Source organism: Aegilops tauschii, chromosome 5, assembly GCF_002575655.3.
Source record: "Aegilops tauschii subsp. strangulata cultivar AL8/78 chromosome 5, Aet v6.0, whole genome shotgun sequence".
Classification (NCBI taxonomy): domain Eukaryota; kingdom Viridiplantae; phylum Streptophyta; class Magnoliopsida; order Poales; family Poaceae; genus Aegilops; species Aegilops tauschii.
In genome coordinates this window covers 259,612,021-259,684,109 of record NC_053039.3, presented here as the reverse complement: position 1 = coordinate 259,684,109, position 72,089 = coordinate 259,612,021, and the positions used below count along the sequence as shown (strand labels likewise).

Below are 72,089 nucleotides of genomic sequence, written 5' to 3'. Positions count from 1 at the left end.
TAATCAATACACAGCCTCCACTTCCCGTTCGCCTTGCGCACCACCACCGGATTGGCCAGCCACGTCAGATGGAGCACTCCTCTCACCAAGCCCGCCGCTTCCAACTTCCTGATCTCCTCGCTGATGAATTCCTGCCGTTCCAAAGCTTGCTTCCTGACCTTCTGCTTGATGGGTCGCGCATGGGGACAGACAGCAAGATGGTGCTCAATCACTTCCCTAGGAACGCCGGGGATGTCGGATGCTTGCCATGCAAACACATCGACATTTGCCTGCAGGAAAGTGACGAGCGCGCTTTCCTATTTGCTGTCGAGGGTGGAGCTTATGGTGAAAGCCCCTCCCGTGCCATCCTCCTTGACGGACACCCTCTTGGTCTCTGGTGGTGCAGCTCTGGATTTCTTGCTCTTGCCGGTGGAGCTCTCTGGCACGTCCTCGATGGTAGCACAACACTCCGAAGAGGTGCGCTTGCCGGAGTGGGTGCGAGAGGTCTTGCCGGTCATCTTCTTCCCTCACGGGGCTTCAGCGGCAGGAGCAGTGCCTTGGTGGCAGCTGCTGCAACTGCTTCTGTAGAGTTGGTCAGCGCAGATCAGCGCGTCCTTCTTGTCGGAGGGGACGGTGATGATGGTCATCGGCCCAGGCATCTTCAGCGTGTTGTAGGCGTAGTGCGACGCCGCCATGAACTTGGCTAGTGTCGGGCGGCCGAGGATCCCGTAGTAGGGAAAGGGGATCTCGGCTACATCGAAGACAATCCTCTCCATCCTATAGTTCAACTCGCCTCCAAACGTCACAGGCAATGTGACCTTCCCCTTCAGCTAGCTCCTTCCCGGGTTGACCCCTTGAAACGTGCCCGTTTCCTCGAGGTCTCCATCAGGAATTTGCAGCCTTTTGATCACAACGGGTGAGATCAAGTTCATACCGGGCCCGCTGTCAACCAGCATCTTGTTCACCTTGAGGTTGCGTATCGTTGGTGAGACCAACAACGGTAAACACCCGACCGCAGTTGTGCGGTCAGGGTGGTCCTCGGCGTCAAAGATGAGGGGCGTGCTGGACCACTTCAGTGGCTTCTGAGCGTCGAACGAGGGCTCCGCTGCTGTGATCTCACGCACCCACTGTTTGAGCTGGCGGTGAGAAGTATGCAGCGAGGCGCCACCATCGACGCACATGGCCTCCGTAGCCTTCTGAAACTCATGCTCGCCGGACTCGTCCTCGTCATGATCATCGTCTTCCTGCTTCTTGTCACGGCCCGGAGCGGGCCTCTCTTGCTGGTTATCCTTGCCGCGGCGACCTCCTTGGTCGCCACGCTTCTTGCCGGATCCTTCGGCACCATCCTGACCCTTCTCCTTGTCCCGCCTCTCATACTCGGCCTTTTGCTTTTCGGCAAGCAGCTCGACTTGTCGGCGGTTCTGGAGGTCGTGGCCCTTGGTGCGGTGGATCTTGCAATACTGCTTGTCGGAGCCTCCTAGCTTGTCGGCGGCTGCCAAGGCCCGGCAGGCGGTGCACCCAGCAATCTCCTTGTCGGGGTCGTCTGCCTTATCCTTCTTGGCAGCACCGGTGTCGTCGGATCCCTCGACTGCAAGCACGGCCTTGCCCTTGCGTTTCCTGTTGCGACGCCGGCCCTTCTTCTCGGGGCGGCGGTGTCTTCATCAGTAGAGTCGGTTTTCACGCCGGCGTCCTCGCCGGGGTACTTCCTTCCCTCTTCAGCCCGGGCGCACCTATCGGCCAGAACATAAAGTTCAGCCACATCCTTAACCTTGTTCATCGCCAGCTCTTCACGCATCTTGCGATTGCGCATGTTCTGATGGAATGCGCTAATCACGGCGGCGGGATGAACATCGGGGATGTTGTACTGCACTCGGCTGAACCTCTGTATGTACTTGCGCAGGGTTCCCCCTTCCTTCTTGGGAATGATGTGCAAATCACTGGCCTGGCCATGAGCTTGGTGGCCTCCAGTGAAGGCACCAACGAACTCATGGCACAGATCCGACCAAGAAGAAATGGAATCCGTTGGCAAGTGCATCAACCAAGACATGACGTTGGGCTTCAGTGCCAACGGGAAGTAATTGGCAAGCACCTTATCGTCGTGAGCTCCAGCAGCTTGCATCGCGATGGTGTAGATGCTGAGGAACTCTAACGGATGGGTCTTGTCGTTGTACTTCTCGCCAATGTCGGGCTTGAACGTGCGGTGGGATGGCCACTGGAACTGCCGCAGCTCACGAGTAAAGGCTGGGCAACCCACCTCGTAAGGTAGGCCGCCAGAGCCCCCCGGTGCTGGGTGGTCCATAGTGGGCCCCGCCCGCTTATCTGACTGGTGGCGTGTATCGCGCCGACGCTCGATGGTGGTTCGGGCGTCTTCATGAGCTCGCTCCCGAAGAACTTGGCGCTGATCGCGGTGGGTCCGTGGGTCGGACGACGCTATGGAAATGTTATCACAAGCATCGTCACGACGGACCGGCACCGGCGGCAACTGGCGCGGGGGAGGAGAGTGCACTGTGGCTGCAGCTCCCCCGGTCCTTCCACCGCTGGCATGTGGTGGCTCTACGGAGCGCCGGCCCGAGGGCCCCGCCGGTCGCGGATCATCTTTGTTGGTGACGGCGACGAGGCTCCGGATGGTGGCTCTCCACTCGTCGAGCTTTTTCGCAGCAGGAGGGAAGTCGAGGAGCAGCTGCGCGTGCTCCAAAGCTTCTGCTGGCGTGGGTGGTGGCGAAAGCTGCGTGGACCGTGGCGCGTTTCGACTTCTAACCACGTTAGAAGGAGCGCTATCACGGCCCAACGGCTGCGTGCCATTTTCACCAGCACTTCGGCGGGCATGTTGGCCTCCTTCGTCCCGCAGATGATGCACAGGGCTCTTCCCACGGCGGTGTCCAGGGTCACCGGTGTGGTGACGCTGCTCGTCGCGCACACCCTGGGAAGAGCGCGCTGTGGGCGCCGGGGTGGGCGTCTTGGAGGTCGCCGCGCCGCCCGTGGGTGGCACGGTGATAACCCACAAGTATAGGGGATCGCAACAGTTTTCGGGGGTAGAGTATTCAACCCAAATTTATTGATTCGACACAAGGGGAGCCAAAGAATATTCTCAAGTATTAGCAGTTGAGTTGTCAATTCAACCACACCTGGATAACTTAATATCTGCAGCAAAGTATTTAGTAGCAAAGTAGTATGATAGTAACGGTAACAGTAGCAAAGTAATATTTTTGGGTTTTGTAGTAATTGAAACAGTAGCAACGGAAAAGTAAATAATTGAAGAACAATATGTGAAAAGCTTGTAGGCATTGGATCGATGATGGAGAATTATGCCGGATGCGGTTCATCATGTAACAGTCATAACATAGGGTGACACAGAACTAGCTCCAATTCATCAATGTAATGTAGGCATGTATTCCGAATATAGTCATACGTGCTTATGGAAAAGAACTTGCATGACATCTTTTGTCCTACCCTCCCGTGGCAGCGGGGTCCTAATGGAAACTATGGGATATTAAGGCCTCCTTTTAATAGAGTACCGGACCAAAGCATTAACACATTGTGAATACATGAACTCCTCAAACTACGGTCATCACCAGGAGTGGTCCCGATTATTGTCACTTCGGGGTTGCCGGATCATAACACGTAGTAGGTGACTATAGACTTGCAAGATAGGATCAAGAACTCACATATATTCATGAAAACAAAATAGGTTCAGATCTGAAATCATGGCACTCGGGCCCTAGTGGCAAGCATTAAGCATAGCAAAGTCATAGCAACATCAATCTCAGAACATAGTGGATACTAGTGATCAAACCCTAACAACACTAACTCGATTACATGATAAATCTCATCCAACCCATCACCATCCAGCAAGCCTACAATGGAATTACTCACGCACGGCGGTGAGCATCATGACATTGGTGATGGAGGATGGTTGATGATGACGATGGCGACGGATTCCCCTCTCTGGAGCCCCGAACAGACTCCAGATCAACCCTCCCGAGAGAGATTAGAGCTTGGCGGCGGCTCCGTATCGTAAAACGCGATGAATCTTTCTTTCTGATTTTTTTCTCCCCAAACACGAATATATGGAGTTGGAGTTGAGGTCGGTGGAGCTCCAGGGGGCCCACGAGGCAGGGGGCGCGCCCAGGGGGGCAGGCACGCCCCCCACCCTCGTGGAGAGGGTGTGGGCCCACTGGCCTTGATTCTTTCGCCAGTATTTTTTATATTTTCCAAAAATAATCTCCGTGAAGTTTCAGGTCATTCCGAGAACTTTTGTTTCTGCACAAAAATAACACCATGGCAATTCTGCTGAAAACAGCGTCAATGCGGGTTAGTTCCATTCAAATCATGCAAGTTAGAGTCCAAAACAAGGGCAAAAGTGTTTGGAAAAGTAGATACAACGGACACGTATCAACTCCCCCAAGCTTAAACCTTTGCTTGTCCTCAAGCAATTCAGTTGATAAACTAAAAGTGATAAAGAAAAACTTTTACAAACTCGGTTTGCTCTTGTTGTTGTAAATATGTAAAGCCAGCATTCAAGTTTTCAGCAAAGATTATGAACTAACCATATTCGCAATAACACTTAGGTCTCATGTTTACTCATATCAATAGCATAATCAACTAGCGAGCAATAATAATAAATCTCAGATGACAACACTTTCTCAAAACAATCATAATATGATATAACAAGATGGTATCTCGCTAGCCCTTTCTGAGACCGCAAAACATAAATGCAGAGCACCTTTAAAGATCAAGGACTAACTAGACATTGTAATTCATGGTAAAAGAGATCCAATCATATCATACCCAATATAAACTAATAGTAATGGATGCAAACGATAGCGGTGCTCTCCAGCTGGTGCTTTTAATAAGAGGGTGATGACTCAACATAAAAGTAAATAGATAGGCCCTTCACAGAGGGAAGCAGGGATTTGTAGAGGTGCCAGAGCTCGTAGAGATGAATAATATTTTGAGCGGCATACTTTAATTGTCAACATAACAACCAATAGATGGTGTTATCTTCCATGCTACACACATTATAGGCGGTTCCCAAACAGAATGGTAAAGTTTATACCCCCCCCCCCTCCACCAACAAGCATCAAGCCATGGCTTGCTCGAAACAACGAGTGCCTCCAACTAACAAGAGTCCCGGGGGAGTTTTGTTTGCAATTATTTTAATTTAATTTGCATAAAGCATGGGACTGGGCATCCCGGTGACCAGCCATTTTCTCGTGAGTGAGGAGCGGAGTCCACTCCTCTTGAGAATAACCCGCCTAACATGGAAGATACGGACAGCCCTAGTTGATACATGAGCTATTCGAGCATACAAAACAGAATTTCATTTGAAGGTTTAGAGTTTGGCACATACAAATTTACTTGGAACGGCAGGTAGATACCGCATATAGGAAGGTATAGTGGACTCATATGGAATAACTTTGGGGTTTAAGGGATTGGATGCACAAGCAGTATTCCCGCTTAGTACAAGTGAAGGCTAGAAAAAGACTGGGAAGCGACCAACTAGAGAGCGACAACAGTCATGAACATGCATTAAAATTAATAAACATTGAATGCAAGCATGAGTAGTATATAATCCACCATGAACATAAATATCATGAAGGCTATGTTGATTTGTTTCAACTACATGTGTGAACATGTGCCAAGTCAAGTCACTTGAATCACTCAAAGGAGGATACCACCCCATCATACCACATCACAACCATTTTAATAGCATGTTGGCACGCAAGGTAAACCATTATAAACTCCTAGCTAATTAAGCATGGCATAAGCAACTATAATATCTAATTGTCATTGCATACATGTTTATTCATAATAAGTTGAATCAGGAACGATGAACTAATCATATTTACAAAAACAAGAGAGGTCGAGTTCATACCAGCTTCTCTCATTTCAATCAGTCCATCATATATCGTCATAATTGCCTTTCACTTGCACGACCGAACGATGTGAATAATAATAATAGTGCACGTGCATTGGACTAAGCTGGAATCTGCGAGCATTCAATAAACAGGAGAAGACAAGGCAATGTGGGCTCTTGGTTAAATCAACAATAATGCATATAAGAGCCACTTCAACAATTTTATCATGGTCTTCTCCTATCGACCCCCAAAGAAAAGAAAAGAAATAAAACTATTTACACGGGAAAGCTCCCAACAAGCAAAAGAAGAACAGGAAATATTTTTGGGTTTTCTTTTAATAATTGCTACTACAGCAAGAAAGTAAACTAGCTAAAAGCTACTACTATTTTTTTAGTTTTCTTAAGGTTTTTCAAACACACAAGAAGAAAGCATAAAAAGAAAAATAAACTAGCATGGATATTACAGTGAAAAAGTATGAGCACCGACAACTAGCAATGAGTGTGTGAACATAAATGTAATGTCGGTGAGAGATACGTACTCCCCCAAGCTTAGGCTTTTGGCCTAAGTTGGTCTATTGCCACGGCTGGCCTGGCAGATATCCAAAGTTATAGTTGGGGTTGTACTGAGATGCAGCAGTTATTGCATCGTGGGCTGCAGCTTGGAGGCGAGCTATCTCAGCCCTCCTCTCGTACTCGTTCGCCTCCTCCCTGGTTATGAAATATCTCCCCTTCGCCTGAAAGTCAAAGAAAGTAGGAGCAGGGAGAGCAACGTGATAGGTGCGTCGTCTGTCAAAGATTAGTCGGTACTGGAGGAACTGATCGTTCCTCTCAACAAAACGATGACGAACCATAGCCTCATAATCTAACCGAACAGGAGGCAACTCAATATCATACTCATGTATGGGTATATTAAGAAAATTAGCTAAACGGGTTGCATAAATTCCACCAAAGGAATCTCCATTAAATCTATTATTATGCAACCTACGTGCAACAATGGCTCCCAAATTATAATGTTTATCTCCTAATACAGCACTCCCGAGAACACTGAGGTCGGGGACACACATGTGACATGCTTCATCCTTACCATTTATGCACCTACCTATGAAGAGAGCAAAATAATGTATAGAAGGAAAATGAATGCTCCCTATGGTAGCTTGTGCTATGTCTCTAGATTCCCCCACAGTTATACTAGCAAGAAAATCTCTAAATTCAGATTTGCGAGGTTCACTAGGACTACCCCATTGTGGAAGTTTGCAAGCAGTATTAAAATCCTCTAAGTCCATAGTATAAGAATTTTCATAAAGATCAAACAGGACAGTTTGAGAATCGCGTGACGATGAAAATTCAAACCTCCTCACAAAGGAATCAGTGAGATAGTGGTACTGACGGCACTTATCTGCCTCGAAGCTCACAAGATCAGCGTTACGCACATATGCGTTAAATTCTTCCTTGATTCCTGCTCGATCCATGAGGTCCTCTGAAGGCCATTCACAAGCCCGCACTTGAGCGTCCCTTGGTGGTTCATCGTCGGCATCGCGCATTGCGAGCCTGGGTCCTTGCTTCCTTGAAGGGCCACCTTGGTACATTTTCCTAAACATATTTCTTCCTCTGAAAAATTTCTGAAATTTTTAGTAACTTCAAATAAAAGTGAACCAAGCTCAACAAAATCGATAGCAACTACTCCCACAAGTGCCTAGAGACTATATCATGCATTAGAACTACTTGGAACCCTATAAATTTGACATGCAAGCTCAAGAACATGGTCACCTAGGCAGCACAAATTTGCAATGAATAAAGCACTAGAACAAAAACTAATTGGACCAATGGAGGAGTCACATACCAAGGAACAATCCCCCAAAGCAGTTTTGTGAGAGGTGCTTTGAGCTAGGAGATCGAAAATCGCAGCAAAATGAGCTAGAACTCGTGCTTGAGCTGGTTGGTTATTTTTTGGGGAGGAAGGAGTGTGTGGTGCAGGAATAAGTGGAGGGGAGCCACCATGGGCCCACGAGGCAGGGGGCGCGCCCAGGGGGTGTGCGCGCCCTGGACCCTCGTGGCCAGGTGCCAGCTCCCCCTGCTGTGTTCTCAGTGCCAGATATTCTCAAATATTCCAGAAAAAATCATATTAAATTGGCAGGGCATTTGGAGAACTTTTATTTTCGAGGTATTTTTTATTGCACGGATAAATCAGAAAACTGACAGAAAATACTATTTTTGCTTTATTTCAACTAAATAACAGAAAGTAAAAGGAGGATACAGAAGGTTGTGCCTTCTAACTTCATCCATCTCATGTTCATCAAAAGGAATCCACTAACAAGGTTGATCAAGTCTTGTTAGCAAACTCATTCCGAATAACATGGAACCGGAGAAATTCCGAATAACACTATGTTACCTCAACGGGGATATGCACATCCCCAATAATAAGAATATCATATTTCTTCTTGACAGTAGGTAGAGGAAATTCAAAACCTCCAAAAATAATCGATGGAATTTTTTCAATAGAGTTTATACTGTGAACTTGAGGTTGTTTCCTCGGAAAGTGTACTGTATGCTCATTGCCATTAACATGAAAAGTGACATTGCCTTTGTTGCAATCAATAACAGCCCCTGTAGTATTCAAAAAGGGTCTTCCAAGAATAATAGACATACTATCATCCTCGGGGATATCAAGAATAACAAAGTCCGTTAAAATATTAACGTTTGCAACCACAACAGGCACATCCTCACAAATACCGACAGGTATAGCAGTTGATTTATCAGCCATTTGCAAAGATATTTCAGTAGGTGTCAACTTATTCAAATCAAGTCTACGATATAAAGAGAGAGGCATAACACTAACACCGGCTCCAAGATCACATAAAGCAGTTCTAACATAATTTCTTTTAATGGAGCATGGTATAGTGGGTACTCCTGGATCTCCTAGTTTCTTAGGTATTCCACCCTTAAAAGTATAATTAGCAAGCATGGTGGAAATTTTAGCTTCCGGTATCTTTCTTTTATTTGTGACAATTTCTTTCATGTACTTAGCATAAGGATTCATTTTGAGCATATCAGTTAAACGCATACGCATAAAGATAGGTCTAATCATTTCAGCAAAGCGCTCAAAATCCTCATCATCCTTTTTCTTGGATGGTTTGGGAGGAAAAGGCATGGGTTTCTGAACCCATGGCTCTCTTTCTTTGCCGTGCTTCCTAGCAACAAACTCTCTCTTATCATAACGTTGATTCTTTGATTGTGGGTTATCAAGATCAACAGCAGGTTCAATTTCTACATCATTATCATTGCTAGGTTTAGCATCAACATGAACATCATCATTAACATTATCACTAGGTTCATGTTCATTACCAGATTGTATTTCAGCATCAGAAATAGAAATATCATTGGGATTCTCAGGTGTGTCTACAACAGGTTCACTAGAAGCATGCAAAGTCCTATCATTTTTCTTTTTCTTCTTTTTAGAAGGACTAGGTGCATCTATATTAGTTCTTTGAGAATCCTGCTCAATTCTCTTAGGGTGACCTTCAGGATACAAAGGTTCCTGAGTCACTTTACCATCTCTAGTTGCAACTTTAGTAGCATAGTCATTATTCTTACTATTCAATTCATTGAGCAAATCATTCTGAGCTTTAAGTACTTGTTCTACTTGAGTGGTAACCATAGAAGCATGTTTACTAATGAGTTTAAGTTCACCTTTAACTCTAGACATATAATCACTCAAGTGTTCAAGCATATAAGAATTGTGTTTCAATTGTCTACCAACATAAGCATTGAAGTTTTCTTGTTTGACAATAAAATTATCAAACTCATCTAAGCATTGGCTAGCAGACTTATAACGAGGAATATCACCTTCATCAAATCTATAGAGAGAATTTACCTTTACTACCTGTGTCGGGATATCAAGACCATGAGTTTCTTCAATAGGTGATGAATTAAGACCATATATTTCTTCAATAGGCGGTAAATTAAGACCATGTATTTCTTCAATAGGAGGTAAATTCTTAACATCTTCAGCTTTTATACCTTTTTCTTTCATAGATTTCTTTGCCTCTTGCATATCTTCAGGACTGAGAAATAGAACACCCCTCTTCTTCGGAGTTGGCTTAGGAGTTGGTTCAGGAAGTGTCCAATTATTTTCATTAGCCAACATATTATTCAATAGAATTTCAGCTTGATCAATAGTTCTTTCCCTGAAAACACAACCAGCACAACTATCCAGGTGGTCTCTGGAAGCATCGGTTAGTCCATTATAAAAGATATCAAGTATTTCATTTTCCTTAAGAGGATGATCAGGCAAAGCATTAAGTAATTGGAGAAGCCTCCCCCAAGATTGTGGGAGGCTCTCTTCAATTTGCACAAAATTATATATTTCCCTTAAAGCACCTTGTTTCTTATGAGCAGAGAAATATTTAGAAGAGAGGTAATAAATCATATCCTGGGACTACGCACACAACCAGGATCAAGAGAATTAAACCATATCTTAGCATCACCCTTTAATGAGAACGGAAATATTTTAAGGATATAGTAATAGCTAGTTTTCTCATCATTAGTGAACAGGGTGGCTATATCATTTAATTTAGTAAGATGTGCCACAACAGTTTCAGATTCATAGCCATAAAAAGGATCGGATTCAACCAAAGTAATTATATCAGGGTCGACAGAGAATTCATAATCCTTATCAGTAACAAATATAGGTGAAGTAGCATAAGCAGGATCATATTTCATTCTAGCATTCAGAGTTTTTTGTTTCAGCTTAGCTAATAATTTCTTAAGATCACTTCTATCATTGCAAGCAAGAAAGTCTCTAGCAGTTTCTTCATCCATAACATAGCCCTCAGGCACAACAGGCAATTCATATTTAGGGGGAGAATCTTCATCATCACTTTCATCAATATTATCAGTTTCAATAATTTCATTTTCTCTAGCCCTAGCAAGTTGTTCATCCAGAAATTCACCAAGTGGCACAGTAGTATCAAGCATAGAAGTAGTTTCATCATAAGTATCATGCATAGCAGAAGTGGCATCATCAATAACATGCGACATATCAGAATTAATAGCAGAAGCAGGTTTAGGTGTCGCAAGCTTACTCAAAACAGAAGGTGAATCAAGTGCAGAGCTAGATGGCAGTTCCTTACCTCCCCTCGTAGTTGAGGGATAATTTTTGTTTACCAGTAGATATAAATCCCAAGTGACTCAAAGAATAGAGCTATGCTCCCCGGCAATGGCGCCAGAAAATAGTCTTGATAACCCACAAGTATAGGGGATCGCAACAGTTTTCGAGGGTAGAGTATTCAAGCCAAATTTATTGATTCGACACAAGGGGAGCCAAAGAATATTCAAGTATTAGCAGTTGAGTTGTCAATTCAACCACACCTGGATAGCTTAATATGTGCAGCAAAGTATTTAGTAGCAAAGTAGTATGATAGTAACGGTAACAGTAGCAAAGTAATATTTTTGGGTTTTGTAGTAATTGTAACAGTAGCAACGGAAAAGTAAATAAGCGAAGAACAATATGTGAAAAGCTCGTAGGCATTGGATCGGTGATGGAGAATTATGCCGGATGCGGTTCATCATGTAACAGCCATAACATAGGGTGACACAGAACTAGCTCCAATTCATCAATGTAATGTAGGCATGTATTCCGAATATAGTCATACGTGCTTATGGAAAAGAACTTGCATGACATCTTTTGTCCTACCCTCCCATGGCAGCGGGGTCCTAATGGAAACTAAGGGATATTAAGGCCTCCTTTTAATAAAGTACCGGACCAAAGCATTAACACATAGTGAATACATGAACTCCTCAAACTACGGTCATCACCGGGAGTGGTCCCGATTATTGTCACTTCGGGGTTGCCGGATCATAACACATAGTAGGTGACTATAGACTCGCAAGATAGGATCAAGAACTCACATATATTCATGAAAACATAATAGGTTCAGATCTGAAATCATGGCACTCGGGCCCTAGTGACAAGCATTAAGCATAGCAAAGTCATAGCAACATCAATCTCAGAACATAGTGGATACTAGGGATCAAACCCTAACAAAACTAACTCGATTACATGATAAATCTCATCCAACCCATCACCGTCCAGCAAGCCTACAATGGAATTACTCACACACGGCGGTGAGCATCATGACATTGGTGATGGAGGATGGTTGATGGTGATGATGATGGCGACGGATTCCCCTCTCCGGAGCCCCGAACGGACTCCAGATCAGCCCTCCCGAGAGAGATTAGGGCTTGGCGGTGGCTCTGTATCGTAAAACGCAATGAATCTTTCTCTCTGATTTTTTTCTCCCCGAACACGAATATATGGAGTTGGAGTTGAGGTCGGTGGAGCTCCAGGGGGCCCACGAGGCAGGGGGGCGCGCCCAGGGGGGCAGGCACGCCTCCCACCCTCGTGGAGAGGGTGTGGGCCCCTGGCCTTGATTCTTTCGCCAGTATTTTTTATATTTTCCAAAAATAATCTCCGTGAAGTTTCAGGTCATTCCGAGAACTTTTGTTTCTGCACAAAAATAACACCATGGCAATTCTGCTGAAAACAGCATCAGTCTGGGTTAGTTCCATTCAAATCATGCAAGTTAGTGTCCAAAACAAGGGCAAAAGTGTTTGGAAAAGTATATACGACGGAGACGTATCACACGACGACGCCCGCGGAGGGCCCCGCGCCGCCTGCGGGGGGGCCCAGCTTTGTCTCTGGATTTTGCGGTGTGCGGCCCATCGTATCACGCACGAACGACGCCGCTTGCCAGGCTCTGACTGCGAGAGCGATGTTGGTGCTCGCGGGCCGCGCCTCGGGTCCTGTCCGCGAGCGGCCCGCTGCTCGCCCGCACCGGTACGGGCCGTCCGGCTCCCGGCGAACCGACCGCCGTGGCCGCCTTCTTCTTGGGAGCCATGGCGATGAAGAACTGCTAGGCTAACTGCTAGACCAGATTCTCACAACTGCGCCCCCTACCTGGCGCGCCAAAGATGTCAGTGGGAACGACACCTATGGAATCACTGGGATCCCTTCTACGGTCGGCGGGCGCGAGGTTGTGCAAAGAGCAGGTCTGGCAGGAAGCACACGGATCGTTTACCCAGGTTCGGGCCACGAAATGCGTAATACCCTAGTCCTGCTTTGGTGGGTGTATTGGATGTTCTTGTGTTCTTGAGCTAGCTACGGGGTGCAACTTGCCCAAAAGAGCCGAATCCCTCTCCTGGTCCCTCGGGCCTCCTTTTATATGCAAAAAGGGGTTGCCACAGTGGCACACAGCTGGTGGAAATGTCTACAGTTGATAAAACTATCCTCTGGGACCGTCGGACAAACGCATTTAATGCGCTGCCGACGTGTCCCCCTTGCTTTATCGGGGACGGCAAGGAAGCACGTCCCAGCTGTCGCCGCCTCGCCTGGCCTTGACACGCGTCCAAGCTGGCGAGGCGTCGTGGCACCATGTTGGCTAGCTGCTGGGCTGGCGCGGTGGTGGAGCCTTCACGAAGGGTCGCATGCCACCACGCAGGTGCTTGTTGAGTCGGTGTAGAGGCCGCCCGTCGCCACGCAGGTGCCTGCCCAGCTGGTTGAGCTGGCAGCTGCTTGGGGACGGCGGTGGAGTCTTGGCTGGCGCGGGCCTGGCAGTGGCCCCGCTGATGCCTTCGGCAAGGGTCTTGCCATGGCGTTGCAGTCGTCCCCGGCAAGGCGCTTGCCGGTGGTCTTGTGCATTTCCTCGGCTAGGATCCTACCGAGGGTCGTCGTCTTCTGGTCCTCATCTGATCTCACATGTTTATGATCTTGACGAAGATATGCATGCCACCACAGAGGCGCCTCCCGAGCCTTGGTTCCAATGTAGCTGGTGGTGTTGGGACCCATGGGCTCAAGGGTGGCTTGCTCCGCTGGCATCGGGCAGGCTACCCCGGCAAGGCTCTTGCCGGGGCTGCGGAGGCTGCCTCAGCAAGGATCTTGCCGAGGGAGTCCACCTCGCCCTCTTGCTCTTCTGCGTTTCTGGTCTTGGCGTTGCCTTGGTTGTCTTGTGCTTTGGATTCTCTCCGGCTCCCCTCCTCTGCCCTGCTAAGTGTGCCCGCGACGCATGGCTCTGACTGCCCATGCACAAGTAAAGGGGTCAAAAGGAGAGCCCCTACTTTTGTACACCGACAGTCCTCTTCCAATGACTCTTGTTTGTTGACCACGCCGCGCCAAGCGCAACAAGGCGGTGGACAACGGCGAGGCTCCAGACTGGAACGACACGGAGATGGGGAAGACGCGGCAGTGGAGTCGCAGACGGAGAGGAGTGGGAAACTTGACTGGTTCAGGTGCGGGGTGGGCCTACACTCGGCAGAGAATAACAGGAGGTGCGGAGTGGAGGGATGGCCTGGCCGTCGGCGGGGTAGCGTTTCGCTGTGAGGCGCGCAAAATAACACCACTAGACGCTGGAGGCTGAGCAGGCGGTCCTGGCAGCGCTGGGGGAAGAAGACGAGAGATTGAAGAAGAATGCCGGCCATTGGATGTAAATCCAACGCCTTGCTTAGGCTTCGGCCTACTGGCCCACATGTCAGCCAGTCCATTTGTTTTTTTAGTCCATTTGGTGGGCTAGGTGAAACAATGATGTAGCATCTATGTAGCCCGTTTATATATATGGTAGAATTTAAAGCCCATTTGCATTTTTCTCGAAATCCGCGGACTTGCTGGGCTGGGTGAAAATATCATGTTGGGCTGGACGGAGAAATGTTATAAAAACATAAACACATGATTGCACGTCTATTACTGCATTGGTCAGTAAAATCTTTGCAAGCTTATGTACGCAATCACTAGGAGTTAACTTGCCAAGTTATATATAAACAATTATTATTATTATTTTGTAAGAACTTTCAATTTGCGAAATAAATATCATTTTAATTTGATGAGTTAATAGGACGTGGGGTATTATTATTTTTTAGGCTAGACGTGGGGCAGTTGAGTTGGTTCTGTAGGGAAAAGTACTGGGAGAAAACTCAGCTTACATCGAAAAACAAAGTGGGAGAAAATTTAGATATAGGATTAATGAAAACAAAAAATAAAGGAAGTGGGAAGGTCTATAAAATGGTTGGACGAACGACAGGTTTAACGGAACCTTATGTTGTTTCTATTATATATATATATATATATAATAAGATATAAATAGAACTGAGTTGTGCGTCGTCTTGAAAAAACAAACATAACTTGGATTGCTGATGTTATAGACAAGCTAGGTTGGGAGGCCCAGAGGCCGCTTGATACCTGCTGGATCCAAAAAGCGTTGAAACATGTCATGGGCTGCCCATGTTAAACAACAAAACCTAGGCCAATTCTACCAAGTCAAGTAACACCCTACACATGCAAGTCTAAGAGTTGAGCAGCGGAAAGTAAAGACTTTCATATGAACGTAAAGGAGGGGTCGGAGAAATCAAACGCAATGAAGACACGGTGATTTTGGCGTGGTTCCGATAGGTGGTGCTATCATATGTCCACATTGATGGAGACTTCAAACCACAGAGGGCTCCACCCACGAAGTGTCCACGAAGAAGCAACCTTGTCTCTTCCACCATGGCTTGCATCCATAGAGGTCTAGCCTCACTCGGGGTAGATCTTCACAAAGTAGGCGATCTCCTTGCCCTTACAAACTCCTTGGTTCAACTCCATAATATCTCGGAGGCTCCCAAGTGACACCTAACCATTCTAGGAGACATCACTCTCCAAAAGGTGATAGACGGTATTGTTGATGATGAACTCCTTGCTCTTGTGCTTCAAATGATAGTCTCCTCAACTCTCAATCACTCTCTCACATATTTGGCTTGGGTAGGAGAAGGATTGGAGTGGAAAGCAACTTGAGGAGGCTAGAAATCGGGGTTCAAATGGTTGGATTGGAATCTCTTGATCTCAACACATGAGTAGGTGGTTCTCTCTTAGAAAATGAAAGGTGGAAGTGTAGATTCGTTCTGATGGCTCTCTTAGAGAGTAGGTGGGGTGGAGGGGTATTTATAGCCTTCACCTAAAATCCAACCATTACACACTTTTGAGTCAACTCAATGACACCGGTCCAAAAACTCGGTGATACCGACCTGTGTAAAAGATATGAACGTTGGGCTTTTCAGTGGGACTGAAGTGTAAATCTTGGACAGGCTAAAATGCGATAACCTAGGTAGGACTTTGTTTCGGTACTTCTAATCAGTTCAACTCGGTGATTCCGAAGTGAACGAATTGGCTTACAAAAACTTGGTCACAGCAACTCGGTGAGACCGAAATTCTAGGGTTTGGCTTGGCAATGTATAGGATCAACTCGATGGGTCCAGAGGGAATGCTTTCGGTGGGACCGAGTTGGCTTTTTAGGGTTTGGACATATATGAAGTGGAGAAAGTGTTTGGCGGTTTTGGAGCAATATCATCAAGCACTTGAGGAATTGAGTCATGATCAAATCCTCATCCCCTTTTAATAGTATTGGCTTTCCTATGGACTCAATGTGATCTTGGACCACTTAACAAAAAAATGTGAGTCTTGAATATTTTCCAATTCCATGTCCTTCGCATTTTGAGGGGTCCACATTCACATGTCCTTGACATGCCAATCATTGATCTTTTCTGAAATCTATTTTCAATAAGCATTAGATCAATGGTATATATGTTGTTTTGAATTATCAAAACCACTCGGGGATTAGTTGCACTTTCAAGTATGATCGGCATATTGTAGGATAGAGACACCCCCATCCACGAGATGTGGGATCAGCTCCCCTAGTTGGTCGTCGTACTTGGCTCTACCAATGAGGATTGCCAGCATATCTGCAACAACATTAAAATGATTTGGAGACAACGGATCTCCCTGGCGCAATCCCTTTTGAGTCTGGAAATAATGGCCCACATCATCATTTACCTTGACACCAACATTGCCTCCTTGTAAAAAAGCCTCGGCCCGCTTCCTCCAAGCAGAGTCGAAGCCCTTCATACACAGAACTTGCTGCACAAAAGACCACTTAAATTTATCGTAGGCCTTTTCAAAATTCACTTTGAAGATGACTCCATCAAGTTTCTTCGAAAGAATTTTGTAAAGTTTCATGTAGAACCATAATACCCTCTAGAATGTGGCGCCTAGGCATGAAAATAGTCCATATCGGTTAACCATAGTATGCGCAATCTGTGTAAGACAATTTGTACCCACTTTGATAAAAAATCTTAAAACTAACATTGAGCAAAAAAATCGCTCTGAAATGCTCAATGCCAACCGCCTCTTTCTTCTTAGGCAGCAAAGTAATAGTCCCAAAGTTAAGCTTAAATAACTGAAGTCGGTCATTGAAAAGATTATGAAACATGGGCATCAAGTGTAACGCCCGGATAATTAAGCTACAGTAATCCCACGCTAATGATGCCACGTCACCTCTGTCATTGTAATTAACCTCGCGATGATTCGAAACCGTTTCAAAATTTAAATTCAAATTAATGCCAATAATAAAAGTTTTCAAAAATTTAAACAAAAATGTTCGGTGGGTGCCAAATATTACAAGGGTAATTATACTAAAGAAAACATATTTTTATGAAATGCCTAAATAAATTAAATTGAAATAAAACAGAAAAGAAAATAAATAAATAAAAAGAAAATACAAAAGAAAATAGAACAAACAAAGAAAAAAAAAGGAGAAGGAGAAGCCCCCGCCCACTGGACCCTGGCCCAACTGGGCCGACCCCAGGCCCAGCCGGCCTGGCCCACCTCCCCGGGTCGCCTTCCCCCCCCCCCTGTTCCCCCGACCGGGGTCGCAACAGGCGCGTCCCCGCCGGACCCCCCTCGCCGGCGTCGAGGATAAGGACGCCAGCGCCCCCGCCTCCTCGGGCCCCTCTCCCACTCGCCCCCGCTCACCCTCTCGGCCTCTGCGCCTCTCCCTCTCCCCCCCAGATCCACGCCGCTCCCTCCTTCCCCACCGCCCGAGCGCGGTCGCCGACGTGCCGCCGTTGTTTGCGCGGCCACCGAGCCCCGTTCTCCTCCCCGACGTGTCCATGAGCTCCGCCGCGTCGAGCCCGTCCTCCCCGACCACCTGCTCGAGCCGGGACCCCCCACCATCACCCCCAACGCCGTCGCCTTCTTCCTCGGGTCGCCGCCGTCTTCTTCGACTCCGGCGACTGCTGCTGCTACTAAGCCTCTCACCGGCCTCCGTGTGCCGCGCGGTGAGCTCCTCTACCTCCTACCCTTCTCCGTTTGCTCTTGCGCGAACCTTAGCTAGCTCTCACGACGAGGCCGAACGCGTCGCCGCGGAGCTCGCCGCCGACGCGTCTCCGGTGACGGTTTGGTCACGGGCCCGTACCCATTAGACTCGCCGCACCACGTAGTTACTCCCCAGCCTCTCCGTTTGCTCGATAGCACGCCGTAGCTCTGTTTTCGTCGAGCACCCGTGCACGCCGCCACCTCCGCCGCTCACCGGCGCCGATTCCGGCCAAGTCCGGCGATGCTACGGCCACCACTGGATGCGGCGCTGAGAGCTCGTTCGAATGAGGCTAGCCCCGCTCCTCCCCGAGCCCTGTACGCGTTTTCCGGCGAGATCCGAGCCGCGCCGCCGCGTTTGGCGTCGCCGGCGTTGAGCCGCCGGCCGCGCTGAGCTGGCACACCTGGGGCCACCCCCCGGGTCACTGCCAGTGGGCCCTCTGGCCCCCTGTTGACCTGTTGACCAGTTGACCTGGTCAACTGGGCTGACTGGGCAGGCCCCAGCCACTGACGTGCGGGCCCCACCACTTAATCCGATAATTAAAACATTTTAATAATTAAAACTAATTAGTTTAGATAATTAGACTATGACAGCTAGGGTCCAGTAGTTAATTAATCTAATTTTAGTTAATTTAATCTTCTGTTAGTCCACTGTCTATGACAGGTAGGACCCACCTGTCTGGTTTGACTGGTCAGCCGACCTGTTGACCTGCTGACGTCAGCCTTACCTCATGCTGACGTCATAATTCATTTTTGCTAAATTCAAATAATTCCAGAAATTCAAATAATCTTTGAAAATTCATATCTTTCAAACCGTAACTCGGATGAAAATGGTTTCTACATGAAAGTTGCTCAGAACGACGAGACGAATCCGGATACGCAGTCCGTTCGTCCACCACACCTCCCTAACCTATCGAACTCGCAACTTTCCCCCTCCGGTCCGTCTATCCGAAATGCGAAACAGCGGGAATATTTTCCCGGATGTTCCCCCCTTCGCCGGTACCACCTACTGTCGCGCTAGGACACACCTCGCACTGCTCATTGTCATGTCACGCATCGTCATGCTTATGTTTGCATTGTATTTACTGTTTCTTCCCCCTCTTCTCTCCGGTAGACTACGAGACCGACACTGCTGCTGCCCAGTTCGACTACGGAGTTGACGACCCCTCCTACTTGCCAGAGCAACCAGGCAAGCCCCCCCCCCCTTGATCACCAGATATCGCCTATTCTTCTCTATACTGCTTGCATTAGAGTAGTGTAGCATGTTACTGCTTTCCGATATCCTATCCTGATGCATAGCTATCCTTGCTACTACTGTTGTTACCTTTACCTGCAATCCTACATGCTTAGTATAGGATGCTAGTTTTCCATCAGTGGCCCTACATTCTTGTCCGTCTGCTGTGCTATACTATCGGGCCGTGATCACCTGGGCGGTGATCACGGGTATATACTTATATACTATATACATGACACGTGTGATGACTAAAGTCGGGTCGGCTCGTAGGAGTACCCGCGAGTGGATCTTTGTGGCGGAGCGACAGGGCAGGTTGAGACCGCCTAGGTGAGAGGTGGGCCTGGCCCTGGTCGGCGTTCGCGGTTACTTAACACGCTTAACGAGATCTTGGTATTTGATCTGAGTCTGGCCATTTGGTCTATACGCACTAACCATCTACGCGGGAGTAGTTATGGGTATCCCGGCGTCGTGGTATCAGCCGAAGCCTTCGTGACGTCAGCGACTGAGTGGCGCGCGCCGGATTGGACTGGAACGCCACTAGGCTAGGTCTGCTTCCGGCCGCGTATGCAACATGCAGGTGTGCATAGGGCAATGGGCCCAGACCCCTGCGCGCATAGGGTTAGACCGGCGTGCTGACCTCTCTATTGTGCTTAGGTGGGGCTGCGACGTGTTGATCTTCCGAGGCCGGGCATGACCCAGAAAAGTGTGTCCGGCCAAATGGGATCGAGCGTGTTGGGTTATGTGGTGCACCCCTGCAGGGAAGTTTATCTATTCGAATAGCCGTGTCCCTCGGTAAAAGGACGACCCGGAGTTGTACCTTGACCTTATGACAACTAGAACTGGATACTGAATAAAATACACCCTTCCAAGTGCCAGATACAACCCGGTGATTGCTCTCTAACAGGGCGACGAGGAGGGGATCGCCGGGTAGGATTATGCTATGCGATGCTACTTGGAGGACTTCAATCTACTCTCTTCTACATGCTGCAAGATGGAGATGACCAGAAGCGTAGTCTTCGACAGGACTAGCTATCCCCCTTTTATTCTGGCATTCTGCAGTTCAGTCCACTGATATGCCCCTTTACACATATACCCATGCATATGTAGTGTAGCTCCTTGCTTGCGAGTACTTTGGATGAGTACTCATGGTTGCCTCTCTCCCTCTTTTCCCCCTTTCCTTTCTATCTGGTTGTCGCAACCAGATGTTGGAGTCCAGGAGCCAGACGCCACCGTCGACGACGACACCTACGACACTGGAGGTGCCTACTACTACGTGCAGGCCGCTGACGACGACCAGGAGTAGTTAGGAGGATCCCAGGCAGGAGGCATGCGCCTCGTTCGATCTGAATCCCAGTTTGTGCTAGCCTTCTTAAGGCAAACTTGTTTAACTTATGTCTGTACTCAGATATTGTTGCTTCCGCTGACTCGTCTGTGATCGAGCACTTGTATTCGAGCCCTCGCGGCCCCTGACTTGTATTATGATGCTTGTATGACTTATTTATGTTGTAGAGTTGTGTTGTGATATCTTCCCGTGAGTCCCTGATCTTGATCGTACACATTTGCGTGCATGATTAGTGTACGGTCAAATCGGGGGAGTCACAAGTTGGTATCAGAGCCGACTGCCTGTAGGAATCCCCCTTTCCACACTCCTTGGCCGAAGTCGAGTCTAGACATTACAAAAACTTTTACTAACATGGCTGTGTGTCTTACGGGCCCACGTCGCCATTGGGTGGTACTAGGATCTTTTACTCCTCGACCTTTACTCTGGGACTCTGAACTTTCTTCTACTCGGGTTAAACGAATTTACTAACTCTAACACTAGGATCCCGTGACCGCATTCACCCCAAAGTTGGATAAGCCATAGTTGTTTCTTAGGATAGTATTTTGAACAATTCACACACTGACATTTGACTCCTTTGAAACGTCTTTGCTTTCAGATGGAACCCACGAGGCAGGTCGTGCGCCACACGACGGCCATTGGTGCCTCGGGATCACCGGCTGTGCTAGCTGAGATGATGACCTATCTGGGTTATCGCTGGCACCCTGAGTACACCGTCTACGAGGAGTACGAGGACTTTAACCAGGAGCAGTACCGTGCCATCGTCCACCTCTACTCGCGGGAGTATGACTCCACTACTGTGCTGCACACCGCACATGGTGTTGGTGTGACCATCGATATGGCTGTCCACGATGCTGCCTATGCTGCTCTGACACGTCTCCGTGGAGAGTATCGGGAGTTGGACACCTCCCCTTTCAGGCATATTGCTATCGCATCTGATGTTGGTGCGGAGGGATACTATACTGCTGCCTACTCCACTGTCACCCGAGAGCCCTTCTACCATCAGAACCTGGTTCTGCATGCTGATGGGCTGGATCGAGCTAACCGAGCTCTTCGCCACGAGATGTACACCACCCGTCAGCACCTTTACCGTGCTCTGACGCTGCTGCACCCCTTTGTCCGATCTGGACAGCTACCGCGTACTGCGATCTACCCAGCCAGGACCGTGATGCCCCACGGTGTCGGTTGGCCAGAGGTGGGAGGCTACTCTCCCGCACTTGGTCCTCTTCTGCCACCTGAGCGTCGGGCTCTACACCTGAGTATCCGCGGCCCCCAGTCTGCTGACGTGGAGGGCTATCCGTTGCCTCACTACCAGCTGTCGGGGTACGATTACCTCCACAGTACCTCTTGGGACTGATGTAGTCTTGCTTAGTTAGTATTAGTTGCAGTCGCCGCGAGCCTGTGTGCCGCCTATGATGTTTTAGTCTATGTACTGAACTCTATGTACTGAACTCTATGCATGACCCCTTTTGTAAGTTATGCCGACTACTATGTAGTAGCTATCGTGCTTCTCTCGTTATGCATGTTTCATCATGAATGCTTCTTGTCTTTGCAAATATTTCTCAATGCTGAACTACCCCTGTTATATATTAGCAGGATGGTTAGACCGGGTGGTCGTGGTCGTGGCGGCGATGCCCCACCACCACCTGAGTACATTGCTGGTATGATCCAACAGTTCGAGCTGAACCGCCAATTCATGGAAAATATGATGGCTCAGTTTCCTCGCCCCAATATGAACCAGCAGCCAGCCCAAGTGACTCTTCAAGATTTCATACGCCTCAACCCAACCATCTACCGCAGCTCAACTCAGCCTCTGGATGCTGATGACTGGCTCCGTGACATCACCTATGAGATGGAGTCTGCTGATGTAGCCCCTGCCAGCTATGTCACCTTTGCTTCTTTCTTCTTGAAGGGACCCGCAGCTCAATGGTGGGACAGCCACAGGCGTACTCTGCCAGCTGGAACAATCATCACATGGCCAGACTTCCAAGCAGCTTTCCGTGCCCGCTTCATTCCTCAGGGAGTCATGGACCGGAAGAAGCGTGAGTTCCGCAACCTCACCCAAGGCAACAAAACTGTTGAAGCTTATCAGCGGGAGTTTCTGGACTTGTCTCGCTATGCTGAAGAGGACATTGCAACTGATGCACGCAGACAGGAGAAGTTCCGTGATGGCCTTCAAGCTGACATCAAGCTCGCACTTCTAGTGCATGACTTTGCTGATTTCGCCACCTTGGTGAACAAGGCCATCAATGTCGAAACTGGTCTGCAGGAATACCAGAGCTCTCACAGGCGCAACCGTGACACGGGCTCATCTTCGGGCTCGCCCTCACAGAAGCGTAAGATATGGATCCCGAACAGCATGTACTGTCCAAATGCATCTGCCCCAAGGCAGACCTATGCTGCACCTCGTCTGCCTCCACCACCATCTAGGCAGTCAAGACTTCCAGCTCCACCATCCCAAGCTCCTGTTCCCACTCCCAATAATGGTCTGTGCTACAAGTGTGGACAACTAGGTCACCGTGCCAGGGACTGCAATCAGAATCAGAATCAACTTGCCCTTCCAGCAACGGGCCGTGGTAACAACCAGCCCCGCAACAACAATGCTAAGCCTTATGGTCGTGCTCATGCCAACCACGTTGATCTCAACGAAGCTCAAGACCAGCCTGCTACTGTGATGGGTACCCTCCTCGTAAATTCAGTACCAGCATCCGTTTTATTTGATACAGGTGCATCGCATTCATTCATGTCAGAAGATTTTGCATACAAGCACGACGTTAAATGTGAGGAGATGAACACCTCTGTATTGGTCAAAAACCCCGTGGGACAGTGTCAAACCTCCTTGGTTGGCATCGATGTTCCCGTGGAAATCGAAGGGCTGGAATTCTATGCCTCTCCCATTATCCTGAAGTCGTCTAACATCGACCTCATTTTGGGTATGGATTGGTTGAAAGCGCATACTGCTTCTATAGTTTGCGCCACTAAGACCGTCCATCTGCTACACCCTTCAGATGAGATAGTTACTTACCAAGCCCATCTGGTGCAAAATGCCGAGGCAAGGCTCTATGCATTGAATGCATTGAATGTTGCACCACTCGAGGGCATTGAAAACATTCCCGTTGTGCGTGAATTCCTCGACGTCTTTCCTGAAGAACTTCCAGGGATTCCCCCTGCTAGAGTTGTCGAATTCATCATCGACTTGAAACCAGGCACCACTCCTATAGCCAAGCGACCCTACAAAATGCCGCCGCATGAACTCCTTGAGCTTAAGGAGAAAATCGACAAATCTCTTCGCAAAGGATTCATTCGCCCAAGTTGCTCTCCTTGGGGAGCACCTTCTCTCTTTGTCAAGAAGAAGGATGGGACAAACCGGTTAGTTCAAGACTACCGTCCTATAAACCAAGCTACCATTCAGAATAAATACCCTCTTCCTCGGATCAATGATCTATATGATCAACTGGCGGGTTCGTCAGTGTTCTCTAAGCTCGACTTGAGGTTGGGTTACCACCAGATCCGTGTTCGCGAAGAGGATATCCCAAAGACCGCCTTCGTGACTCGCTATGGTTCATACAAGTACACCGTCATGTCTTTCGGTTTAACCAATGCTCCAGCCACCTTCTCTCGTCTGATGAACTATATATTCATGGATTACCTCGACAAGTTCGTTGTGGTTTATCTGGATGATATCCTGGTATTTTCCAAGAGCGAAGAAGAACATGCTGAACATCTTCGACTTGTGCTGGAAAAGCTACGAGAGCATCAACTATATGCCAAGTTCTCCAAATGTGAATTCTGGCTACCCGAAGTAACCTATCTCGGGCATGTCATCTCTAAGGATGGTATTGCCGTCAACCCTGAACGAGTTCAGGCTATTCTTGATTGGACTCCTCCCAAGAACGTTAAGCAAGTCAGAAGTTTTCTCGGTCTCACCAGCTATTGCCGTCGATTCGTCGAGAACTTCTCCAAGATCGCCAGGCCTCTGACTAACCTGTTGCATAAGGGCGTCAAGTTCCAATGGACAGACAAATGTCAGGAAAGTTTCTAGGCACTCAAAGACAAGTTGACTTCCGCTCCAGTTCTAGCTCCACCTGATACTAAGAAGGACGTTGTCATTTACTGCGACGCTTCCCGTCAAGGATTAGGCTGTGTCCTAATGCAAGACCGCAAAGTGATTGCTTATGCCTCTCGGCAATTGCGCCCTCACGAAGAGAACTACCCAGTTCACGACCTCGAACTTGCTGCTGTCATTCATGCGCTGAAGCAGTGGCGACATTACCTTCTCGGTAATCGTTGCGAGATCTTCACTGACCACCAAAGTCTGAAGTATCTGTTTACTCAGCCAGATCTGAACCTCCGTCAACAGAGATGGATGGAGCTTGTTGCAGACTTTGACTTGGGTATTTCCTATACGCCAGGCAAGGCTAATGTAATGGCTGATGCCTTGAGCCACAAGTCTTACTGCAACCACCTCCAGGTTCATAAAGTTCAGCCCTCGCTTGTTGAAGAATTCAGGAAGCTGAACCTCCATATTGTTCCTCCGGGTGCACTCGCTCCCCCTCCTAAGGAGTTTGGCAAGGTGAACCTTCACGTTGTTACCCAGGGTTCCCTCAATACCCTAGTTGCTGAACCAGATCTCGAGGACAGCATCAAAAGGCTACAGAAGTATGACTCTGAAGCCCACAAGATTAAGCGCTACCTCGCAGAAGGAAAGCCCTCATTCTTCACCATTGCTGAAGATGGCACCTTATACTTCAAGGGCTGCCTAGTGGTGCCATGTGCAGAGAAAAACCTGGATATGACACAGGAAGTTATGAAAGAAGCTCATGATACGCCTCTATGTATCCATCCTGGTAGTACAAAGATGTACCAAGACATCCGTCAGAGATTCTGGTGGTCTAATATGAAGCAAGCCATTGCTCGTTATGTTGCTGAGTGTGACGTTTGCCGTCGTATCAAAGCAGAACATCAAAGGCCTGCTGGAACTCTGCAACCTATCTCTATTCCTGAATGGAAATGGGACCATGTTGAGATGGACTTCGTCACTGGATTTCCCAAGTCACAGAAAGGTAATGATGCTATTCTTGTCGTCATTGACCGGCTTTCCAAAGTTGCACATTTCCTGGCGGTCAAGGAAACGATCACTGCTAGTCAACTGGCAACGCTCTATATGTCCAGGATTGTTTCACTCCACGGTATTCCATTGGTTATCAGTTCAGACCGTGGCAGCTTATTCACTTCAAGATTCTGGGCAAGTTTCCAAGAAGCTATGGGAACTCATCTGTCATTCAGTACTGCGTTTCATCCTCAATCGCAAGGACAAGTTGAACGCATCAACCAAGTTCTCGAAGACATGCTTCGAGCTTGCGTTATTTCCTTCGGTAAGAAATGGGAGGAATCTCTCCCGTATGCTGAGTTCTCTTATAATAATAGCTACCAAGCTAGTCTGAAGATGGCCCCCTTCGAAGTGTTATATGGACGAAAGTGCCGAACCCCTCTGAACTGGTCAGAAACTGGGGAACGTCCACTCTTCGGTCCGGATATTACCCAAGATGCCGAAGAACAAGTCCGCATTATCCGTGAGAATCTCAAGACTGCTCAGTCACGTCAGAAGAGTCAGTATGACCGTCATCATAAAGACATGGTCTATCAACCTGGCGAAAAGGCTTATCTTCGAGTCACACCTATGAAGGGTGCTCACCGCTTCGGGATCAAGGGCAAACTAGCTCCTCGCTATATTGGGCCATTCACTATTCTCGAAAGGCGTGGAAAAGTGGCATACCAACTGGAGCTACCGCCGAACCTTTCTCAGGTTCACGATGTGTTCCATGTGTCACAGCTCCGCCGTTGCTTCAAGGACCCAATCCGAGCTGTGGATCATTAAGTGCTCGAATTGCAGCAAGACCTCTCCTATAAGGAGCATCCGGTCCGCATTCTCGACCAAGCTGAACGCCGCACACGTCAGAAGGCGATCAAGTTTCTCAAAGTCCAGTGGTCGCACCATTCTGAAGATGAGGCCACTTGGGAACGAGAGGATCGTCTGCGCGAAGAATACCCCGCACTGTTTCCTTCTACCTCCTAAATCTCGGGACGAGATTTCTTGTAGTGGAGGAGATTTGTAACGCCCGGATAATTAAGCTACAGTAATCCCACGCTAATGATGCCACGTCACCTCTGTCACTGTAATTAACCTCGCGATGATTCGAAACCGTTTCAAAATTTAAATTCAAATTAATGTCAATAATAAAAGTTTTCAAAAAATTAAACAAAAATGTTCGGTGGGTGCCAAATATTACAAGGGTAATTATACTAAAGAAAACATATTTTTATAAAATGCCTAAATAAATTAAATTGAAATAAAACAGAAAAGAAAATAAATAAATAAAAAGAAAACACAAAAGAAAACAGAACAAACAAAGAAAAAAAAAGGAGAAGGAGAAGCCCCCCCCCCACTGGACCCTGGCCCAACTGGGCCGACCCCAGGCCCAGCCGGCCTGGCCCACCTCCCCGGGTCGCCTTCCCCCCCCCCCCCCTGTTCCCCCGACCGGGGTCGCAACAGGCGCGTCCCTACCGGACCCCCCTCGCCGGCGTCGAGGATAAGGACGCCAGCGCCCCCGCCTCCTCGGGCCCCTCTCCCACTCGCCCCCGCTCACCCTCTCGGCCTCTGCGCCTCTCCCTCTCCCCCCAGATCCACGCCAGTCCCTCCTTCCCCATCGCCCGAGCGCGGTCGCCGACGTGCCGCCGTCGTTCCCGCGGCCACCGAGCCCCGTTCTCCTCCCCGACGTGTCCACGAGCTCCGCCGCGTCGAGCCCGTCCTCCCCGACCACCTGCTCGAGCCGGGACCCCCCTACATCACCCCCAACGCCGTCGCCTTCTTCCTCGGGTCGCCGCCGTCTTCTTCGACTCCGGCGACTGCTGCTGCTACTAAGCCTCTCACCGGCCTCCGTGTGCCGCGCGGTGAGCTCCTCTACCTCCTACCCTTCTTCGTTTGCTCTCGCGCGAACCTTAGCTAGCTCTCACGACGAGGCCGAACGCGTCGCCGTGGAGCTCGCCGCCGACGCGTCTTCGGTGACGGTTTGGTCACGGGCCCGTACCCATTAGACTCGCCGCACCACGTAGTTACTCCCCAGCCTCTCCGTTTGCTCGATAGCACGCCGTAGCTCCGTTTTCGTCGAGCACCCGTGCACGCCGCCACCTCCGCCGCTCACCGGCGCCGATTCCGGCCAAGTCCGGCGATGCTACGGCCACCACTGGATGCAGCGCTGAGAGCTCGTTCGAATGAGGCTAGCCCCGCTCCTCCCCGAGCCCTGTACGCGTTTTCCGGCGAGATCCGAGCCGCGCCGCCGCGTTTGGCGTCGCCGGCGTTGAGCCGCCGGCCGCGCTGAGCTGGCACACCTGGGGCCACCCCCCTGGGTCACTGCCAGTGGGCCCTCTGGCCCCCTGTTGACCTGTTGACCAGTTGACCTGGTCAACTGGGCTGACTGGGCAGGCCCCAGCCACTGACGTGCGGGCCCCACCACTTAATCCGATAATTAAAACATTTTAATAATTAAAACTAATTAGTTTAGATAATTAGACTATGACAGGTGGGGTCCAGTAGTTAATTAATCTAATTTTAGTTAATTTAATCTTCTGTTAGTCCACTGTCTATGACAGGTAGGACCCACCTGTCTGGTTTGACTGGTCAGCCGACCTGTTGACCTGCTGACGTCAACCTTACCTCATGCTGACGTCATAATTCATTTTTGCTAAATTCAAATAATTCCAGAAATTCAAATAATCTTTGAAAATTCATATCTTTTAAACCGTAACTCGGATGAAAATGTTTTCTACATGAAAGTTGCTCAAAACGACGAGACGAATCCGGATACGCAGTCCGTTCGTCCACCACACCTCCCTAACCTATCGAACTCGCAACTTTCCCCCTCCGGTCCGTCTATCCAAAACGCGAAACAGCGGGAATATTTTCCCGGATGTTCCCCCCCTTCGCCGGTACCACCTACTGTCGCGTTAGGACACACCTCGCACTGCTCATTGTCATGTCACGCATCGTCATGCTTATGTTTGCATTGTATTTACTGTTTCTTCCCCCTCTTCTCTCCGGTAGACTACGAGACCGACACTGCTGCTGCCCAGTTCGACTACGGAGTTGACGACCCCTCCTACTTGCCAGAGCAACCAGGCAAGCCCCCCCCCCCTTGATCACCAGATATCGCCTATTCTTCTCTATACTGCTTGCATTAGAGTAGTGTAGCATGTTACTGCTTTCCGATATCCTATCCTGATGCATAGCCTATCCTTGCTACTACTGTTGTTACCTTTACCTGCAATCCTACATGCTTAGTATAGGATGCTAGTTTTCCATCAGTGGCCCTACATTCTTGTCTGTCTGCTGTGCTATACTATCGGGCCGTGATCACCTGGGCGGTGATCACGGGTATATACTTATATACTATATACATGACACATGTGATGACTAAAGTCGGGTCGGCTCGTAGGAGTACCCGCGAGTGGATCTTTGTGGCGGAGCGACAGGGCAGGTTGAGACCGCCTAGGTGAGAGGTGGGCCTGGCCCTGGTCGGCGTTCGCGGTTACTTAACACGCTTAACGAGATCTTGGTATTTGATCTGAGTCTGGCCATTTGGTCTATACGCACTAACCATCTACGCGGGAGTAGTTATGGGTATCCCGGCGTCGTGGTATCAGCCGAAGCCTTCGTGACGTCAGCGACTGAGTGGCGCGCGCCGGATTGTACTGGAACGCCACTAGGCTAGGTCTGCTTCCGGCCGCGTATGCAACGTGCAGGTGTGCATAGGGCAATGGGCCCAGACCCCTGCGCGCATAGGGTTAGACCGGCGTGCTGACCTCTCTGTTGTGCTTAGGTGGGGCTGCGACGTGTTGATCTTCCGAGGCCGGGCATGACCCAGAAAAGTGTGTCCGGCCAAATGGGATCGAGCGTGTTGGGTTATGTGGTGCACCCCTGCAGGGAAGTTTATCTATTCGAATAGCCGTGTCCCTCGGTAAAAGGACGACCCGGAGTTGTACCTTGACCTTATGACAACTAGAACTGGATACTGAATAAAATACACCCTTCCAAGTGCTAGATACAACCCGGTGATTGCTCTCTAACAGGGCGACGAGGAGGGGATCGCCGGGTAGGATTATGCTATGCGATGCTACTTGGAGGACTTCAATCTACTCTCTTCTACATGCTGCAAGATGGAGATGACCAGAAGCGTAGTCTTCGACAGGACTAGCTATCCCCCTTTTATTCTGGCATTCTGCAGTTCAGTCCACTGATATGCCCCTTTACACATATACCCATGCATATGTAGTGTAGCTCCTTGCTTGCGAGTACTTTGGATGAGTACTCACGGTTTCCTCTCTCCCTCTTTTCCCCCTTTCCTTTCTATCTGGTTGTCGCAACCAGATGTTGGAGTCCAGGAGCCAGACGCCACCGTCGACGACGACACCTACGACACTGGAGGTGCCTACTACTACGTGCAGGCCGCTGACGACGACCAGGAGTAGTTAGGAGGATCCCAGGCAGGAGGCCTGCGCCTCGTTCGATCTGAATCCCAGTTTGTGCTAGCCTTCTTAAGGCAGACTTGTTTAACTTATGTCTGTACTCAGATATTGTTGCTTCCGCTGACTCGTCTGTGATCGAGCACTTGTATTCGAGCCCTCGCGGCCCCTGGCTTGTATTATGATGCTTGTATGACTTATTTATGTTGTAGAGTTGTGTTGTGATATCTTCCCGTGGGTCCCTGATCTTGATCGTACACATTTGCGTGCATGATTAGTGTACGGTCAAATCAGGGGAGTCACATCAAGTCTTCCTTAATAATCCCCCTACACCTCCGATAAAATTCCGTCGGGAATCCATCTGGACCTGGCACCTTATTATTCTTCATCTGTGTGATGGTCTCAAATACCTCCTTTTCCGTAAAAGGAGCATTGAGCACCTCATTCTCTTCCGCACAAAGCTGTGGGATTTGTACCCATAGTATGCGCAATCTGTGTAAGACGATTTGTACCCACTTTGATAAAAATCTTAAAATAACATTGAGCAAACAAATCGCTCTGAAATGCTCAATGCCAACCGCCTCTTTATTCTTAGGCAGCAAAGTAATAGTCCCAAAGTTAAGCTTAAATAACTGAAGTCGGTCATTGAAAAGATTATGAAACATGGGCATCAAGTCTCCCTTAATAATCCCCCTTCACCTCCGATAAAATTCCGTCGTGAATCCATCTGGACCTGGCACCTTATTATTCTTCATTTGTGTGATGGTCTCAAATACCTCTTTTTCCGTAAAGGAGCATTGAGCACCTCATTCTCTTCCGCACAAAGCTGTGGGATAGCCCCCCCCCCCCCCCACCCCCCACACACACACAGAAAATTCTCAATCGGAGCCCCAAATAGTTTTTATAGAAATTCGAGAGGTACAATTTAAGGTTTACGTGACCCAGTATTGAAAAAAAATCAATGAGTGAATCCGTTAACTCGATTTTCGTTCATAAATAGTGGGTCTAAAGCCTTTTTTTATTATGAAACTACTATGCACACGACACTGGCTATCCGATTTGGATAGGACACTACATCTATATCCAGTGGTTGTGCTGCCGTTTATCCTGTGCATGGATGGTTCGATTTCTTATTTTTATAGAAGAAGTTGCTCCAAAACCCCAAACAAGCAAGGTCTAGCCATATCATGTTCGGTCATGTACTACTTGTATTTTCAATTTTTAGTTGTTGAAAGAAATTTCTGGAGTGTCGGCATCAAAGGCCGTCCTGTAACAAGAGGAGGTACTGAACAGAGGTCTCGTGTCGTGTCAAGTGCAACCTGCGTGCCATCGCCACCTACATGGCGTGCGTGTTTGGCTCTCCTTGTTTGTTTGATTATACAGTATATTCCCCTCTGGTAGCTTGCCCTTGTCCTGCAACGTATGGTCCCAACAACTACAACGGTGACAGGTGTATTGGATGAGACTGCTTCGTGGCTTACCACACGACTTGCGAAAACAATCAGGAGTGGTGAAGTCATGGACGTGTGACATTTCGTCGACCCAGAATTCAAACACCAGTGCTCAGGCTACATACAAGGATTCGAATCCTAGTTATGCAAGTTTGCGAGGTTTCAAGGATGATTTTCTTTCTGGTTAGATGCGTACATGTATGTTTGTTTAGAGAACGTGCGTGCTGGTGCATAGTACTGCACTACAGTGTATATCCCAGTGGCAGGAGCAACGGGTACGGGAAGACAGAGCACGTGGAATTCATAGCATCCGGGCGTGGCTCGCATGTGGGTGGGCACGCTTTAGGTGGCTAGTCGGGAATCGGTCGCTTCTTGCTCCATGGGCCGATCGACCGGGCACGCGTGCACACGTGCACCTGTACGCTCTTCCATTGCGTTGCGTTGTCCGCAGACTGATTGAACTCTTCCGGTCGATGGCTTCTCCTCGATCGTCGCTTCGCCCACTTGTGCTACGACACACACACACACACACACACAACGGGGAGAGGGAGACCAAGCCAAGCCAAGCCTATGCCTGCAGCACTGCCTGGCCTGTAGGCTCTAGGTATCAGAAAGAAAAGGAGTTGGCGTGGCTTTCGTGACCTCACGTACGGTGGCCCGTTCTAGTCGTGACTCGCCAAGGTCGTCCTAGAAAACTGCTTCTCAAAAGAAAAGGAAACGGGAAGTGTCATTCCTAGAAAATTTGCGTGGCTGGTAGCTAGTCCTGCCTGCGTGTTGGACGTCCGATGCGGGAGCACGTTAACTAGACGGCCCTCGCCCGGTCTTTTAGCCAGGCGGCCTCCAGCCATGCATCTTTCTCCATCGTGCTCGTGTCGTCGATGCCATGTCCACTCCCAGCTTTCAATCGCCGAACGAGCGCACACGACACTGGTCCCCCGACCCGCGCATTCGCTTTCTTTCTAAAACGATGAACCCACCCGTCGCCCTCGCCCCGAGCATGGTGCAAAGCAACAGCTGCTCTGCTCGACTAGGACAATGGCGTGTGACGTGTCCGAGCATCAAGAATTTTTTTTTTAACGGAACTTTGGGCGGTTTGTTTGTGAGGAATGAGGAGTAATGGCCCCTGGTCCCAGCCTAGCTATAGAGGCAAACATCGTCAGTGGTTTCAGTTGACAGCATAGCCCATGTTATTGTTAAGAGTCACCATTGGCCTTCATCATGCTAACTGCGTAGCTATTTGGTCGTCTACACTACATCTCTGATGCAGACACCACAACAGCTTTTTCCAATTGCTTGGAAATGGACGTCCAGCTTGAATTGGCCCATAGGTGCATGTATATATAAGTTTCCTTAATCATTATGACACAGCGGGTGTTATTCTAGTGGTATGATTCTCGCTTCGGGTGCGAGAGGTCCCGAGTTCGATTCTCGGAACACCCCCAATTATTTTTCATTTTTTAACAAATAACAAGTATGTTTTCCCATGCTTCCTCTCCCTATTTTTAAAACTATATATCTCCTGTAAATTCAAATCGTCATTACACTACCTCTTCTTTGTATACAAAGCCATCCCTCCGTCCGGAAATACTTGTCCTAAAAATGGTTGTATCTAGCCTTATTTTAGTTACAAATACATCCATTTCTAGGACAAGTATTTTCGGACGGAGGGAGTACTTCATATTTTTTATGTCTAATTATTTGACCATTAATTTTGCCAACAAAATATGAATGCCATTGGATCCACATTTCGAATAACCTTTCCCTTGATATATAATTAAGGGAAACGTTTCCCTCCAGATGACCGAGGGAAGATTGCGCCGGTCTCTTGCTACCCACGCACTCACGCGTTCATGGACTCACACGAGATGAGCCCAGCCCGATCTTGTCCTTCTTCTTATCCACCCCTTTTTTCCCAATGTCCACCTGCATCTCTCCCCCATCCATCACTGCAGCCCGCATCTCGCCGGCGAGACCGCCGTCCATTCCCGTATCGAGCCCCTGTCGCTGCAGCCCACATCTCGCCGCGTGAGGTGGTCGTCCACCCCCCCCCCCCCCCCCCCCCCGCCAGCGATTTCCCCACGAGCCCCTGTCGCTACACCCCATGCTCGCACACGGCTGCCTCTTGTACGCAGCTCAAGCATTTTCCCCAGCGCATCGTCTCCAGCTCCGGCTATTTTTCCAGCTCCCAGCGGCGAGTTGGATAATTGCAAGACGGCGAGGTACGCCGCGAAGAGGGATGCTGGACTCAGCCTTTTGTTTTGCTACAACCGGCAAATAAAAAGCTGGAACCAACCATAGCGACCGGCGGAAGTAGTGACCAGGAGATGGCTTTGCAGCAAATGATCTGTTTTCAGGCAAATCTTGAGCTGGAACCAGCTTTTTTTTACTACAACCGGCGAATCAAAAGCTGGAACCAACCATCATTTTTGCTGCATCCTCGGAATGTTTTCCGCGGTGACGGCGGAGCGCATGATTTTGTTGCAACCGGCAATCACAAAAGCTACAGGCAGCGAACGATTTTGCTACAATTGCGACGGGGTGGCGACAACGACGAGCTATTTTTTGCTGGAACCAACAATTTTTTTTGCTACCACCGGTGGACATTTTTGTTGCTACTAACAACCCGAAGCAGATTCCTTCTGGCGAGCTCGTCGCTGGGGTGCTGCGACCGGCGATCGACGTTGCCGGAGTCGCGACCATCACCGGGCGAGGGAGCTGCAACCAACGGGGTGACAGCTTGCTGCATGCGTGGATCCGGCGAGAAACTCAGGAGACAGCGACGACAACCGGCGGCGAGGGCAGCGGCGGAGACGGCGGCCGGCGGCGACGGGTGAGCGCACAGGGTGGTGCTTCAAGGCCGGTCGTGTGCTGGTCCATGGAGGAATGCGATGTCTGCTATTTTTTCTAAAAGAGAAGCAGTCGCACTGAGGAAGAACGAGTGGAGGAAAGGAGATCGCGCGGCTACCAATTGTTATATCGCGCGGTCCTGGTGCGACCGGCCCAAGTTGGGCCGGCGCCTATAAGCGCCCTATAATTAATGACATATAACACATATTTTATTGACCAAAATTGTGAGTTAAAGTTTAACACGCAAAACAAAGCGCCTCTCATTTTGGCATTTGCCTCTCATAACTTTCAAGCATTTGTACCACTGGCGTCAGCCTCCCGCGCATAACGGGATACACTATCAGTGAGTAGACAAGGTCACGTCCGTGGTGTGTAGCGTGCATGTTACCCCCGCATTAAACTGGTAACAGCAGCAATGAAGTTGTCCATCAGGCATTCATGTGCCGAACATGAACACCAACCAAGATGCAACTAACTCGAGATCCACTTAGGCGTGCAAGCAGCAATCAGGGTGCCCCCGATTTACGAGATTGAAATGAACAAGGCAACGAAGGCGATCGCACTTGACAACACACACACGTACGAGTAGTGCGCCGTGGCGCACAAAAAAGAGAACAAACAGATTAAAACATGTAATCAATCCCACGACGACCAATTTTAGTTGTAAACGCATCATGCAACAATTATCAAGATGATGTTGTGCCTAGTCTCGTGAATCGTGATGTCTGGTAACAACCCGAGATCAGCCCCCAGTGATCCGATCGACATCAAGATGGTAGAAAGGAAAATCAGTCGGTAATGTGGCTTAAGCCCCCACTCAGCTTACAATCACTAATGCAACTCATGACATGTCAGTCGATCCAGCATGACCAACCACAAGATCATGTAAACGCTTCAGCGGAAGTAGACCGACACAAGTGGGATGTCGACATCATTGTCGTCGTCATCCTCACACGCCACCACGACGTCGAGATGACGCCGGTAAGAGGGCACCTCCATCTTGGCCACCTCCCTGGCAACATCAACTACCTTCCTGTCAAGCCGTTCCTTGTGCCTGGGGAACATGGAGTTGTAGAGCAGCGAGGTGCCACAGGATATGCTGTAAGCGTTCAGGCCCTTCTCCTTGAGCCACTCCAGGAGCTCCCTCAGCGTGATGTTGCCCGTCACAGTCCACCGGTCCCAGACCGTCCACGACAGCTCCTGGTGCTTGATGGTCTTGGGTGGAACCGGCTCAGCAATGGAGAAGAGAGGAATCGCGAGGTTTGCAAACGTGTTGCGGTAGTCTTCCACCTTGTGTCCACCAGCAAGGGCTTTGTAAAGCTCAAGGCAGACGAGGCCAGTGGCCATTGCGGTCGAGGTGGCGATAGCTGGGATGATCCTGCCGGCTATAAACTTGGCTTTTAGCTTGTCCACTTCAGGAATGCTGTAGTTCCTTGCCCTCATGTTGGCAAAACCAGCTATCACATCCATATGGAAGTTTGTGTCATCATCCTGCAAATACAGAAAGCAGCTCAGCAATTCTGTCTATGAAACTTCAGGAGGCTTATGAGTGTTGATTCTAGAGATGCAAGGCTGCATACCAAAGTGAAAAAAGGAAGGAAAGTAGGCATGTGTTCAAAATGAAACTAAGCATTTCACAGGAAAGATACCATATACAAGTCGACAAGAAAAATTCAGAGCAAATCACTTATAAAGTTAAAAAAAAAAAAAAAACGTGGCAACATGCTGACCTTCTCAAACTGTATTGGGTTCATGTGGAACCCTGATGGCAGTGTTTTGGAAACTTCTTCTAACTTGGCAATAAGCTCTTCAATGACAGCAGCGTCATCAACAGATGCAGAGGATAGACTAGTGGCCTTCTCATCTGTAACTATCTTGACCCCCTGCTTTGGTTGGAAATCCGGGACAATCACCTTGTCGACAGCTTCAGCAGCCAGCTTGTTTGGGGTTTTGGCCCACTCAGGTATGGGTATTCCAAAAGTTTCTGCCCTCAATATTGCAGCAGCCAAAATAAAGCTAAGCTGACTTGGATCACTGGACGAGAAGTCCACAGGTCGTGGGAACCGCTTTGGCGCAGACCAGAAAGGAGCACCAGAGCTGGTCACTGAGTCTTCTGGGAAAGTGAACGTCAGCTGCTTCACACGGTTGGAGAAGTAATCCTCAAACCTAAGATAAACCACCAGGAAAAACAGTAGGGTGAGTAACATTGGAAGCAAGTGAAATAAATATAAACAAAGCATGTACACAGTAACACAGCTCATGATGCACCAAGGCATATTAACCTAATTGTGAAGAGGGGCAAGGAGGCATAGGAGAGGAGCTAAACTTACTTAAGCCGGGCCCAGGTAATAGAATCCTGGAACGTCTCGCACTTGTCTCTGTCAAGACACTCAATAACACGTTCAAGCTGATCTCTAGCCTGTGCATCACCAGCAGTTCTTGCTGCACTTATGTATGTAGTAGGATTTGACAGGAAAGCATTTACTTCAGTGGGAGTCTTCTCAAGTAAACCCTCAAACTCAGACCTAGCCCAGGTTAGGCAATGATCAATGTTATGAGGAAATGAATGTACAGTGCACATAGGTGCCTGCTTTTCAGGTGGATCCCTTGAAGCCCCATAGTTCTCTGTTAGGTGAGGGATGACCATCTGTGTATTGCATTTAGCACCCAGAGTCCCAGATTCCAAAAGTGGCTTCTGGAAATATACACATCTGGAGTCTATGTACATTCTTGCAGTAACATTGTCAAGGGCATTGACAACAGCATCAAGGTTCTCCCAGAAGGCATCATTAAACACATTTTCAGTCTCAGGACTTGCTCTGTTCTGGAGGGCCTCGACATGAAGTTTAGGATTAATTACCATAGCAGCTGTAGCAGCAACTGTGGACTTAGGTTGCCCAATGTTCCAGTCACGGAAAAGAAATTGGCGGCTCAGATTACTCTTTTCAATGACATCATCATCTGTCACAGTCAGATTTCCATTCTGGCTGCAAGAAATACCCATTAGTGCCAGGTTCTTCAAGAACTCACATCCAAGTGCCCCAGAACCGACCATAAAGATTTTTGCTGCCTCCAGTTTGTTTTGAAGCTTAGATCCAAATACGCTGATTTGAGCATCATATCTACTGTTCTTCGGCTTCAAATCACCAGGCTCCAAGGGGTCAACAGGGAGAGACTCGACAGAATCAAAATAGAAGAACTACAAAATCAAAACAACTAATGTTAAAAATTACTGCAAATAAATGTAATTATTATATACTGAAGACAAGAGACAGTAGATCCTAACCTGATAAAGTGGATGAAATTTCCCTGAGCAAGCTTTCACTACCTCCTGACCCACAATACCACCAAACATCGCAGCCATAGGATTCAGAACAGCCCTGGAACCACTGGCAAAATGATGCAGGAGCTTTTTGTCAATTTCTTCAAGTTTCCTATCTCCCAGAGTACCATTAATGCTAATAGCATACTCTATCACCCTTTGCACATCATCAGTGGACCCAGCAACAGGGAATCTGCTCAACTCAGTCCTAAACTTATCCAAAGCTTGGAATGCCAAATGCAGAAGAGGTGGCCGCTCAAATTTGGAGAAATCACTCATGAGAAATTCTCCCGGCTCTGACATGGCCTCTTTCAAGGGTTTGAATTTAATAACCTTCGGTGGCTTGACCTGTGTGACGATACCACCTCTAACGTATGCGCCAAATGAGGAAGTGTCTTCTTCCAAGAAGAAAGAGTAAGGCCTTGCATTCTTAACTTTTCTTGGTTTTCCATCATTCAGCTCAGTCATTCCATGGACTTCAGAGAAAACAACTAGATCACCATCCTGGAACTCCAGACGCTCATCGTCCACACAAGATACAAGTGCTGGATTGTCATTGCTGATTGATGCAACAATTCCTGTATGTGGTTCCTCACCATCCACATCCAAAACAGTAAATTCAGGACCGAAGTCACAAAACACACTGCCAAAAAGACCACGAACTTCAGACTTGATGAAAGCAATGGGTGGCTGGTGGCTGTGGCAGTAATCATCAAATTCAATTGCTTTATCTAAGCTGATATCAGTGAAGACAACGGCCTGCAAGTACATATGAAATTTGTTCTGAGAAATGATAAATGACCAAATTTAACAAGTGTAAATCAAGAATCATATAAATAAAATGTGTGAGACGAGTCATCTAATCCTCCTAAAAACTCATATACTGCAAACTGAAGAACATGGATTTGGAATTTCAGTTGCATTTGACAAACAGATCCGTTTGTGGGACTGGCACGACAGAGCATATGTGAAAAAAAATTATAGTAAACAAATTATGTGTCACTATAAATATGCCAAGGATGTTTTTGCAGTTTTGTAGTCAATTTATCTTTTCACCAGTTCGCACAGCACAGTTAACAGAATACACATCTCTCTTATTAAAGGGGAATAGGTCGTTCGCTTCCTTGTCTCCAGGTTTTCTCTCTCCCCTCCGGTTCCACCCTTTCCCACATATTTATTTCCGATTTTAGTTGTCTGGCATCACATCTCCTTCCTTCCATAATATGGGAACTAATCATTTTTCCGTTTGGCAAATTCAGAACACATTAACCCCACTGATTTATTTATAATTTTATTTGCGCAACATCACATCTCCACCCACTGATTTATTTCCAAACTAATTTGTCCGACATCACATCTCCTTCCACCAGCAATATGAAAACTAATTATTTTTTGTTTCGTAAATTGGAAACGTACTCCCACTGATTTAATTCCAATTTTATTTGTCCAAAGTGTACGGGTGATAGTGGAAGGGGGACTGTGACCGAATGAGCCATTGACATATGTGGATCGGGGATGCGGACATAGTGAGTGGAAGGTATACGGGAGACAGAATTAATGTGAACCCTAAAATATGTCTGCATCCGTTGCAACACACGGGCAATTAGCTAGTTGGCAATAATATTACCAAGGCCAACACTTACTTACCAGAATACACGTTGTCAGAGCAAAATCGACAGTTCAATAAAATTCGATTTAGGCACCAAAATCACACAACGAAATTGCAGGCAAAATCAGGCAATGAACAGAGCACAGATATACAGAAAGACTGTACAAACCTAACCTAGTCCAAACAGTCAAGCAGATGAAGCCTTTTAGAATCTCACAGCAATCCACGATATGCAGGGTTCATCTTATACTTCATACAATTTTACAGTACACACACTTCAATACACCTTGACTATGATGAGATCATGGCCAAATATTTCAAGTACTTGACTGCATTACTTTATTAGTGTTTGTTAGAAGTGATGTTCTGTAAATGCTAGGATTGTGGTACATCGCTTCTTTTGAAATGGTAATTCTTTGGAAAACTGGCATGAAATTTCTATACCAAAATCAAATAGGAAGATGGATAGCCTGCTTGTTAAAGTCACATGGACAGAAAGTACAAGCATAATGTAAAACCTTAAATGGAAGACACAATGACACATAGATGTAGAAAAAATTGAAATAGCAAGGTAGAAGATCACAGATCAGTGTCATGCTGTTGCACCTGGAATTTAGAAAGGTGCTCCTTGGTCAAATCACCGGTTAAGGCAGAGACGAGGACAGCATTGTTCAGCTCTTGTAGCTTCTGTACACAAGCTTGAGCACGGTTTTGCCCAACATCATTCTCCGAGAGGAAGAAGTTGCTTGATAAGTCCCACAGCTCCACATTACCATCATCATGCAAGGTTACAGACTTGACACCCGCAAGGACAAGGTTCTTTGCTGCAGGAATACATAAGTATTAAATCAATTGTAAGCGTAAAGCTTAATTACAGACTGTCAAAACCTCATCCAAGTTTTAAAAGTTCAGTTTTTACTGACTGCCAAGCTCCTGACTAAGCTTATGATTTGTTTTTATACCCAAATACTCGTATGGTGTGATAATGAGTAACAGACATCTCAGATGAATCCAATAATCCAACCGGCCAGCAGCAAAAAAAATACGCCTTTAACCTTTAAGGTGTCATGTCTCGACTTGGTATCACGGACCAAAACTACCAGTGGGCTTATTGGCAAAATGTCAGTGAATAACTATGTGCAATGTGGTGCAGTGCAGAAGTTCACCCATCATAATGCGTACGCTATCATTGTGTGTAAGGGGCACTGATAGGGTCACACAAAAGACACTCATTTCACCACACAAATAAAAGTTTTGGTTTGATGGTTTAGATAGTACAGTAGTTACAAAACGTAGGTAGACAAAAGTTTTGGTTGGTGGTTTGAACTCAAATCATAATACACAATAATAAGAGCCCATCTAGCTAATAGGGCGATCCCCGTCAGTTGTTTGGTCAAACTAGCAGCAACATCAGCTGAGCCAGAGCTAAACCAAGAGCTCAAGATAGCAATTACGAGCAGTAAATTTGTGTACGAGAAACATAATAGGAATTCCTAGGTCGCTAAGCTACATCAGATCCAGCAAGGGGTAGTAATTACTAATTTCCTTTTTTGCAGCTAACCTACATACACATATAAAAGGTAACAAATCAAGGAAAGAGATTGTATATTAAACAAAAAAAGAGTAAAAGACCATCTCCATTACGAGAGCGCCTGGGCTGCACGTACCGATCTCAGCACCGAGACCCTGGAGTCCAGAGACGAGGACGTTGGAACCGAAGAGGCGCTTCATGGTCTCGCGGCCATAGACGGCGAGCTGGCGACTGTGCAGGTCCTCGTCGATCTCGTTCCCCCTCCCTGCCATGGCTGCGTCTCCTTCCTCCCTGGTGGCCTCCCCCTCCCCGGCGCGGGTCTTCTTCTGCAAGTCCTCGACCTCGCCGGCGACGATCTCCCGCTTCCGGGGAAGCATATAGCGCGCGACGCCGCCGAGGAGCCCGAGGACGGCCGCCGACGCAGCGAAGAGCAGGCAGTAGTACGCGGCCGCCGGGAGCTGCCGCGTCAGATCCAGCGCGTGCTAGGGCCGCGACCGCCGCGAAACCTGCACCGGCCGGCACGTCGTGAGGCGGGGAGCGCGGGGAAGCAGGTGCGGAGACGGCGGATCCGGCGGAACTCACCTTGGATTCGCCTGTCGCGTCGGTGAAGGAAGCAGGCGAGGGACGGTCTAGGGTTCTGGGATGGGGACGGACGAAGTGGAGGACCGGATTGCAAAATCTCGGCGGTTGTTGCTGGGGGCGGCTTTGTTGACGGGGGGTGACGGGTGGGTCCCACGTGTCGGCCGGACGGGAGTGCGCGTGTGCTTTTCTTGCTGGCGGGGAAACGTGGGACGGGAGGAGGAGCACCTGCCCTCCTCTCTGGAAAGAACGGGGAGGCTGCGAGGTGGGCCGAAAGGTCAACTTACAAGTGGGCCCGATTATTCCCAAGGTAGGGCCCGCCTTGTACTTTAATTTTATTTTTTGTTTTGATCAGACGCCTTGTACTTTAATTTATGTTTGGACAACTACCATGTCGCAAAACGCGTTGAGGTGTGTTGGAATTTCGAGGTGCACGCTGGAACACACGAAAGACAAAGGAACCAGGCCTTTGGTAGGTTTCAGGGTGTGCATTCGGTTTTTTCGGTTTGATTCGATTCGGTTTATACGGTTTTTTGGTTTATACGGTTTTTATACTTCGGTTTATACGGTTTTATACGTAGATACGGTTCGGTTTCGGTAATACCATTTAATTTCGGTTCGGTTTCGGTAATAACCAAAATAACCAAAGTTGACGCAAATTTGTATAAAAAAAAATTATTTTGTCACATGCTTTCGTTCATGACATGTATGTAGGTTAGATTTTCTTGTGAGAAATGTGTATGTAGATTGGGTAATTAGATGACAGCCATGATTTAGCCATATGCATTAGATAGCAGCAAATATGAGAGATTAGGTAGGTGTCGGAGGTCCACATGATTTGGTATTGATTAAATGGCAGTAGATATGATTTATTAAATGAGGGAGGAAGTAGAAAATGGAATGACACAAAAATCTTGCGCATCCACGCGTCCACGAGCTCTCAACCCAGGCCAATCTTTCTTTTTTTTGAGCGATCAACTCCCTTTTTTTAGCGATCGACCGCCTAGGATGACACCGCGCGTGGTGGATCGCTAGACAAAGTGGCTGAATGGGCTGGATACTTTGAGCCCAAATAAGCGCATGTGATGTGCCCTGGTTCCGGTTCGTTCGAGCTGTAGAGATTTAGTACCACCTCGCCTATTGAGCTGCAGCGGGGTGAGCGGATGGCTATAAAAGAAAGGGTGGTAAAGGGCTCAACTCATATTCTTGCACACATACGCGAACTTCGGTTATTTCGGTTTAACCGAACGGTTTTCGGTTTTTAACCGAAAAAACCAAATGCTAAATGGTTTCAAGAATCAAAAACTGAAACCGTAACCTGAAAAAACCGAAAATTTGGTTCGGTTTGATTTTTTTGTTCGGTTTTTGGTTTCCGGTTCGATTTTGCACACCCTGAGGTAGGTTGCATCGTTTCAAAACATATTTTTTTGAAAAGGAGGATGACCCCCGGCCTCTGCATCTGGGCGATGCATACGGCCACTTTATTAATTATTCTCACAAGACCTTACAAAGTCATACAACAGTAAGACTAAAGCCGTCGTCTAAGCAACAAACTGTCGCTACACCTATCCAGTTGATGAAGGGGCGCATATAGCCTGGGCCTAATACCAAACAGACATCGCAGCCAAGCCTAACATCTAAGACCTGAGACCCCAACCTAGCCACTTGCCGGGTCTGGGGCACACACTGGTCCATCGTGCTCTCAGAGGCCGCCGCCGCCAACTGTCACCGCTCCATCTTCAGAACTGTACTGATGCATCAACCTTGCTCGGTCCAGCTATCGTCGACGCCACCACGGCGCCCAACGGCACCTCGTCCCTGCGCGCAAACAGCTGTACACGTCGCGGTCGTCACTGATACACCTCAGCGCCATGCTGCCACGTACCACCAACCGACACAACTTGAAGCCCTTGGAGGATCTGTCGTGCGTAGCACCTGCCGACCAGGCATGACCAAGCGTAGCACCTGTCGGTCAGGCATGACTTGACATCTCCACCGAAGCTCCGTGCAAGACGAAGCCGCTCCACCTCCTGCCTCTGACTTCCAGCGCTGCTCCACAAAACGACGCTCCCAAGAGAGAAATGACACCGAAGTGCCGCCATCGTCCGGTCTGGAACACCAGATCCTAGGGTTTTCCTCGGAGCAATACGAGTGGGTCGACGGTAGTCACATGACGATGCCTTCATCAAGGTAACGACGTGGAACGCCGCCATTGCCCGCCGTCGGCTCGGTTTTCACTGGCAACTACGTCTCCCCAACTCGCAGCTGGTGCCAGATGACGGATCCCGAGATCCGAACACCCAGCCTCAAGCCAACCACTTCTGATGGAAGAGATGACCACCACCGTTGGCTGCACTAGTCAGAACAGATCTGATCGTAGGTGCCGCCGATGAGACCACCAGGCCCTCCACGCCGCCGTCGCCGATCTGAAGGCAGCATGCACGCCGCCGCAGCCAAGCCGGCCGCCGTCAACCGCAGTCGCCGCCGCCGCCCGAAGGGCCATCCGCAGCACCTGCACCCCTGGCCTCCGCCGCGCCAAGCCGTCATCGTCCGAGGACAGGCCGGCCTCCCGCCGCCTGCCGCCATCCGCCGCGCCGCAGATCCCAGATCGGTCGCGCCACCACACGCCTTGGGGTCCTCCCCGCCCAGGGACGCGCGAGAGAGGAGATCCCCCGCCACCGCCGTCGGCCCCCGGGCTTAGCCCGGCAGCGTCTTCCGGCGGTAGCGGAGGGAGGGGAGGAGGGAGTTTGCGACGGCGGCGGCTAGGTTTCTAGCCGCCCGAGTTGCCCCAGGGGGAGGACGACGCGGGCGTTGTTTCCTATCGAGTGCAAGAAAAACACGTTTGATATTGTATAGGGTCACGCACATGAACCTTTTTTTTGCGAACCCCGCACATGAACCTTAAAGCAGTCCAAACTGGCTATATAGGAACGCTAGAATCAACCGTTTCGGTGAGCCAGGTTAAATCAAGCGTAAAAAAGGGGCATAACGTATGCGGCAATGCAGGGAGGAATGGTTCTCCCGTGATGAAAGAAACGTTCGTGATGTTGATGGATTCGATTTTCCCCTCTCGGAGGGAAGTGTCCGCGGCGGCAGGGGCGGCTCCACCATGAGGTCATGTAGGGGCGTCCAACCCGGGTAAATTTTCGAAACCTAGGGTACCCTCCCCCCTACTGGTTTTGGCCGGCGAACACCATGGGAAGCGAGCAGGTTCGCTCGAAGGTCTCGGGTCGAAGGTTTCGATGAGGGAAGAGGAAAACGATTCGCCAGGTAACTGCTCGCTAGCTATATATGGGCCAATCAAGTAAGCCCAATAGAAATTAGATGAGCCCATTAGTTATGGTACGCAGCCTGATTTTCAGGTACACAATTACTCGCTCCGTTCCAAAATAAGTGATCAACTTTATACCAACTTTAGTACATAGTTAGTACAAAGTCGAGTCACTTTTTTTGGGATGGAGAGAGTAATTTTCTATCGATCGTGGAACTGATCGTGCTGAACTCACGCCTCAAGCGATCATGCCCTGCCGACGCGGCGCCGCCTCCGTTGTTGTCTCGCAGTCGTCGGCGCTGCCCAGGTCTGTCCAGCCGACGGTGCTAGAGGGACAAGGAGAAGCGAATCCGCCTGTTCATGATGTCGTCCAGACGGGGAGCAGAGTCGCCGCCGCCTTCGTCACCGTCGCCACAGTCCCTGCTCAAAACAAGAAAAGAGCAGCCAATAGAGGCAACAAGGAACAGGTTCTTTCGCTCTCCCCTAGTCTTCTATTTATGCTCTATGATATTTAATTTGTTGTCGTGTTGGCCTAATTCTTGGAAGTTGAACACTGAAAATTAAATAAAAATATGATGTTACGGGGACCTAAGGAGATGAAGCAGATTGAATCTTTTTTCAAGCCTATCCCGGTAAATCAGTCTAGACCCCAAGTTTGTGGATCTGAAGTAAATGTAATCATTTCAGAAGATAATGTTCCTGAAGTATTAAGTTAAGAGACTGATACAAATAATTTGCAAGATGATGTTCCTCAAAATTTAATCCAACTGACATTGAACCTGATCCGGGCCTTCGGAAACAAATTGAAGAGTATGCTACCCCACAAATTAGAGATGAAGTGAGAAGGGCGTATATCTCAAAAGGTGCATCAGCCTAAAGATCACGATTTTGAACGCAATGAAGATGGCAGGCATTTAGATAAATGTGGTATAAAGAGTTCAATTGGCTAGAGTATAGTGTAGCCAAAAAAATTGCTTATTGTTTTTCACTGTTTTCTCAAGAAACCAACAATCAGTTCAAAGTTTGGGGCTGAAGTCTTCACCAAGACTGGGTATACAAACTAGAAGAAAGCAGTCGAAACTTCAGGCTCCATGTAGGTTCGACAAAGATTGCTCACAACAATTCAAGAAGGCATTGTGAGTATTTTTAAAAATCAGAAGCAAAGTGTGGCATATGCAATCACTACTCAAACTAAGAAGGCACATATTGAATACCAGAACCGATTGTTGGCTGTTGTTGGTGTTGTAAGGTTTCTGCTTATGCAAGGTCTTGCTTTTCATGGTCATGATGAGTCTAAGAATTCAAGAAACAAGGGTAACTTTCTTGAGATGATAGAGTGGTATGCTAAGAGATGTAAGGATGCAGCTGATGTTCTCTTTGATAATGCTCCTGGAAATCATCAGATGACTTGTCATGAAATTCAGAAGCGATTGCTGCAAGCTTGTGCTGAAAAAACTATTGAAGTCATGATGAATGAGCTTGGGTATGGTCAATTCTCACTTCTTGTTGATGAGTCCTGTGATGCATCGATCAAGGAGCAAATGGTTGTGATTTTGAGGTTTTTGAATAAGCAAGGAGAGACTTTAGAAAGGCTGCTTTGTGTTGAGCATGTTGTTGATACCACATCTGCTTCTCTCAAACGATATCTGGATAAAGTGTTTGCTAGCCATAACTTGAGCATGTCTAGGATGAGAGGGCAAGGATATGATGGAGCCTCAAATATGTGTGGGCAACTGAAGGAAATATGCCCTAGAGGCAATAATAAAGTTATTATTTATTTCCTCATATCATGATAAATGTTTATTATTCATGCTAGAATTGTATTAACCGGAAACATAATATATGTGTGAATACATAGACAAACATAGTGTCACTAGTATGCCTCTACTTGACTAGCTCGTTAATCGAAGATGGTTGAGTTTCCTAGCCATGGACATGAGTTGTCATTTGATTAACAGGATCACATCATTCGGAGAATGATGTGATTGACTTGACGCATTCCGTTAGCTTAGCACTTGATCGTTTAGTATGTTGCTATTGCTTTCTTCATGACTTATACATGTTCCTATGACTATGAGATTATGCAACTCCCGTTTACCGGAGGAACACTTTGTGTGCTACCAAACATCACAATGTAACTGGGTGATTATAAAGGTGCTATACAGGTGTCTCCGAAGGTACTAATTGAGTTGGCGTATTTCGAGATTAGGATTTGTCACTCCGATTGTCGGAGAGGTATCTCTGGGCCCTCTCGGTAATGCACATCACTATAAGCCTTGCAAGCAATGTGACTAATGATTTAGTTGCGGGATGATGCATTACATAACGAGTAAATAGACTTGCCGGTAACGAGATTGAACTAGGTATTGAGATACCGACGATCGAATCTCGGGCAAGTAACATACCGATGACAAAGGGAACAACGTATGTTGTTATGCGGTTTGACCGATAAAGATCTTCGTGGAATATGTGGGAGCCAATACGAGCATCCAGGTTCCGGTATTGGTTATTGACCGGAGACGTGTCTCGGTCATGTCTACATAGTTCTCGAACCCGTAGGGTCCGCAAGCTTAAAGTTTGGTGACGATCGGTATTATGAGTTTTTGTGTTTTGATGTACCGAAGGTAGTTCGGAGTCCCGGATTTGATCACGGACATGACGAGGAGTCTCGAAATGGTCGAGACGTAAAGATCGATGTATTGGATGACTATGTTTGGACACCGGAAGTGTTTCGGGAGGTTTCGGACATCTACCGGAGTACCGGGGGGTTACCGGAACCCCTCGGGAGTATATTGGGCCTAATGGGCCTTAGTGGGAGAAGAGGAGGGGCGGCCAAGGCAGCCGCGCGCCCCCTCCCCCTCTAGTCCGAATTGGACAAGGAGGGGGGCGGCGCCCCCCTTTTTCCTTCTCCTCCTCTCGCCCTTCCTTCCCTTCTCCTACTCCAACAAGGAAAGGAGGAGTCCTACTCCCGGTGGGAGTAGGACTCCCCCCTTGGCGCACCCTCCTTGGCCGGCCGCCTCTTCCCCCTTGCTCCTTTATATATGGGGGCAGGGGGGCACCTCTAGACACACAAGTTGGTCTGTTGATCTCTCCCGGCCGTGTGCGGTGCCCCCCTCCACCATATTCCACCTCGGTCATATCGTAGCGGTGCTTAGGCGAAGCCCTGCATCGGTAGCAACATCATCACCGTCATCATGCCGTCGTGCTGATGGAACTCTCCCGTGAAGCTCTGCTGGATCGGAGTCCGCGGGTGATAACCCACAAGTATAGGGGATCAATTGTAGCCTCTTTCGATAAGTAAGAGTGTCGAACCCAACAAGGAGCTAAAGGTAGAACAAATATTCCCTCAAGTTCTATCGACCACCGATACAACTCTACGCACGCTTGACGTTCGCTTTACCGGAAACAAGTATGAAGCTAGAAGTACTTTGTAGGTGTTGTTGGATAGGTTTGCAAGAAAGTAAAGAGCGAGTAAATAAAAGCTAGGGGCTGTTTAGATAAAGACACAACTAAATTAGTTTTAGTAGAGAGCTTTTTGTCACGAGAAAGTTATTTGTCCCTAGGCAATCGATAACTAGACCGGTAATCATTATTGCAATTTTATTTGACGGAGAGGCATAGGCTAACATACTTTCTCTACTTGGATCATATGCACTTATGATTGGAACTCTAGCAAGCATCCGCAACTACTAAAGATTCATTAAGGTAAAACCCAACCATAGCATTAAAGTATCAAGTCCCCTTTATCCCATACGCAAACAACCTACTTACTCGGGTCTGTGCTTCTGTCACTCACGCCACCCACCTTAAGCAAATCATGAACATATTGCAAACCCTACAACGGGGATCCCTCACGCTTGCGCGATACGGAGAGCACCATAGGACAGCACCAATAATAAAACATGCAACTCAAACCAATCTTGATCATAAAATAACCCATAGGACAAAACGGATCTACTCAAACATCATAGGATAGCCATACATCATTGAGAAATAATATATAGCGTTGAGCACCATGTTTAAGTAGAGATTACAGCGGGTAAGAGAGAGGTTACACCGCTGCATAGAGGGGGGAAGAGTTGGTGATGATGGCGGTGAAGTTGTTGGTGAAGATTGCGGTCATGATGATGGCCATGGCAGCGTTCCGGCGCCACCGGAAGAGAAGGGGAGAGGGGGGCCCTTCGTCTTCTTCTTCCTTAACCTCCTCCCTATATGGGAGAAGGGTTTCCCCTCTGGTCCTTGGCCTCCATGGCGTGGGAGGGGCGAGAGCCCCTCCGAGATTGGATCTGTCTCTCCGTATCTCTCTGTTTCTGCGTTCTCCTCTGCTGCCCTTTCACCGTTTCGTATATATATGGAGATCCGTAACTCCGATTGGACTGAAACCTTCGCCGTGATTTTTTTAACCAAAAATTAGCTGTCTTGCGGCTGAAGAAGGGCATCAATGCCTTACGGGTGGCCCACGAGGGTCAGGGGCGCGCCCAGGGGGGCAGGGGCGCCCCCTGCCTCGTGGCCACCTCGGGCACCGTCTCACGTGGATTTTTCTTCCGGAATTTTCCAAATATTCCAAAAATAAGCTCCTTCCGTTTTTATCCCGTTTGGATTCCGTTTGATATGGATATTCTGCGAAACATAAAACATGCAACAAACAGGAACTGGCACTGGGCACTGGATCAATATGTTAGTTCCAAAAATAGTATAAAAAGTTGCCAAAAGTATATGAAAGTTGAATAATATTGGCATGGAACAATAAAAAATTATAGATACGACGGAGACGTATCAGCATCCCCAAGCTTAATTCCTGCTCGTCCTCGAGTAGGTAAATGATAAAAAAGATATTTTTTGATGTGGAATGCTACCTAGCATAATCTCGATCATATGTCTAATCATGGCATGAATATTAAGACACGAGTGATTCAGAGCAATAGTCTATCATTTGATATAAAAGAAATAATACTTCAAGCCTACTAATAAAGCAATCATGTCTTTTCAAAATAACAAGGCCAAAGAACGTTATCCCTACAAAATCATATAGTCTGGCTATGCTCCATCTTCTTCACACAAAATATTCACATCATGCACAACCCCGATGACAAGCCAAACAATTGTTTCATACTTTTGACGTTCTCAAACCTTTTCAACTTTCACGCAATACATGAGCGTGAGCCATGGACATAGCACTATAGGTGGAATAGAATATGATGGTCGAGGTTGTGTAGAAGACAAAAAGGAGAAGATAGTCTCACATCAACTAGGCGTATCAACGGGCTATGGAGATGCCCATCAATAGATATCAATGTGAGGAGTAGGGATTGCCATGCAACGGATGCACTAGAGCTATAAGTATATGAAAGCTCAAACTGAAACTAAGTGGGTGTGCATTCAACTTGCTTGCTCATGAAGACCTAGGGCATTTGAGGAAGCCCATCGTTGGAATATACAAGCCAAGTTCTATAATGAAAATTCCCACTAGTATATGAAAGTGATAACTCAAGAGACTCTCTATATGAAGAACATGGTGCTACTCTGAAGCACAAGCGTGGTAAAAGGATAGTAACATTGCCCCTTCTCTCTTTTTCTCTCTTTTTTTGTTTTTGTTTTCTTTTTTTTGGGCCTTCTCTTTTTTTGCCTTTCTCTTTTTTTATTTTATTTTTATTTTTTCGTCCGGAGTCTCATCCCGACTTGTGGGGGAATCATAGTCTCCATCATCCTTCCCTCACTGGGGCAATGCTCTAATAATGATGATCATCACACTTTTATTTACTTACAACTCAATATTACAACTCGATACTAGAACAAAGATATGACTCTATATGAATGCCTCCGGCGGTGTACGGGGATGTGCAACGATCTAGTGTAGCAATGACATCAAAAAACGGACAAGCCATGAAAACATCATGCTAGCTATCTTACGATCATGCAAAGCAATATGACAATAAATGCTCAATTCATGTATATGATGATGATGGAAGTTGCATGGCAATATATCTCGGAATGGCTATGGAAATGCCATGATAGGTAGGTATGGTGGCTGTTTTGAGGAAGATATAAGGAGGCTTATGTGTGACAGAGCGTATCATATCACGGGGTTTGGATGCACCGGCGAAGTTTGCACCAACTCTCGAGGTGAGAAAGGGCAATGCACGGCACCGAAGAGGCTAGCAATGATGGAAGGGTGAGAGTGTGTATAATCCATGGACTCAACATTAGTCATAAAGAACTCACATACTTATTGCAAAAATCTATTAGTAATTGAAACAAAGTACTACGCGCATGCTCCTAGGGGGATAGATTGGTAGGAAAAGACCATCGCTCGTCCCCGACCGCCACTCATAAGGAAGACAATCAATAAATACCTCATGCTCCAACTTCGTTACATAACGGTTCACCATACGTGCATGCTACGGGAATCACAAACCTCAACACAAGTATTTCTACAATCCACAACTACCCGCTAGCATGACTCTAATATCACCATCTTTATATCGCAAAACTATTGCAAGGAATCAAACATATCATATTCAGTGATCTACAAGTTTTATGTAGGATTTTATGACTAACCCTGTGAATGACCAGTTCCTGTCATCTCTCTAAATAGATATAAGTGAAGCAAGAGAGTTTAATTATTTCTACAAAAGATATGCCCACACTCTAACAAATATAAGTGAAGCAAAAAAGCATTCTACTAATGGCGGTTGTCTAAGTGAAGAGAAACAGGTAATCCAAACTTCAAATGATATAAGTGAAGCACATGAAGCATTCTATAAAGCCATACTCAAAAGATATAAGTGAAGTGCAAAGAGCATTCTATAAATCAAGAAAGGGCCATCTCATACCATCATGGTGCATAAAAGAAAAATGAAAACTAAATGCAAAAGACGCTCCAAGATTTGCACACATCACATGAATGAAACGAATCCGAAAACATACCGATACTTGTTGAAGAAAGAGGGGATGCCTTCCTAGACGCTCGAGTCTCCTTGAATATTTACTTGGGGTGCCTCGGGCATCCCCAAGCTTGAGCTCTTGCCTCTCTTCCTTCTTCTCACATCGAGACCTTCTCGATCATCGAACACTTCATCCACACAAAACTTCAACAGAAACACGGTAAGATCCGTTAGTATAATAAAGCAAATCACTACTCTAAGTACTGTTGCAAACCAATTCATGTTTTGTTTTTGCATTGTGTCTACTTTAATATAACTTTTTCATGGCTTAATCCACTGATATAAATTGATAGTTTCATCAAAACAAGCAAACTATGCATCAAAAACAGAATCTGTCTAAAACAGAACAGTCTGTAATAATCTGAACATTCACCATACTTCTAATACTTGAAAAATTCTGCAAAAATTAGGAAAAATAAAAAATTTGTATAGAAAGACAGTGCAAAAATAATCAGAACCATTTGACGTTCCAGTTAAATATGTAAAATCGTGCACTACAGCCAAAGTTTCTGTCCTGCACCGCACAAACCAACAAGCGTTGTAAACATCCTAAAGGCAAACCTTGGCACATTATTTTTATAGTACAATGGAATTGTACAAGGGGATAATTATTTTTGTTGAAAAGTTTCTGTAATCAAGATTCACAAAGTTGTCGTGAGCATGAACAAAGTTCAAGGAGCTCTCCCACTTCAACAATGCTTGTCTTTCTCACTTTCACTTTCCTTTTTGAAAAGTTTTGGGTTCCCCTCTTTATTTTTGTTGTTTTTAAACTATATGAAAGCACTCAACAGAAATAAATGACTCTCTAAAACTTCCGGGTTGTCTCCCTGGCAGCGCTTTCTTTAAAGCCATTAAGCTAGGCATATAGTGCTCAAGTAGTGAATCCACCCGGATCCCAAGGTATATCAAAGCCAATTTTAATTAGCAATGATTTGTAATTTAGTGGTGAGCACAAAGTAACATATATCATGTAATGATGAAGTCTAACTCTCTTCCTATGCATCGGCATGTCATAAAAGAACAATTCATGCACACATAGTAAAGGCCAATGCATAGTATAAACAGTTTCTTGCAATTTTATCGTGTGGGAAACATAGAGAGGTGGAGATGTAGTTCCTCTCTCATAATAATTGCAAGTAGGAGCAGCAAGCACATGCATATTATATTCATCAAAATCATCATGTGCAACGGTAAAAGGCAACCCATCAATATAATCCTTAATAAGTGCAAACTTCTCCGATATAGTGTAGTCGGGAGAATTCAAAAAGATAATAGGACTATCATGCGTGGGTGCAATAGCAACAATTTCACGTTTAACATAAGGAACTATAGCAAGTTCATCTCCATAAGCATAATTCATATTGGCATCTTGGCCACAAGCATAGCAAGCATCATCAAAAAGGGATATTTCAAGAGAATCAACGGGATCATAACAATCATCATAGCAATCATCCTTCGGTAAGCACGAAGGGAAATTAAACAATGTATGAGTTGAAGAGTTACTCTCATTAGAAGGTGGGCACGGGTGATCAATCCGCTCTTCCTCCTTTTGTTCTTCGCTCTCCTCCTCATCTTTTTCATCCAATGAGCTCACAGTTTCATCAACTTCTTTTTCCATAGATTCCTGCAAAATATTAGTCCCTTCTTGGACAGCGGAGACTTTCTCAATAAGTGCATTAATATTGGAATTGTATTCATAATTCTCATAGCAATATTTGAGGATAGCTAAATTTTCAGGTCTATAAACAGCATCATCAAAATCTTCAAACTCTTTAAACATAGATTCAATTTCATAAGCACCCATAAAAGCAACAAATTCTTCTATTTGTTCCACATCATAGTAATCATATATACCATTAGCATAAGAAGCTAAGGTTTTATTATCATTAAATTTGCATGAAAAGGGAAGGTGTGGAGCCTTCAACCTAGAGCAACAAGTATAATTATATCTCAAGCATAGTTGCCTAGCATACCACTTCAATATATGAATTTGATCCCATAATAGTTTCCCTTTTTGTGTCAAACAGTAATCCCTAAAGTATTCACGTTGATCCAACGTTACTCCCATTACATAATTGAATGGGGTTTTCTCAGGATTATTAAAGTAGTACATAATATCTTTCACATAACCAGCATCGAGGGTTTTAGGAGGTTCCCCATCTCCATGAGCAGAAAGTACACCTAATCTTTTTTTGGTATTTCGTGTTCCATATCCATAACTAAAGATAGAGAACAACTAAGAACAGCAAATAAAAATTACTTAGTGATAAAGCAAACATGCACACACGAGAATATTCACCCCACGCTATTGCTCCCCGGCAACGGCGCCAGAAAAAGGTCTTGATAACCCACAAGTATAGGGGATCAATTGTAGCCTCTTTTGATAAGTAAGAGTGTCGAACCCAACGAGGAGCTAAAGGTAGAACAAATATTCCCTCAAGTTCTATCGACCACCGATACAACTCTACACACGCTTGACGTTTGGTTTACCGGAAACAAGTACGAAACTAGAAGTACTTTGTAGGTGTTGTTGGATAGGTTTGCAAGAAAGTAAAGAGCGGGTAAATAAAAGCTAGGGGCTGTTTAGATAAAGACACAACTAAATTAGTTTTAGTAGAGAGCTTTTTGTCACGAGAAAGTTATTTGTCCCTAGGCAATCGATAACTAGACCGGTAATCATTATTGCAATTTTATTTGAGGGAGAGGCATAAGCTAACATACTTTCTCTACTTGGATCATATGCACTTATGATTGGAACTCTAGCAAGCATCCGCAACTACTAAAGATTCATTAAGGTAAAACCCAACCATAGCATTAAAGTATCAAGTCCCCTTTATCCCATACGCAAACAACCTACTTACTCGGGTCTGTGCTTCTGTCACTCACGCCACCCACCATAAGCAAATCATGAACATATTGCAAACTCTACAGCGGGGATCCCTCACGCTTGCGTGACACGGAGAGCACCATAGGACAACACCAATAATAAAACATGCAACTCAAACCAATCTTGATCATCAAATAACCCATAGGACAAAACAGATATACTCAAACATCATAGGATAGCCATACATCATTGGGAAATAATATATAGCGTTGAGCACCATGTTTAAGTAGAGATTACAACGGGTAAGAGAGAGGTTACACCGCTGCATAGAGGGGGAAAGAGTTGGTGATGATGGCGGTGAAGTTGTTGGCGAAGATTGCGGTCATGATGATGGCCACGGCAGCGTTCCGGCGCCACCGGAAGAGAAGGGGAGAGGGGGCCCCTTCGTCTTCTTCTTCCTTGACCTCCTCCCTAGATGGGAGAAGGGTTTCCCCTCTGGTCCTTGGCCTCCATGGCGTGGGAGGGGCGAGAGCCCCTCTGAGATTGGATCTGTCTCTCCGTCTCTCTCTGTTTCTGCGTTCTCCTCTGCTGCCCTTTCACCGTTTCGTATATATATGGAGATCCGTAACTCCGATTGGACTGAAACCTTCGCCGTGATTTTTTACCAAAAATTAGCTTTCTTGCTGCCGAAGAAGGGCATCAATGCCTTACGGGTGGCCCACGAGGGTCAGGGGCGCGCCCAGGGGGGCAGGGGCGCCCCTCTGCCTCGTGGCCACCTCGGGCACCGTCTCGCATGGATTTTTCTTCCGGAATTTTCCAAATGTTCCAAAAATAAGCTCCGTCCATTTTTATCCCGTTTGGATTCCGTTTGATATGGATATTTTGTGAAACATAAAACATGCAACAAACAGGAACTGGCACTGGGCACTGGATCAATATGTTAGTCCCAAAAATAGTATAAAAAGTTGCCAAAAAGTATATGAAAGTTGAATAATATTGGCATGGAACAATCAAAAATTATAGATACGACGGAGACGTATCAGCGGGACGTCATCGAGCTGAACGTGTGCTGAACTCGGAGGTGCCGTACGTTCGGTACTTGGATCGGTCGGATCGTGAAGACGTACGACTACATCAACCGCGTTGTGCTAACGCTTCCGCTTTCGGTCTATGAGGGTACGTGGACACACTCTCCCCTCTCATTGTTATGCATCACCATGATCTTGCGTGTGCGTAGGAATTTTTTGAAATTACTACGTTCCCCAACAATGGCATCCAAGCCAGGTTTATGCGTAGATGTTATATGTACGAGTAGAACACAAGTGAGTTGTGGGCGATACAAGTCATACTGCTTACCAGCATGTCATACTTTGGTTCGGCGGTATTGTTGGATGAAGCAGCCCAAACCGACATTACGCGTACGCTTACGCGAGACTGGTTCTACCGACGTGCTTTGCACACAGGTGGCTCGCGGGTGTCAGTTTCTCCAACTTTAGTTGAACCGAGTGTGACTACGCCCGGTCTTTGAGAAGGTTAAAACAGCACTAACTTGACGAACTATCGTTGTGGTTTTGATGCGTAGGTAAGAACGGTTCTTGCTCAGCTCGTAGCAGCCACGTAAAACTTGCAACAACAAAGTAGAGCACGTCTAACTTGTTTTTGCAGGGCATGTTATGATGTGATATGGTCAAGGCATGATGCTATGTTTTATTGTATGAGATGATCATGTTTTGTAACCGAGTTATCGGCAACTGGCAAGAGCCATATGGTTGTCGCTTTATTGTATGCAATGCAATCGCCCTGTAATTGCTTTACTTTATCACTAAGCGGTAGCGATAGTCGTAGAAGCAATAGTTGGCGAGACGACAATGATGCTGCGATGGAGATCAAGGTGTCACGTCGGTGACGATGGTGATCATGACGGTGCTTCGGAGATGGAGATCACAAGCACAAGATGATGATGGCCATATCATATCACTTATATTGATTGCATGTGATGTTTATCCTTTATGCATCTTATTTTGCTTTGATTGATGGTAGCATTATAAGATGATCTCTCACTAAATTTCAAGATAAAAAGTGTTCTCCCTGAGTATGCACCGTTGCCAAAGTTCGTCGTGCCGAGACACCACGTGATGATCGGGTGTGATAAGCTCTATGTTCATCTACAACGGGTGCAAGCCAGTTTTACACACGCAGAATACTCGGGTACTTGACGAGCCTAGCATATGCAGATATGGCCTCGGAACACTAAGACCGAAAGGTCGAGCGTGAATCATATAGTAGATATGATCAACATAGTGATGTTCACTATTGAAAACTACTCCATCTCACGTGATGATCGGACATGCTTTAGTTGATTTGGATCACGTGATCACTTAGATGATTAGAGGGATGTCTATCTAAGTGGGAGTTCTTAAGTAATATGATTAATTGAACTTAAATTTATCATGAACTTAGTACCTGATAGTATTTTGTTTGTCTATGTTGTTGTAGATAGATGGCCCGTGTTGTTGTTCCGTTGAATTTTAATGCGTTCCTTGAGAAAGCAAAGTTGAAAGATGATGGTAGGAATTACACGGACTGTTCGTAACTTGAGGATTATCCTCATTGTTGCACAGAAGAATTACGTCCTGGAAGCACCGCTGGGTGCCAGGCCTGCTGCAGATGCAATTGACGACGTTAAGAACGTCTGGCAGAGCAAAGCTGGTGACTACTCGATAGTTCAGTGTGCCATGCTTTACGGCTTAGAACCAGGACTTCAACGACGTTTTGAACGTCATGGAGCATATGAGATGTTCCAGGAGTTGAAGTTAATATTCCAAGCAAATGCCCAGATTGAGAGATATGAAGTCTCCAATAAGTTCTACAGCTGCAAGATGGAGGAGAATAGTTCTGTCAGTGAACATATACTCAAAATGTCTGGGTATAACAATCACTTGATTCAACTGGGAGTTAATCTTCTGGATGATAGTGTCATTGACAGAATTCTTCAAACACTGCCACCAAGCTACAAGAGCTTCGTGATGAACTATAATATGCAAGGGATGGATAAGACAATTCCCGAGCTCTTCGCAATGCGAAAGACTGCGGAGGTAGAAATCAAGAAGGAGCATCAAGTGTTGATGGTCAACAAGACCACCAGTTTCAAGAAAAAGGGTAAAGGGAAGAAGAAGGGGAACTTCAAGAAGAACAGCAAACAAGTTGCTGCTCAAGAGAAGAAACCCAAGTCTGGACCTAAGCCTGAGACTGAGTGCTTCTACTGCAAACAGACTGGTCACTGGAAGCGTAACTGCCCCAAGTATTTGGCGGATAAGAAGGATGGCAAGGTGAACAAAGGTATATGTGATATACATGATATGTGATATACATGTTATTGATGTGTACCTTACTAGAGCTCGCAGTAGCACCTGGGTATTTGATACTGGTTCTGTTGCTAATATTTGCAACTCGAAACAGGGACTACGGATTAAGCGAAGACTGGCTAAGGACGAGGTGAGGATGCGCGTGGGAAATGGTTCCAAAGTCGATGTGATCGCCGTAGGCATGCTACCTCTACATCTACCTTCAGGATTAGTTTTAGACCTAAATAATTGTTATTTGGTGCCAGCGTTGAGCATGAACATTATATTTGGATCTTGTTTGATGCGAGATGGTTATTCATTTAAATCTGAGAATAATGGTTGTTCTATTTATATGAGTAATATCTTTTATGGTCATGCACCCTTGAAGAGTGGTCTATTTTTGTTGAATCTCGATAGTAGTGATACACATATTCATAATGTTGATGCCAAAAGATGGAGAGTTGATAATGATAGTGCAACTTATTTGTGGCACTGCCGTTTGGGTCATATTGGTGTAAAGCGCATGAAGAAACTCCATACTAATGGGCTTTTGGAATCACTTGATTATGAATCACTTGGTACTTGCGAACCATGCCTTATGGGCAAGTGACTAAAACGCCGTTCTCCGGAACAATGGAGCGAGCAACAGATTTGTTGGAGATCATACATACTGATGTATGTGGTCCGATGAATATTGAGGCTCGCGGCGGGTATCGTTATTTTCTCACCTTCACAGATGATTTGAGTAGATATGGATATATCTACTTAATGAAACATAAGTCTGAAACATTTGAAAAGTTCAAAGAATTTCAGAGTGAAGTGGAAAATCATCGTAACAAGAAAATAAAGTTTCTACGATCTGATTGTGGAGGAGAATATTTGAGTTACGAGTTTGGTTTACATTTGAAACAATGCGGAATAGTTTCGCAACTCACGCCACCCGGAACACCACAGCGTAATGGTGTGTCTGAACGCCGTAATCATACTTTACTAGATATGGTGCGATCTATGATGTCTCTTACTGATTTACCGCTATCGTTTTGGGTTATGCTTTAGAGATGGCTGCATTCACGTTAAATAGGGCACCATCGAAATCCGTTGAGACGACGCCTTATGAACTGTGGTTTGGCAAGAAACCAAAGTTGTCATTTCTTAAAGTTTGGGGTTGCGATGCTTATGTGAAAAAGCTTCAACCTGATAAGCTCGAACCCAAATCGGAGAAAAGTGTCTTCATAGGATACCCAAAGGAAACTGTTGGGTACACCTTCTATCACAGATCCGAAGGCAAGACATTCGTTGCTAAGAATGGATCCTTTCTAGAGAAGGAGTTTCTCTCAAAAGAAGTGAGTGGGAGGAAAGTAGAACTTGATGAGGTAACTGTACCTGCTCCCTTATTGGAAAGTAGTTCATCATAGAAATCTGTTTCTGTGACTCCTACACCAATTAGTGAGGAAGCTAATGATGATGAACATATAACTTCAGATCAAGTTACTACCAAACCCCGTAGGTCAACCAGAGTAAGATCCGACCAGAGTGGTACGGTAATCCTATTCTAGAGGTCATGTTATTTGACCAAGGCGAATCTACGAACTGTAAAGAAGCGATGGTGAGCCCAGATTCCGCAAAATGGCTCGAGGCCATGAAATCTGAGATGGGATCCATGTATGAGAACAAAGTGTGGACTTTGGTTGACTTGCCCGATGATCGGCAAGCCATAGAGAATAAATGGATCTTCAAGAAGAAGACTGACGCTGACGGTAATGTTACTGTCTACAAAGCTCGACTTGTCACAAAAGGTTTTCGACAAGTTCAAGGAGTTGACTACAATGAGACTTTCTCACCCGTAGCGATGCTTAAGTCTGTCCGAATCATGTTAGCAATTGCCGCATTTTATGATTATGAAATTTGGCAAATAGATGTCAAAACTGCATTCCTGAATGGATTTCTGGAAGAAGAGTTGTATATGATGCAACCGGAAGGTTTTGTCAATCCAAAGGGAGCTAACAAAGTGTGCAAGCTTCAGCGATCCATTTATGGACTGGTGCAAGCCTCTCGGAGTTGGAATAAACGTTTTGATAGTGTGATCAAAGCATATGGTTTTATACAGACTTTTGGAGAAGCCCGTATTTACAAGAAAGTGAGTGGGAGCTCTGTAGCATTTCTAATATTATATGTGGATGACATATTACTGATTGGAAATGATATAGAATTTTTGGATAGCATAAAAGGATACTTGAATAAGAGTTTTTCAATGAAAGACCTCGGTGAAGCTGCTTACATATTAGGCATCAAGATCTATAGAGATAGATCAATACGCTTGATAGGACTTTCACAAAGCACGTACCTTGACAAAGTTTTGAAAAAGTTCAAAATGGATCAAGCAAAGAAAGGGTTCTCGCCTGTGTTACAAGGTGTGAAGTTGAGTCAGACTGAATGCCCGACCACTGCAGAAGATAGAGAGAAAATGAAAGATGTTCCCTATGCTTCAGACATAGGCTCCATCATGTATGCAATGCTGTGTACCAGACCTGATGTGTGCCTTGCTATTAGCTTAGCAAGGAGGTACCAAAGTAATCCAGGAGTGGATCACTGGACAACGGTCAAGAACATCCTGAAATACCTGAAAAGGACTAAGGATATGTTTCTCGTTTATGGAGGTGACAAAGAGCTAGTCGTAAATGGTTACGTCGATGCAAGCTTTGACACTGATCCGAACGATTCTAAATCGCAAACCGGATACGTGTTTACATTGAACGGTGGAGCTGTCAGTTGGTGCAGTTCTAAACAAAGCGTCGTGGCGGGATCTACGGTGAAGCGGAATACATAGCTGCTTCGGAAGCAGCAAATGAAGGAGTCTGGATGAAGGAGTTCATATCCGATCTAGGTGTCATACCTAGTGCATCGGGTCCAATGAAAATCTTTTGTGACAATACTGGTGCAATTGCCTTGGCAAAGGAATCCAGATTCCACAAGAGAACCAAGCACATCAAGAGACGCTTCAATTCCATCAGGGATCAGGTCCAAGTGGGAGACATAGAGATTTGCAAGATACATACGGATCTGAATGTTGCAGACCCTTTGACTAAGCCTCTTCCATGAGCCAAACATGATCACCACCAAAACTCCATGGGTGTTAGAATCACTACTGTGTAATCTAGATTATTGACTCTAGTGCAAGTGGGAGACTGAAGGAAATATGCCCTAGAGGCCATAATAAAGTTATTATTTATTTCCTCATATCATGATAAATATTTATTATTCATGCTAGAATTGTATTAACCGGAAACATAATACATGTGTGAATACATAGACAAACATAGTGTCACTAGTATGCCTCTACTTGACTAGCTCGTTAATCGAAGATGGTTGAGTTTCCTAGCCATGGACATGAGTTGTCATTTGATTAACGGGATCACATCATTAGGAGAATGATGTGATTGACTTGACCCATTCCGTTAGCTTACCACTTGATCGTTTAGTATGTTGCTATTGCTTTCTTCATGACTTATACATGTTCCTATGACTATGAGATTATCCAACTCCCGTTTATCGGAGGAACACTTTGTGTGCTACCAAACGTCACAACGTAACCGGGTGATTATAAAGGTTCTCTACAGGTGTCTCCGAAGGTACTTGTTGAGTTGGCGTATTTCGAGATTAGGATTTGTCACTCCGATTGTCGCAGAGGTATCTCTGGGCCCTCTTGGTAATGCACATCACTATAAGCCTTGCAATCAATGTGACTAATGAGTTAGTTGCAGGATGATGCATTACATAACGAGTAAAGAGACTTGCCAGTGACGAGATTGAACTAGGTATTGAGATACCGACGATTGAATCTCAGGCAAGTAACATACCGATGACAAAGGGAACAACGTATGTTGTTATGCGGTTTGACCGATAAAGATCTTCATAGAATATGTGGGAGCCAATATGAGCATCCAGGTTCCGTTATTGGTTATTGACCGGAGACGTGTCTCGGTCATGTCTACATAGTTCTCGAACCCATAGGGTCCGCACGCTTAAAGTTTGGTGACGATCGGTATTATAAGTTTTTGTGTTTTGATGTACCAAAGGTAGTTCGAAGTCCCAGATTTGATCACGGACATGACGAGGAGTCTCAAAATGGTCGAGACGTAAAGATTGATGTATTGGATGACTATGTTCGGACACCGGAAGTGTTTCGGGAGGTTTCGGACATCTACCGGAGTACCGGGGGGTTACCAGAACCCCCCGGGGAGTATATTGGGCCTAATGGGCCTTGGTGTGAGAAGAGGAGGGGCGACCAGGGCAGCCGCGCGCCCCCTCCCCCTCTAGCCCGAATTGGACAAGGAGGGGGGCAGCGCCCCCTTTTTCCTTCTCATCCTCTCTCCCTTCCTTCCCTTCTCCTACTCCAACAAGGAAAGGAGGAGTCCTACTCCCGGTGGGAGTAGGACTCCCCCCTTGGCGTGCCCTCCTTGGCCGGCCGCCTCTTCCCCCTTGCTCCTTTATATACAGGGGCAGGGGGCACCTCTAGACACACAAGTTGATCTGTTGATCTCTCCCAAACTTGTGCGGTGCCCCCTCCACCATATTCCTCCTCGGTCATATCATAGCAGTGCTTAGGCGAAGCCCTGCGTCGGTAGCAACATCATCACCGTCATCACGCTGACGTGCTGACGGAACTCTCCTGATCGGAGCATCCCAAGGTCATCTCCATGGACCTACCTTCGTCCCACCAAGTGCCTAGTGGACCCATGACTCGATCACGTGCAAGAGCTCTTGAAATCGAGGTGACATCTCTCCTCTCACAATTCCACTTCGATGAACATGAGACATGGCTACTACCTCACACGGAGACACTATGCATGCTCAGGTACCAAGGAGTTAGCCATGGAGACGTCAAGGAGCAAGGAGAATCCGAAGACGAAGATGGACGTGAAGACGGAGAAGGAAAAGGGCTAAGTCAGCACAAGCCCGGACGATCCGGACCGCCGTCCGGACGATCCGGCCCCAGCCCGGACGATCCGGCTAACCAGCCCGAAGACACCTGAAGCTTCACCACGAAGCCGGATCCTCCGGACCCAGGACCGGATCATCCGGCCACACCCGAACGTCTGGACCAGGACCCGAACATCCGGACCCCCCGGAGCTGCTCCAACACAGTCGGATCATCCGGACGCCGACCCGGATCATTCGGACCACCGAAGCCCGGATCATCCGGACCAACCCCCGGATCATCCGGCCACCGCCTGTGTCGTGACTTGGGCCGAGGCCCGTGTACCCGTTTCGTCCCCTCACTTACCCCTTCGCCCCTTGGGCTATAAGTAGACCTCCTCCTCCCCATTTTTAGGGTTAGCAAAGTAGTAGCTCATATGTGAGGATAGCTTTTGCTCATCCATACGGATCGTCTCCTCGAGAGTGACCGCGGCCCCTCTACAGAGAAGATCCCCTTGGATTCAAGACCCCCTCTTGGGTGGCCCCATCAAGACCTCCTTACGGAGAAGAACCGGTTACCTTTGTATCGTCCTTTGTTGGACTTGGATCGTTTATCTTACCTTTGTGTTCATTGATCTAGCTCATGTGTGATCTATTCTTGTTGGTTGAGTGATTCTCTCATGTTTCCCCTTGTGATTTCCCTCGTTTTCCCCTCGTGTTCTTCGTATCCTTAGTTGGGATCCGCTCCTTTCGTGAAAGATCGGCCGTACGGAGTTCCACTCCACATCATCTTGGATCAGAGCCAGCTTGCTCATGATCATCTTGGTATCATGAGCCACGTTGATCACGATTTCGGAGCCTCCCCTCTTCGTTTTCTAGCTTGATTTTTTTGTTTTTCGTCCTAATCCGAAAATCCCCACAAAAATAGCCCAATTTTTTTCTTGTGATTTGTGAGTTTTGATGATGTTTTGTTGGTTTTGATCCGTGAGTTTGTTGTGTTGCAAGTGGATCTAGCATTCCCCCACCATCTCCACCTCGCAATCCCTCCAAAATCCGCGAAATCCTTGAATTTGTGGCCGTTTTCGAGTTCATCCTGAGCCATCCCTGAGCGAGATTGACCCGCCCGGATCATCCGGCTGTTGGCCCGGATCATCCGGATCCGCCTGGATCATCCGGCTAACCCTGACGAAACTGCATTTTCTGCAGTTTTTTACCACCGCCGCCTACGCCTCCGCATACCCACTTCGACCTCCACCACCTAACTTCTGCAAACCCTTCCAATACCCCAAACCATACCACACTTGACCGCTACCTACTCCAACACTTTTTGTCGCATTTGGTTTTGAGAATTTGAGTTGTGGCTCACCGTTTCCTATCGTGTTTCGGCTACTTAGGGACGGTTCGACATAAACATCGCCACCGCTCATCTTCGTCGAGGACTACTACGAATGACTACATCATTGTGGTATCAACTTCACCTTGGTATCATCTTGGTATCGTGATATCACCATACTTTCTTGCATTTGCATTGATAACCCCATAGCCTTACTTTTGCGTCACTTACCCATCGAGACTAGCCGTTGAGTATTGCCGGCAACGTGACTTCTGCACATTAGTGATCAGACTTCCCATAGCATACATACAATACCATCGAGTTGCATATCTTGGAATCATCTCTTGTGTCACAAAGTTGTCATCGCATACACAATTGCTATCTTGGTTCGTGAAGCATTGCATGAGAAAAGAGCTCAAACCACAAAGAGCCAAACAAGCTTTTAAGCAAAAGGGAAAGATAAGCAAAGAGCTTATAAGCAAGAACCATAGCATCATACAACATTAAGATTGTCATACTCGATCATCTTGGATCATATATTCGGAACATCATACATAGAGCAATACTTGGGATAGAAGTCGTTGCATTTTTGCTTAGTAGGTTGTGCACAAGTCTGTATCCGCCTATTGTGCAATCGTGCTAGCGTCTCTCTAGTGTTGTGCAACAAGAGCATTTTCGTGGATTCCACATTTTGGCTCATCCTTGGTTGCACGACCCCATTTATCTTTCCATGTGTTGTGTTTCCGTGTACCATATCTTGTTTTGGTCTACTTGTTGAATTTACAACTTGCAAATCTTTTCCAACATTATTGAGTCTTGCTTACTTTCACATTAAAAATTGTGCCACCATCCTAACCAAGCTCCACCATAAGCTTTTACTTGTGTAGGTGTGAGAAACCGACAAGAATTGGTACCAATTGTGCTATTTCCTTGTTATACATTGGAGTGATCATTGATCCATCTTCAACATCGGTCAAGGTACATTTGGTATTGGTTCTTCTCTTTCTCCCACTCACATATCTTTGTTTGGAATGATGGATAGGCCAAGTACTTCTACCAACCCACTCTTATTGGAGCAAGACGACGACATGTCTTCCTACGTCACCAAAACGCAACTATTTGGCGCACACCGAGCTTTGCATCAAGAACAAATTGCTTTGGGCGACCTCATCGACAACCTCGCCACCGACCTACGACAAACCGAGCAACGTACAAGAGACTACTTCGACACATCCATGAGTTCCCTCAAAGAAGATATCCGCACCATGATGGTCAACCGCTCTTCTACAACATCATCCTCCTCAAGACGGAGCCGCTCGAGTCGACACTTCGACGACACCATCTCCGGCTCAAGTACACCGACATCAAACACTCTTTGTCGTGCCGTGCGTCAAGACCGTCAAGCAAACCGCAATCCTCTACACGACACCGACTCTCAAGAGCATCGGCAACGGCAAGCCCAAGATGCATTCGCACAAGCTCAAGAGCGGCAACGCCAACGACAGCAAGAACAAGAGGAGCGTGCGCGACAACATCAAGATTCACAAGATGCCGAGGCACAACGTCAAGAACAACAACTACGTGAAGCTCAAGCACTTGAGGCGCAACGTGCCCTTCGAGATTCAAGTCGAGCCGTAGCCAACCGAGGCCGACAAGCTTGTCTACATCAAGAAGCACTTCGCGACGAAGCTCAAGAAAGGATTTACCAAGCACGTGTGCATCGACAAGCTCCTCCTCAAGATCGTCAAGCTCGACAAGCTCCTCCTCTAGAGAGACAAGAACATCAAGTCCATCGAGAGCATGAAGACAATGGACCTCCTCCAAGACAAGCGCAACATGAGGTCGACAACCCTCCTCGCCAAGAGCAACATGAGGAAGACAACCCTCCTCGCCAAGAGCAACATGAGATCGTCAATCCTCAACGACATCGGCGTCATCATCCCCGACCCCAACACAATGAAGAGCAACGATATGGCAAGCTAAAGTTCACCATGCCCAAGTTCACCGGAAGCAATGACCCCAAAGAGTATATAGCATGGGCATTGAAGGTTGACAAAATCTTCCGCTTGCACAACTACGAAGAAGAGAAGAAGATCGCGATGGCATCCCTTGAATTCCAAGACTACGTCCTCATTTGGTGGGAACAAGTCATTGAGCGCCGAGAGGCCAAGGGTGAACCGCCAATCACCACTTGGGCGCAAATGAAGGATGTCATGAGAGCATGATTCGTGCCAAACTACTACAACCGCGACGTCTTCGAGAAACTCCAACTACTCAAGCAAGGAACCAAGAGCGTTGAAGAGTACTACAAGGAAATGGAGATTGCCTGATACGAGCCAATGTCACGGAAGATGATGAGCAAACTATGGCACGTTTCTTGAATGGACTCAATCACCCTATCAAGAAGATTGCCGACTTCCAACCATACTCGAACCTCATCGAGTTAGTGCATCAAGCTACCAAAGCGGAACGGCAAGTACAAGACGACTTCAAGTATGCCAAGTTCTCATCCAAGTCCTACGGCTTCTCCAACAATCAAGCTTCAGCGACTCCAACACCTTCTACCTCAACCAAGCCATCTACAAGCAATGGCGACAAGTAAAGTTACAAGAAAGCTTCGACAAGCTCAAGTCGTCCTCCTACTACAAGCAACTTCAAGAAAGCTTCATCATCTACTTCAACCGATGAGACCATCAAGACAAGTTCCTTCAAATGCTTCACATGCGGCGGCCGAGGCCACAAGTCCTTTGAGTGCACAAACAAGCGCACCATGATCCTCAACGACGATGGAACCTATGACTCAATGAGTGAAGGAGAAATGGAAGCCCTTGAGCAAGTGGCCATGCATCGTCAAGTGAACAATGAAGATGAAGATGATCAAATCTTTTGTGACGAAGATTCAAGTCCCGCTCTTGTTGTCCCCAAGGTCTTGACTCTTCAACATAAACAAGATGAAGATCAACGGTGCCATATTTTCCACACCAAGGCCGGAATCAATGGAAGGTCCGTCAAGGTCATCATCGATGGAGGGAGTTGCCATAACTTAGCAAGTGAAGAACTATGCTCCAAGCTCCAATTGGTCAAGATGAAGCACCCGCACCCCTACAAGGTTCAATGGCTAAGCGACACCGGCACCATCCAAGTCGAGCATAGGGTACAAGTCTCTTTCAAGATCGGAGCTTACGAAGACACTTTGGAGTGTGATGTCATTCCGATGACCGTTTGCCACCTCCTTCTTGGACAGCCATGGCAATTTGACCGAGGTGTCATCCACAATGGTCGTACAAACCACTATAGCTTCAAGATGAAAGGGAAGGAGTTTGTGCTACGACCTATGTCTCCAAGCCAAGTGCTCGCCGACAAGCAAAACACCTATCGTGGAGAGAATAGTGAGAGAGCGAACCACCAAAAAGAGAGTGAGCGCCACAAGCCCAAATTGAGTGCCTCCACGATGAGCGACAAGAAGAACTTAGTCCTCTTTGCCACCAAATGTGAGATGAGAGAAGTGTGTGAGAACCCATCGAGTGTCCTACACTATGTCCTATTGTGCAAGGACGAGGCACCAAAAACTAACACCTCTCACAATCTACCCTTGGTGTTATCTTCTCTATTGCAGGAATTCCAAGATGTTTCCCCCGATGAGCTACCTCCGGGTCTACCTCCACTACGAGGCATTGAGCACCGAATCGACCTCATCCCCGGAGCACCACTTCCAAACAAGGCTCCCTACCGAGTAAACCCCGAAGAAACCAAAGAAATACAAAGGCAAGTAAAGCATCTCATAGACCATGGACATGTGCGCGAAAGTTTGAGTCCTTGTGCCGTACCGGTCATCCTTGTGCCAAAACGTGACAGTAGCTTTCGCATGTGTTCCGATTGTAGACCCATCAATGCTATCACCGTTCGCTATAGGTACCCCATTCCACGCCTTGATGATATGCTTAATGAACTTAGCGGTGCCACTATCTTTTCCAAAATTGATCTTAAAAGTGGTTACTATCAAATCCGCATACAAGAGGGTGATGAATGGAAAACCGCTTTCAAAACAAAGTTTGGTTTGTATGAGTGGTTAGTCATGCCTATGGGTTTATCGGAAGCACCGGGTACTTTCATGTGTCTCATGCATTATGTGTTTCACCCTTACATTGGTGAATTTGTTGTTGTCTATTTTGATGATATCCTTGTGTTTAGCAAATCTCTCAAAGAGCATGTCACCCACCTTCGAACCGTGCTACAAACTCTTCGAAAAGAGCAACTTTATGCTAATATGGAAAAGTGCCTTTTTGGTGTTGATAAGCTTGTTTTCATGGGTTTTGTAGTATCTTCTAAGGGTGTTCACGTTGATGAATCTAAGATCAATGCTATCAAAACTTGGCCCCAACCAACTAATTTGCAACAAGTGCGTAGTTTTCTTGGTTTAGCCGGTTTCTACCGTTGATTTGTGAAGGATTTTAGCACCATTGCTTCACCTTTGCATGCCTTGAGTAAGAAAAATGCACCGTTTGTTTGGGGAACATCCCAAGATATCGCTTTCAATGAGCTTAAGAATTTGCTTACTCATGCTCCCGTGCTTGCATTACCCAACTTTGACAAACCTTTTGAGATACATTGTGATGCTAGTGGTAATGGCATAGGAGGTGTGTTAACACAAGAGAAGCGACCCATTGCATATTTTAGTGAGAAACTTTCCGGAGCGCAACTCAATTATCCCATCTATGACAAAGAGCTATATGCTTTAGTGCGAGTTTTGCGTGAATGGGAACATTACCTTCGCCCTCATGAGTTCATCATCCACACCGATCATGAAACACTTAAATATCTTAAGGGTCAAACTAAGTTGAACAAGCGTCATGCTAAGTGGAGTGAGTTTATTGAGTCTTTTCCTTATGTCATCAAGTATATTAAAGGTAAGGAAAATGTTGTGGCGGATGCGCTTTCCCGTATATGCATGCTCGTTACTCAACTTGAATTAAATGGCATTGGCTTTGAGCACATAAAAGACTTGTATGAGCATGATCCTACTTTTGCCATTCCTTATGCCAAATGTTTGACGCACACATCTTGGGAACGCTATTACATCAAAGATGGATATCTTATGAGAGCTAACAAACTTTGCATCCCCGAGTCTTCTCTTCGTTTGTTACTTTTGCAAGAATCTCATGGAGGAGGACTAATGGGACATTTTGGACGCAACAAGACATTCGCTACGCTCTCCAAGAACTACTTTTGGCCTAAGATGTTCCGCGACGTCAACCGCTTCACCAACCGATGCTCTACATGTCGCAAAGCTAAGTCTAAAGCTCAATCTCATGGCTTATATATGCCTCTTCCAATTCCATTCCAACCATGGGAAGATATTAGCATGGATTTTGTGCTTGGTTTGCCTATAACTCGAAATGGCAAGGATTCCGTTTTTGTTGCTGCAGACCGATTCTCCAAAATGGCACATTTCATTCCTTGCAACAAGATAGACGATGCTTCACATGTTGCCAATCTCTTTTGTAGGGAAATCTTGCGACTTCATGGAGTGCCAAAGACGATTGTCTCGGACCGCGACGTCAAGTTCTTGAGTTACTTTTGGAAGACCTTATGCGCCAAGCTCGGAATCAAGCTACTATTCTCCATGGCATATCATCCACAAACCGACGGCCAAACGGAGGTGACAAACCGTACGCTCTCCACCCTTCTTCGCATGCTAATCAAGAAGAACATCAAGGAGTGGGAAGAGTGCTTACCCATCGCCGAGTACGCCTACAACCGCGCAAGACATTCGACTACCAGTAAGTCCCCCTTCGAGGTCGTCTACGGCTTCAACCCGTTGTCCCCATTGGACATTCTACCTCTACCACTACAAGAGCGCACAAGCAGGGACGCGAGTGCCCGAGCCAACCACCTCAAGAAGATGCATGAAGATACAAGGCACACGACCCGCGACCAAGCTCAACGTCAACAAGCACCCCATGATATTCAACATTGGCGATCTTGTGTGGCTACACCTCCGCAAGGACCGCTTCCCCAACGAACGTAAGTCCAAACTTCTACCACGAGCGGATGGACCTTTCAAGGTGCTTGCACGCTATAACAACAACAACGCATACAAGATCGACATTCCACGTGACAAGTACTCCGTGAGCGACATTTTCAACGTCAAAGATCTCTCCCCGTACCATGGTGATGAGGATTTCAATCCGAGGTCGGATCTTTCCCAAGGGAGGGGAGATGATGCGGAGCATCCCAAAGTCATCTCCATGGACCTACCTTCATCCCACCAAGTGCCTAGTGGACCCATGACTCGATCACGTGCAAGAGCTCTTGAAACCGAGGTGACATCTCTCCTCTCACAATTCCACTTCGATGAACATGAGACATGGCTACTACCTCAAACGGAGACACTGTGCATGCTCAGGTACCAAGGAGTTAGCCATGGAGACGTCAAGGAGCAAGGAGAATCCAAAGACGAAGATGGACGTGAAGACGGAGAAGGAAAAGGGCTAAGTCAGCAGAAGCCCGGACGATCTGGACCGCCGTCCGGACGATCCGGACCCCGGCCCGGACGATCCGGCTAACCATCCCGAAGACACCCGAAGCTTCACCACGAAGCCGGATCATCCGGACCCAGGCCTGGATCATCCGGCCACACCCGGACGTCCGGACCAGGACCCGGACATCCGGACCCCCCGCAGCTACTCCAACACAGTCGGATCATCCGGACGCCGACCCGGATCATCCAGACCACCGAAGCCCGGATCATCCAGACCAACCCCCGGATCATCCGGCCACCGCCTGCGTGCGTGACTTGGGCCGAGGCCCGTGTACCCGTTTCATCCCCTCACTTACCCCTTCGCCCCTTGGGCTATAAGTAGACCTCCTCCTCCCCATTTTTAGCGTTAGCAAAGTAGTAGCTCATATGTGAGGATAGCTTTTGCTCATCCATACGGATCGTCTCCTCGAGAGTGACCGCATCCCCTCTACGGAGAAGATCCCCTTGGATTCAAGAACCCCTCTTGGGTGGCCCCATCAAAACCTCCTTACGGAGAAGAACCGGTTACCTTTATATCGTCCTTTGTTGGACTTGGATCTTGTATCTTACCTTTGTGTTCATCGATCTAGCGCATGTGTGATCTATTCTTGTTGGTTGAGTGATTCTCTCATGTTTCCCCTTGTGATTTCCCTCGCTTTCCCCTCGTGTTCTTCGTGTCCTTAGTTGGGGTCCGCTCCTTTCGTGAAAGATCGGCCGTACGGAGTTCCACTCCACATCATCTCCCGTGAAGCTCTGCTGGATCGGAGTCCACGGGACGTCATCGAGCTGAACGTGTGCTGAACTCGGAGGTGCCGTACATTCGGTACTTGGATCGGTCGGATCGTGAAGACGTACGACTACATCAACCGCGTTGTGCTAACACTTCCGCTTTCGGTCTATGAGGGTACGTGGACACACTCTCCCCTCTCGTTCCTATGCATCACCATGATCTTGCGTGTGCGTAGGATTTTTTTTTGAAATTGCTACGTTCCTCAACAGCAACTTGATGGCCTAAAGAAACTAGTGCTAGATGACAATCCTCATGCATTTTATGTCCGTTGTTCCGCCCATCAACTTCAACTAGTAGTTGTGGCTGTTGTGAAAGGAGTTCTTGCTATTAGTGATTTATTTGGCTATACAAATATCATTGTGACCACGGTAAGTGCATCTTGTAGACAAAAATATGCATTGCTGCAGAAACATCATGACAAGATTGTACTCCAATTGGAGGATGGGGGGATTATGAGGGAAGGGCCAGACATCAAGAGACAACTATAACACGATCTGGCGATACACATTGGGGATAAAACCAGAGAACTCTAGTTTGTATCTACCAAGTGTGGGACACGGTGATCCAAGTGCTACATGTTATTTGTTTGGATGGGGAAAACGATGACGACAAAGGCAAAGCATCAGGTTTGATGAAACAAATGGAAGTCTTTGAATTCATACTCATATTGCACCTGATGATTAAAGTTCTTGGTCTGACTAATGATT

The 72,089-nt window shown here is 47.0% G+C and overlaps 1 protein-coding gene across 1 annotated transcript; it reads right to left on the bottom strand.

Moving 5' to 3' along the window:
• Positions 1-35,050: 35,050 nt before the first annotated feature.
• On the bottom strand, positions 35,051-41,650 carry LOC109769586 (ubiquitin-activating enzyme E1 2). Its single transcript, XM_020328317.4, has 7 exons — positions 41,440-41,650; positions 40,994-41,363; positions 39,933-40,150; positions 37,682-38,476; positions 36,726-37,594; positions 36,126-36,561; positions 35,051-35,886 (listed from the first exon to the last, which is right to left on the bottom strand). The coding sequence occupies exons 2-7, from the start codon at positions 41,232-41,234 to the stop codon at positions 35,290-35,292; spliced, it is 3,156 nt and encodes a 1,051-aa protein (XP_020183906.1). The 5' UTR covers positions 41,235-41,363; positions 41,440-41,650; the 3' UTR covers positions 35,051-35,289.
• Between the last annotated feature and the right edge of the window lie 30,439 nt (positions 41,651-72,089).

Excerpts from the sequence above, each read along its gene's own strand:
- LOC109769586 (XM_020328317.4), bottom strand. The coding sequence starts at position 41,234 with ATGCTTCCCCGGAAGCGGGAGATCGTCGCCGGCGAGGTCGAGGACTTG. Across the intron at positions 37,595-37,681 it reads AATTTCATCCACTTTATCAG|TTCTTCTATTTTGATTCTGT; the intron begins GTTAGGATCTAC and ends TTGATTTTGTAG. Across the intron at positions 36,562-36,725 it reads ATTACCTGGGCCCGGCTTAA|GTTTGAGGATTACTTCTCCA; the intron begins GTAAGTTTAGCT and ends GGTTTATCTTAG.